Here is a 60,948-nt window from a genome sequence, read left to right as displayed (position 1 = left end):
TAAATTACATAAAAATTGCATATAATTAGATAACTAATTCAACACTTGTATGAGCATCTGATTAATTTGTTTGTTAAAAATGATTAGTGTGATAAAATGTTTCTGCAATATTTTAAGTAGTATCACTAGAATAATAAACAGAGCAGTGTATTCCAAAAGATTCAGAATTTTCTTCTCGGCAGATAAACGAGTGCAAATATAAACAATCTAGAATAATTTTAAAAAGATAACAATGCATAGAAAGTTTAACACAAAAAATCTGAACCTTAATAAGTAATCGCAAATAAGGATGTAAGCTTTGTGAAACTAAGCTATGACATATTTTTTTCTGAGATCGGAGATCGGAGAAACACCTTAATAGAAGTAAGCAATAGATGATCTGAGAGAGAGAGAGAGAGGGAGAGAGAGAGAGAGAGAGAGAGAGAGAGAGAGAGAGAGAGAGAGAGAGAGAGAAAGGAAGGGGTAAAGTCACGAAAGAATACCTGAGATCGTTGACTGGTTGAACAGTATCACCCCAACCGGCGTCAATCATCCCCGCACCAACGTCAATCTAATACTTCAACGGAAGACCCGATTGTGGAGCTACAGAGAAACAAAACCCCCAAAAATCAACACCAAAAACAATTTTGAAACCCTAACCCAAACAAAAAAGAAGAAATCGGTAATTTAATCACCAATGCGAGCATAGGTGTCTTCTAGAATTGAAATGCTGGGGTCAGTAGCCACCAGATCCTTACCTCTCGTCGGAATTAACAGAAAAAAGAAAATAAAACAGCATTTCAGTTTCGGTTTCGACTTCTCTAATAGAATAACTATTTCAGTTTAACTTGAGAGGGAGAGGTACCTGGAGAGATTGTAACCGGCGGAGAGGGGAGAAGCCTAGAGGGAAAAACGACGTTGTCGGAGGCAAAGGAGAGAGAGAAGGGAGATGATAGCATCGTATATTCGTTTCATTGAATGAGCTAGGATTGTGTTTTTTTATTTTATATACGTGTGAAAATGGCGGTTCAAACCGCCATAATCACCAGAACTGCCAAAATAAACAAAGCCAATTACGGCAGTAACAAAAGTTGCCAAAATGTATGGATATTATGGCGGTTCTTTAAAACTGACTTAATATCAATGACATTTTAACCTCTTTTTTTTGTAGTGATTGTTGTGTATCCGAATGCAACAATATTACACAAAGATGATAGTATACATTTTAAATACAGTAATTCTATTGTCATGCATACTTGGTAGTTACATTTGTTGATAGATGTTGAAAGTTTAATTTTGGTCAACATCAAAATTATTGGAATTAAGCATGTTCAAAAAATTGGGTATTAATACATTTCACTAGATGCCATGAGAAATATCCGATATAAGGTATTATGGCTTAAGGATAATGATCGTGTTCGAACACTATCAAGCCACCGCCAATTTCATCACTGCTCTCCGGAGCTATTTCCTTCCTCCGTCCTCATATTGTATCCTATTTTACATTTGTATTTTTTAACTAAAACCCTAAATGCAACTCTTCAAGTTGGTCAGCGCCGCTATCACTGTGCCATACATGTTGCCACCACCATGTTGGAGAAGTTTTTTGCGTCACCACTGTCTCCAGATAACTCACTCACCAAGAAATTTAGTGTAGTTAAACTTTAAATCCTAATTTATATAATTTTAATATGTTATGTGTTAGAAAATTTGCAACTAAGATGATCATTACTAAGTTATAAGTTGTTAATTTTTCTTGTGAATAACATGAATAGAAAGTAACAATAACATTGTTTGTTATATTCTATTATAAAGTAATAGAATGTTTTTAATTAGTTTTAAAATACAAGATCAATTACAAACTTTTCATGTTTAAATTTGATGAAAGTAAATATACATTTAGTGTTATTTTGATTGGAATGGTGTGTTGCACAATATCATTTAATGAGAGTATTGTTGTTGCACTATGTACAAGGGGTGTGTGTGTGTTTAAATGTGAATGGCTTAATCCAAGTTCCTGACTTAGAACATAAAAGTACAAGGACTACAATATTGAAGTAAATGTGACCTGAAAATATAGACACTACTATCCTTTTATTCTACCTCAAAATGCACGACAATTATATTATTTGCCTTATATGGGGTCATGTAAGTCTAGTTAAGTGGTTGTGGTTAAGATTAAGTCAAGCAGTCGTAACAAGTTTAATGGGATAGAAGGTAAAAAATCTTACCAAATTGATGATCCAACTCCTTCGAAAATGGTAGTTGATATCGGTGATCTGATCACCTTTAAGTCAGTTGTTATAGATGATGACATCATTGACCTTAGGATAGATGACAAGACACTACCATTAGAAAACGACAATATTCAATAAAAAGAGGGGGTCGATAGAGACGAAGAAAAAAAAAGACAAGTTCGATTATTAGAAAATTATCTAGGAAGAGGAGGATGATGAACTAGAGGAAGAAGATGATGAATATGAATAAGGTTAACCTAAATATAGTTTAACTAGCTTGTTTTGTTTTTAAACTTTATTTAGTAAGATCATATAATTACAACGTACACTAGCCTTAGTTCTATCTTATGTATTTTTTTTATCAAACTTTGATTAGATTGTAATATAATTATATTATTTTGGGTAGGAATGATGACAGGTTGACATGTCACGGGCAGACTTTGTTTTGATTACAAAAAACGATGACTATTATGCTCCATAGTCATTAAGGCTTTTGTTTAAGGCTTTGTTTTGGTTAGTTTAGTAACATTTTATTCCTTCATATTTTTGTTCTATATATTTGATATTTCACATTATATATAAATCATTATTTCAGATAAATTACTAATTTATTCTTTACTAATTGGAGTTGACTATCAATTATTATATATTAGAGTCCATTATAGGTAAAAAAAGACCAAAAAAATTTAACACTACTATCGAATTTACCGTCAGAATTACCTGACGATAACGATCATCCTGTTTAATAAAAAAAATTAAAGCTATCGTTGAATTTTTTCGATGGTAACGGACGCGAAGTTGGAACGAGTGGCGCCAATTTTTGCCATCAAATAATTTTCGACGATAACTGACATCAGATTTTCGTAACCTTAACATCATAATCTGACACTAATTTTGCTGTAAATTATGATCAAAAAAATAAATCTGCCAGCAATTAGTTACCGACAAGGTTTATACCGTCACATTGTATTCGACGCAAAATCCAACGGTAACCAATTTACCAGCAAATTATTTTCATTATTCCTCTGGTAAATTCGATGGTATTTCACTTTTTTCTTGTAGCGATATACCCTAAATATAACAATTACTACTTTAAATGTAAAATCTTCCTAATTTTTTATATTTATAAACACTTATTCCCTAATATATTAGAGTTATCCTAAAATTATAAGTATTACCTAACCGAACTAACAATTATAATATAATAAAAATTTAAATTCTAAACTAATCGTCAATGTGACTCGCGATATACCTACTTTCATTCAAACGGTTGATGTCATTGTTCTAAGTCATTGTGCCAACTCCTTTTTTCCTCTTCTCTTCTTTTTACTCTTTTCTTCCTTCTTTTTTCGATTTTCACTCTATCCAAAATCAGTAAAAATTTAAAAAATGATCGCTGGTGAATGTGCAAGGGATGCTTGCATTGTTATATAGTGATGCTGGTTATATCGTAGGCAACAGAAGCATTATAGCGTGCGTTATGCTTTACAACTATAGCGCTGGTAGAGAATATGATATAGCTCTCTTCCACGACAGCGATCATTTGCCTGCGTTATAGCTCCTGATTGCAACATAATGAAAGAATACCTAAAACAGTAAAAAAAAAATATTTTTAAACAAAAATATAAATATCAAATCTTTTTATTTGTTTAAAAATTTATTTTTTAATCCAATGTTATATTTATTAAAATGGTTAGTTGTCACTTTAATATCCGAAAGATTCAACTACTGACAAAAAATTTCTTGAAAGATGTTGTCAATAAAATAACTCCTAAATAATTTGAAAATACGACAAAAAAGAACCAATAAATATTATATTTTTTGTAAGTAACAAAAATATTTTCATATTTAACAAACGACTTATTTATTTGACCTAAATTTTTATGGCAACATTATAATAAATATTTAGAAGTTGCACAAAAAATTCGCAATAAAATTTGATTTCTAGATTTTTCTTTTTATTTTCTAAAAAAATATGACAACACTACAAGAAACATCGTTAAAATCTACGGCCAAATCGACGGCTTGATAATATTAAAAATTGACGGTAAAATCGACGACATTAATCGTCGCTTTAAAACGTGTTGATTTTTCAAAAAACTAATAAAATCGATGGCTTTTTGAGTTGTCGATAAACTTTCAATAAAGTCGACAGCTGCCGTGTCGATAATATAGATTTAAGATTTTTACATATTTAATAAAAGTGACACAGTCGATGTCGATAATATTATCAAAAATCGACGACCCTTGTGGTGATATTTGATTTATTAAAATTGACAAATTAGCTGTCGATTTAATTATAAAATTACTGACATATTTTCTATTTTCTTTTGTCTATTTTATATTAAAAATTGACAACATTGCCATCAATTTTTGTCTATATTAAATTTAAAAAGAAACAACATTGCCGTCGATTTTAATAGCCATATATTATTAATTTTTTTCATATCTTGTTTCTCCTTTTACAATATCTCCAATATATTTTGCTTCTACTATTAATATTTGGATCTATTCCATGCTTCATTAGTAACCAAAGAATCCAATCATCTTAATATATAAATAAGTGTAACCAATGGCTACGTAAAAACTGAGAAAGAAGGAGAAAACTAATACAAATTTTCTCCTTACAAGCTACCTGAAGATGATGGTGATTACGAAAGGAGAAAATTAAGAAAGTAGAAAAGTTCATAACTCCTTCAAAAGAGAAGGGCCATATAGAACCCGAAATTGGAATCTATATTCATTAATTTTATATTGTAACAAATTAATAAGCATACACTAATTATGCCACTATCAAAGTAATGTTTATAGAAATAAAAAAAGTCTTATAAGATGCAAATGAACCACTCACAAAATAGCTTTTACAAATAATTCAGAATAACCCCTTGTCTTTATGAATTGCTCCAAGGTCTCAATGCGCTCCATCTCTATGTCTTTAGCCAAATGTATAGCTGATCTATCTGATAAATTCATCAAATAGAGATGATTTTTCTCTATAGCTTTATATGGCAACTCTGTCAAGCACCTCAAGTAAACATGCTATACATATTTCTAATTTTTAAGACAAACTCAAACCTTTCTTTGTTTGGCATTTAAATAAGAAAGAAACCATTACCTGATTATACAATTATTATGCATATGCAAATTGCAGTTTAAAAAATATTAGTCCACATTGTTGTGTCTTTGACATAATTATTTTACTTATTTGGCTTCCTTCCCTTTATGTGACAACTTGCCTTTCTTTACTTTGCTTCATTTATTATTTATTTCTATAAACACCACTCGGCTTTCAATTTCAATTATGATAAAAAAATTGCATCTCAAAATATGAAATTGGGCAATCCAACAGTGACATCAAAAAAATAACTACGAGACAATAGGAATTAATAATCATCCAATGTCTGAACTCAGAAATAAGCGAATCGATTCAAATCCCCCAAGTCTCAGAAATTAGAAATTTGAATAAAAATAGAAAGTACTCGACTTGAAATATATAAATTGATACTAATTGGAGGAAATTGCATGAGATAGAAACAAGTAGAGCAAGTGATTGACTAAAAGCAAAATAAGATTGAAGGGAATAGAGAGGTGTTACATTGAAGAAAAAGGGCCAAGCAGTGGATTCACCCTAAGAGGCTGAAAAGAGAACCTGCCAAGGAACCTGACGACACAATTACCCTGGAGTATTTGAAATATTTGCATGGCAACTATGAAAACAACAATATTTTTAACATGGGCACAAGGCATGATGTCCAATGAGTCTATGGATCATAAACAATGAATAAGACCACCACTACACCCAATCTTTGGCGTTATGCTTTTCCTTCCAGCCGAGATATCACAAGAAGGAACTCACTTGCTATTGCCTCTTCATACAGTTCTTCTAACCTTGCACCTTCAGCTACTAAACCTCTCATCACTGAGTATATGTACACAAAACCCTGCAATAATAATGCTTTAATTAGCAACAAGAACAAGTTCTTTAGTTCACATAGTTCCACAATTGTTTACCTCTTCAATTTGCTTGATTCACAGATTCAGTTTAACTACATATAGTTGGTTCAAATTTTTAATAAATATCATATATAAGGATAAAAATGATTTAGTGAAACTACACCTAACCAAAATTTTGTAAGAGTAAGGGCTTCATGAATAAGTTTGAACTTTCACATGCTTTCTTGACATATACTTTCTCAAAAATAAAACAAGGAACACTAACCTTTTGCTGCATCATACCTAAGATTAGGATTGTTCTGTTCCAATAGTTTGCCAACAACAATAGCACCCTCAACTCCCGCATTGGTTACAATTGTGTGCACAGGAGTTTGGGATGTTTTTTGATTCAGTTAGTAGTATATGTTAAATTAAATTGAATCTGACAACATCTTTAATAGATAAAGGGTAGGAGTTAAAATAAAGTAAAGGATTAAGGAAGAGAAACCACACGACCAATCTAATCTAATATAATCTCAATAGTAATCACTACTACTCCTACTACTAAGTTAACTTAGGTACATGTTGTATCACACAGTAGCCGCAGATATTAAAAAGACAAAAAATAGAAACAAAAAGAGAAGTTTCAACTTCAAGAAAACAAGATAACAAATTATTACAAGGAAAGAAAAGGAAGGTATGATATTATCAAATATCATTATCCTTATATATAACTAGTATCATGCAAATTGATCAACTAAAAGAACCTTTTGCTTCACTGTTTTCTTCTTTGTCTGATAATTGTTTTAGTTAACTATTTCATCAACATTGCAGTGCAATTAACTCTAGTAAATCAGTATCAAAAGGGATTTAAATTTTAAAATATAATTTAGTTTTGCACAAATAGTCATTTGCTAATTAACAACATGATATTTCTCATTGAACTTCAAGCTAACTTAAATATATAATAATTATCCATGAAAGAAAAAAGATAATAAACTGGGCATCTAATATCTTACAGCATACAATAATGTGGGGTTTTACATACCAATGCAGGATAAGCTAGGGACTGAAAGCCAGATGAAGCCTAACTAGAACAAAATATGAGTTTACTTGGGAGCCAAAGAAGGCTTCATTAGGTAATAGTAGGTGGACAGTGTTTGATGCATCACATAGTTATCGGTATACTTCAATGATTTGGAGAGATAAATTACAGCAATAACCAAATAGGTATCCTACCAAACCATAGTGACTAGTAAAAAAGATAAAAATTCAATAAATAAATTGAAATAAACAGAGCAATTAATATTATGAGCAATATTCATGAAGATTAATTAAATAATATACAATACTTTTCTTACTTGAAATCTGTAACTGAATTTGAAGTTAGTACTCTACCTTTTCCTAATACTAAGCAAGCAAGAGGTTTTTCTTTCATTCTTTTAAATTTTGTTTTATCTAATCACATTGTAAAACTAATGTGTCAAACTAGTTAAGCTGAAGTAATGTGATGAATTGATTATGCAAATTAGGTTTAACAAACGCAAATTCAGAATTTCATTATGAAAATAATAGATAAAAAAATTGCAAAAATAAATATAATAATCAAAGAGAGACAGTGAGGAACTTACAAGAAGTTGCGATGGAGACATGCTCTAGTGACAGTCTCACAGCAATGGCGACCGGCAAAGACAACTCTGTGGAAGAAGAAGAACTTACATGCAGATTCACAAATCAATTAGCCTATCCTCTCCGTTTTGTGTCTTTTCGAGTCTAATGAATCAAACACCACTATCATCCGTTGCTTCCCTATTCTCATGCAGAAACCATAATTTTTTTTTACCTTCTAGCAGTTTGTCATCCTCTGGCATTTACCATCTCTTCACAGTTTGCCACTTTTTTGGCAGTTTTTGGGCAGTTCGCCATCTTTTGGCAGTTTCATCTACGCTTTTCTTGTGACAGCTGTGTCTGCAATTCCCTTGCGGAAGTTCCGTCTGCGCTTCCCTTGGGGCAGTTTCGTCTGCGCTTCCTTCCGACAGTTTCGTCTGCGCTTCCCTCTATCAGTTTATTCAATTTTGTTTATTTTGGTGTTTTAAATAAATTTCAAACTCAAGTTGTCACTTGAGTTTGAGGGGGAATGTTAGAATATATTAGGATTAATTAGCATTCATTAGAATTATTTTGCATACCTGAATATTTATTATAAGATATTACGTTTTTAGTATTTGAATTCTCTTAACACCTATAAATACCTTTTTATATGGTATTATTCTACATGACTTGAATACACACAAATTTTTCTCTGCTATTTTCTCTTACTTTTTCTAACATTCCTTATCAAAATTGTGATTTCTCTTTCATTCATTCATTCATTTCTATTCACGTGCAAGATGGGTTCTAAAGCTGATCTTGTTCATTGCAGGATGGAGTGATGCAAACTCATGATGAGGAAACCAAAAAGTTCATTAAAAACTATGTGGTCCATTACGTGCTATCTCTGCGTTATGCAAGTTGTAAGATCCAAAACTTTTGAAAATTTTATTATAAACTAATTTCAAATTCAATTATTTATTTATAGCTTTAATTTTAGAAATTTCTTTATTAAAGATAATTAAAGTGATAAACCATTATTTTATGGTTTATATTGTGTTTGATTGAGTGGTTTTATCAAGCTTTTCACCCACTTATTCATATGATTAGCATGTATTTACAATTCCTTCCCAAATTGTTCTATGATTGAAAACTTGCTTCCTAAAGATCTTTTAAGTGTATATTTTTTATTCTTCTTTATACCATTTGATGCTGTGATATGTCTATTGAGTGTCTCAGGCCTCATAGGGCAGAAATGGCTAAGAGAATGGAGAGGAAGTTTGCAAAAATAGAAGGAACACAAGAAATTAAGGAGATGTCCAGCGAGAAGCGACGCGGGTGCATGGCTAACGCGACCGCGCGAAATGGAGGAAAATGCAGTGACGTGCTCATGTACCTGACGCGACCGCGTGGATTGGAAGCTGCACGAGTGACGCGAATGCGTGGACGATGCGCACGCGTGGCACGAAAAATTCTAAGTGACGCAAACGCGTGACCGACGCGTACACGTGACATGCGCGATCTGCAGAAATTACAGAATACGCTGAAGACAATTTTGGGCTTCGTTTTGACCCAGATTTCGGCCCAGGAACGTAGATTAAAGTCAAAGCACATGCAGAGACTCAATACTGGAGATCAGATCAGAATTCACTTTTCATAATTTTAGATGTAATTTTTAGAGAGAGAGGTTCTCTCCTCTCTCTCCTCTCTTAGTATTAGGATTAGGAATATTTCTTCTTCATCTCAGGTTCAATGTTCTTTTTAGCTATTTTTCTCTTTTATTTGTTTATGAACTTTTCATGTTAGGCTTTTCTTAAATAATATAATTTGAGGTATTTCAGACTCATTATTGCTTTTTCTTATTTATAATTTAGATTATTTACTATTGGCTTTGGTTGATTAATTGGTAACTCTTGAGTTGTCAAACTCATCGTGATTGATAATTGTTATCTTTGCTGATTAATTTAGATTCCTATAACTCTAGTCTTTCCTCAGGAGTTGACTAGGACTTTATGTGTTAAATTAATTTGTCCACTTAACTGACCTTCATAGTTAGAGGTTGACTTTGTGGGAGCAAAAATATAATTCTTATCACCATTGATAAGGATAACCAGGATAGGACTTCCAGTTTTCATACCTTGTCAAGAGATTTTCTAATTATTAATTTACTTTTCTTATCAAGTAAATTATTTGTTCAAACCTTTTCAAAACCCCAAAATATACCTTTGCATAATCAATAATAAATCATACTTCCCTGCAATTCCTTGAGAAGACGACCCGAGGTTTAAATACTTCGGTTATCAATTTCAAAGGGATTTGTTACTTGTGACAACCAAACGTTTGTACGAAAAGATTTTCTGTTGGTTTAGAAGCTATACTTATAATGCGATCATATTTTCATGAAATTCTTTACTAGCAAAAATTCGTTCGTCATAAAGCAAGTTTCGAGTTATTGAATTTGAAATAGATTAATATTCTTATCCAATTTATAATTATTGAGTTTTTGTCTATATTTAAATTATAACATTAGTTGTTATGAAATAATAAGAACTTTATACGATTTAATTTAAATAATTGACATTTTTATAATTTAATACTTAAGTTTTAGGAATAAAGAAAATTAATCTTATTATCTTATAATTTTAATTAAAGCATTTGGTTTCAAATTAATTAGTATTTTGATATAACAAATAATATTTTTGAAGTAATTTTAAGAATTTAACTAGATTTAAAATTAATATCCTATGTTCCAATTTATTAAATTACGCTAATCTATTAAACCCAAACCCCCCCCCCAAATTGAAACCTTAACCTTAGTTAACACACACAGTTTTTCCTACCCAAAGAAACCTTAGTCCCCATGCCACTACGATCAGAGAAGAAAGAAGAAAAGAAAGAAAGAAGGAAAGAAAGAAATAAAGAAAGGAAAAGGAGGAAGGGGGCCGCGGGAAGAAGGAGAGGGTGGAGAAGGGAAGGCGGCGCGGTGGTCCTCAATGCCACCGTTGTTGCCACTGCTGACAGAGAATTATATTACCAAAGAAATGGGTTTTACAATTGATATGTGTTGATAGGTAAGAATTATTGTTGGTCTAGATTTTCTTCTTATAGAAAAGAATTACTTCGTTGTAAGCATAGCTCCAAACCAACAAACAACTCTCGCATCAAATTTAATTTTGGTTTTTTCACAAGTACAAATTCCAATGAAAATTTAACCGAAGTATTTAAACCTCGGGTCATCTCACAAGGAATTGCAATGAAGTGGTCAATTATTGGCTATGAAGGAACACGGGAGTTTGATTGATAAAAGGGTAAGAATTTAAATGACAAGAAAAATAAATTGAGTAAGTAAAGGAAGCGATTAATAAAGAGAGACATCCATGGCAAGGATTGAGAACATAGGCTTTATATCCTAGTTATACAATGATTAATTCATCTTATTTAGTCAACTCCAACAAATGGAAGAAGGTATCATATTATCTTCACATAGGGAGAACGTCAAACAAGACTAGTTAATCAATTCACAATAACAAACAAGAATTTATCTTATTACGTCATCCCCGATAACGGAAGAAGGTATCATATTATCTTCACACTCGAAGAAAGTCTAATAAGACTAGCTAATCTTAATCCAAATGTCCTAATCAACTCACTAAGTGAATTAGCAAGAGATTAGAGTTAATGGAAACAATCTTAGCTAACAACTTCAGATCACCAACATGAGTTGGATTTTCATGACTCAAGATTGCCTAATTACTCTTCTCAAGCCAAGAATGCTCAAGATCTACTCTAATATCCAACCAAGCATTTTGTCAAACACTTGGGAAGCATAAAAGGAAAGCATAGTAAATTGCAAGAGTAATGAAATCTACCAACTACTAATTGCAAGGAGAGTAAGATTCACAACTCAAGTCAACAATAAAAGAACATCAAATATCAAATTGCATTAATTGTAAACCAAATCTAATATGAGCATTCATAAACATAAAAGAGACATAAAAGTAAAATTTATAAGAAAACTAAGAAGAATTAAAGGAGTAGAACAAGAATTTGTAAAGGAAGCAAGATGAAAACATGAAATTCAGCCTAGATCTAGATGCAAAATATGCTAAGAACCCTAATTCTAGAGAGAATAGGGAGCTTCTCTCTCTAGAAACTAAACTACATGATGCCAATTCTACCACTGAGTGCTCCCCCCCGTCCAATCTTCAATTCTGCATTTAATAGTCTCTGGAATCCCTTGGAATTGGGCCAGGAAGGGTCAGAAATCGTCCCCAGTATTTTCACTTTAATGAGGTCATGTGCGAGTATCGACGCGTACGCGTGGATCACGCGTACGCGTCGCTTGACAATTTGCTATCTACGCGTACACATACTGCACGCGTACGCATCGCCATGCGACGTCATCTTCCACGCATGTGCGTATGTTGTGCATGTGTGTTGGTGAATCTACTCCAAATCCTTGATTTTTCATGAGTTCTCCATTTTTCATGCTTTTCTTTTCACTCATTTAATCCATTCCTAGCTTTTTCAACATGAATTCACTACAAACACATCAAGACATCTAGTGGAATCAAAGGTAGATAAAAATTATCAATTTAAGGCCTAAAAAGTATATTTTTACACTTAAGCATAAATTAAGGGAGAATTACAAAACCATGCTATTTCATTGAATAAATGTGAGAAAATGTGATAAAATCTCCTGATATAAGCACAAGATAAACTACAAAATTGGGGTTTATCAATATGATTTTGAAGATATTTACAATTGATATGATTTTGAAGTTGTTTGGAGTTTCGGAGATATTACCAAAGAAATGGGTTTTTGGTTTTAAAGGAAATTGATTTGAGAAATTGGAAACTTATGATGAGTTTTGGAACTTGGAAAAGGATGATGGACTTGTTGGAGATTGAAAGTGTGCCAGGCACTATATCCTTGGAATGATAGTGTGCAGGGCACTATATCCTTGAGTTGAATTATGATGGATAACCTTTTCTACCACAAGAATGTGTCAGGCACTATATTCTCGGAAATATGCATGCAAGTGTGCCATGCACTATATCCTCGGAATAATACTGTTGCTAGGGACTATATCCTCAAAACAAAAGCATGCCAAGCGCTATATTCTCAGACGTGGCAGAAAAGCGACATCCAAAAGGATGTGTCGGGTTGGCATTTATGGACCGACAAGTGATATCACGAGCCAATAGGATAGACATTCATTATATGCATCTATGTGATTATTTGGGTGTGCAAATTGTAATTGTTTTGCATATGTGAATAATTCTGTTTAACTACTAATTGATATACTTCATGTAACTACTTTGATTGTGTTTGAACATCTTTACTTCTGTTTGTGATCGAAATTGGTTGTATTGTAGTGGATTGGATGTTGATTGAGTTGTTTGGGCCTGAGACTATGATTGGTTTGTGTTTGAGGTCTAGTTCTGTATGAAAAATCAAATTGGTTTAGCATAGAATTAATGAACCTATGTTTAGAACAGCTTGGTTATTCATACTGTCCAGAAAAACTTTTAATATTTGATACAACAGGAAAAGGTTTTGAATTTTGAAGAATAAACGAATTTTCTCTTTTAAAAAGGATTTCTAATTTTTTAATGTAGACCTTTGGTTTTTGAAAGACATATAAGATGAACAACAATCACTGTACTCTAAAAACAATTTTATTTTACGTATCTTATTATAGTAATTCTATAACCCTATAGTGAGAACCAGTGAGGACAATGTTCTCACTTCCTCAGGTTTTCCCTTTTTCAGGACATGGACGAAGAAGTTATGAAGGCTTTATTTCTAGTCTTGTTATACGATATTTTGTACTGTTTTAGATGTTATATTTTTTCCTCGACTTTATCTTTACACATTTTTGTAAGAGGGATAGGATTCGTATTATGTAATGCTTGTAAGTCAATATTATATATATACATATTCTCGTTAAGTGTTGTATGTGGTTTGTAAGTATGTATTTATTTTTCAACTAAAAGTCTTTTGAAAGGTTATACGATTTTAAATTTTATCTAGGCTCCTATCTTAGTATTAAATATATTTAGAGTAGTCGTAATATCTGAGCTATCAGAGTAGTGCAGCTGAAAGCATGACATTCTGATAGTGAGGGTGTTACATAAGCAATAAGCTCAGTATTTTCAAGCAACAGGCATGGATTTCCTGCACTTGATATCTTTTTCACATTCACATTCCTATTATGACATTAGTACTAGTTTAATTGATTGAGTCTCTTGGTTCAGGTTGTGGGAACCCTATTTACTCATCATCAGAAATGTGTGCTTGTTGACACACAAGGTGCAGGGAATAATCGAAAAATATCTGCTTTTATTGGTGGTTTGGATCTCTGTGATGGCAGATATGACACACATCAGCATAGGCTATTTTGCAATTTAGAAATCGTTTACAAAGAGGATTTTCATAATCCTACATTTCAAGTTAGTGCATACTTTGCTTCTTTGGAATCATGTTTGTTATTTAATCAAACTCTTTCATAAAACATTGACCTCCTTCTTAGAGGACTAGTTTTTCACATCTTAGGTTTGAAATTATGTATCATATGATGCAGGTAGGTTCTAGTGGAGGTGGACCAAGAGAGCCATGGCATGGCATGATTTGCAAGGTTAAAGGGCTAGCAGCTTATGATATATTAATCAATTTCGAACAAAGATGGAGAAAAGTAAAAAAATGGCGAGACTTTAGACTCAACAAGGTCAAAAATTGGCACGACAATGCATTACTAAGGCTAGACCAGATATCATGGATAGTCAGTCCATCTTCGAGTTTTGGTGATGATAAAACTATCCAGGTGACCGACGAAAATGATCCTGAAACTTGGAATGTGCAGGTAAGAAACAAAATATGTTGATAAAATCTTATGCCATGTCCTAAAATCTTCTTGTAAAAAATTCAATGAAGGTTATAAACAAGCATTTAATACAGGTATTTTGGTCCATAGATTCAGGATCAGTGAAGGGTTTTCCAAAGATTTCGACAAGGCTCAATCTCAGGTGATTAGTTATTTTTTAGTTGACCAAACCTAATTTTCACTTAGTCTTAACTTGTAACCTTAATGTACTGCAGAATCTTTTATGTGGAAAGAATTTAAAAGTAGACCAAAGCATTCATACTACTTATGTTAAAGCAATAAGATCAGCTCAACACTTTATTATATTGAGAATCAATATTTTCTAGGCTCATCATATCATTGGCCTTCATATGAAAAACCAGGTACATTGAGAATTTAAGTAATTTCTGATGTTCAACTAGCAAGTATGCATAATTCAAGTATGCTAAGACATTCATTCTTCTTTTTAAAATGTGGTTCTTTTAATTCACCTTTTCACTGAATTAATTCTAATGGTTATCTCATTTATTATGGGACTTATACCAAACACAACAAATGTCAATACTTTTCTTAAGGTAACCGCTTACTACTCTTAAGCTTTAACGGCATGAATCCAATGCCCTTGGTTTGACTGATTCACCTTCCTGAAGGTAATAACCAAATATATATGCAGGACTTTTTCCATTTTAGGCTCTCTTTTTTTGGGAAGAGAGAAAAATAGAAAGAGAAAGAATGAGGTTTTCATGTATTAAATTTCATGTGTTTTTCATTATAATATTCTTTTTATCAACATGCACCAATGACGACATATATTATCTATATTTCTTTAATACTACTAAAGTGACTAAGGCAAAGAAAAAATACTACTTGGTCACAATTTATATATTTCTAAAAATTCCCTTATTTACAGTTGTTACGTTTCAAATCTTTAACAAATGGAATGAGGTTGGAAGTTTACACATTTTTCTCCCTTTGGCTTTGTATTCACTTTCTCTAATTACTATTTGATATTTTATTAGGGAGAGAAAAAGAATCAAATGCTTTGATCACGATTACAACTCCTTAGGGAAGGTAGACAAGTCTCCTCTGGTGCTTTGCAAGCTATTGAGAAGGTTGAAATTTTCTTACTTTTTTAAATCTTACTATTTTGATTTTATAGGAAAGATTTTGTGGTTGACATATTGCCTTCTTTTTTTTATGGGTATTTATTGTGTACTTAGCATTTCAGAAGCATGAATTTAAGCTACAGTGCTAACATCAATGACTTAATATTTCAGAGTCAATTGTCTTGATCAACAAAGTTGTTACTTGTTAGACATATATTTCATTTTCTTTACTAGGATAAAATTTTTTCTAAACTTTGAATTCATTTTTTCAATTGAATGAATTTGATTGTTGAGTTTTTATACCGGGATTGATCATCACAATCTAGTCCTGTGTTCACACCTGCTGAAGTTTTAATTGCGACACATGGAATTGATCTTGAAAGAGATGGGATTCCCAAATGCATGCTACATATTGTATTGATTATGGTTAGTCCTTATGCATTCAATTAACATAATTTTTATTAGGATGTTGAGTAATGAGTTTTTTGTGCCATAACAATGTGAATAACTTTTATTATTGACATTTTTTCATGTATTTTTTTTTTTGCTGTGTACTTTTACTGACATGTAGTACTTTGAAATTTTTGCAGCCAAGAAGTGTAGCCCTTTTTCAATTGCATTAAGATATAAAACAGCATGACATTACTCAAAGCATGCATGGGATACTGGTTGATTGGCTTGTAGAGATTTGCATAATGTAATTTTTCTCATATAATACGATGTTATGAATTATTGCTAATAAATTTAGTATGGTTGAAGAATACATTACGGATTATAATTGATGTATCAATACACTTTGTTTATATTTTGAATTATATTGACTTGCTTCTTTATATTATTTTCTTTTAGTTTGATAATATGATGAACTTGTTTAAATTTATATTTATTTTGCATGAAAACAGGTTTATTTTGTAATGAAAAAATCTAAAAAAATACTGTTTTACCTTACTGATGGATTTACAGACGGATTTTACTTCTGTATTCAGAGTTGGAAATGCTTTCCTAGGTTCCAATTACCGACAGAAAAACTATCGAAAAATCGAACGGTTTAAGTGAAACTGAAGTGATGATTACCGAAATAAAAATTTGTCGATAACGAGAAAAAATCTGTCGGTAAATTACCGATAGAAAATCTGTCAGAAAATCTGATGGTTTTTTAGTGAAAGGGGGGACCATTATTGAGAAAAATTATGTCGGTAACGAAAAAAAATTTGTCGGTAAATTACCGATGGAAAAAAATCTACTGGTGATTTCGTCAGTAACCAAAAATTCATCAATAATAAAGACCAAATCTATCTACAAATCCATCTATAATAAATAATTTTCTGCTTGTGCACATCAAATCATCCTAAGTTATTAACTTTTTTATCAATATTATCCAGTAATATGTTGTAAATAATCTCTTCTAAAATTTTAAGTTGCATAAATACAAATGAATAATTTTAATCACTAATATATATATATCCTCCTTTTGCTCGGCCCAGGACTAGGAGATCAACCCCCAAGTCCGAGCACGTCGTGGGAACGGCGGGCGGCCTGTGCGCCCCTGTGAAGGGCAACGCGGCGTGCGCGGCCCATCGTTAGGCCAAACCTGGTGTGGCACACGACGTGGATAATGGATATCCCGCGAGGCGGGTGTGTCGTGCGTAGGGGCAACGCGATGTGCTCGTCCCAGCACTTGGAGGGGGCACATCGCAGAAGGTGATTACCGGTTCGTGTTCACTCCCATGGAGCATCGCGTCGTGCTCGGCCTAGCTCTAAGCTCGACTTATGACGGGTCTCGACGAGGTGTGGGTTGTGCGTGTGGCTTGATCTAGATGGTGCGGCTGTTTGGTTATCGGCCGAAGCACCTGACGCTTTAGGCTCTCCCTTGAGTTTCCTTCGTCGCTTCCTTTGAACCCTGCCTAGTAGCGTTGGCTCGGCCCTCCCGTATGCTTCCACTTGCCTGCACACGCCTTGGAGTGCGGGTCGCGGATCGTCTAGGCATCCTGGGTTTGCGAACCGTGTTGGCGGATGAGCAGTGTGTGGGTCCTAAGTGCTGTCTGGCTCCTTGCCTCGCACAACGAACGGGCGCACCGGACCCTCTTCATGTGTGGGCTTGAGCTACGGTGCTCGTTCCACGGTTGTGCGGCTCTTGTATTTCCTATCCCGCGGTGTGGTATCCCTGCCTTGCCCCAACCTTTCCTCTCCAGAGTCCCCTCGTGGGATTGCCAAGAGAGTTCCAAGACACGCCCGTGATTCTACCCGTCTTGGTGCTCTAAACTAATATTTTCTCACCCAACACCTGAATTCATATATTACAGAATTCAACTTTTAACAATGTAAAAAATTAATTTTGAATATTACAATTAATTTTTCTTTATTACTTTATGTATATCCACTTTTTATATTTCTTTTCAACTAACATTAAATTCTAAAATAATTACTAATTGATCTCATTTATATGGACTTTTTTATTTCTATTTTGTCTTTACTGTATTAGAATATCATAATTAGGGAACAAAATCAGGAAAATATCAAAGAGGATTAGAAAAAAATCAATGTTATTTATTAGGATATTATTCCATAACGAGCGTACTCTTAGCGTACTCTTGGTCTATATATTAGTAAGAACCTTGTAATCACAAATGAGAAATATGAATAACAAAAATAATACTTTTCTAAATAATTCTTCGTTTTTTTCCTAAACTCTTTATACCATGGTAACATGGTATCAAAGCCAGGTTAGGTTCTAGGGACTCAAAATCAACCATTTCTGACGAATTGACATTACAAATTGCAAATATGCTATGCAATAGTTTTGGAATGCGATCATCGCAAACCAATTCTGACAATTTGTCAATTGGTTTCAAACTAAACAGATATGATTATCCATTATGGGCAACTCTGATGAAAAAAGCAATTGGTGAAAGAAGAAAGAAGAAACACACCAAAGAAAATAGCTTTAAGATTGTGAATTACTCAGATTGGTGAAAAAATAATCCCAAGTCATCGAGAAATCAAAGTAAGAAAGCCACGCTGTGAGCATCGCAGAGGTCACCAGCAGCAGTGGCGAGGCCAGAAGAGAGGAAGTAAGTCACAATGGCAAGGCAGCAGCGGTGGTAAGGGCAAGGACCATTGAACTCCTTGGCTGCTCAGCCCAGACCGCGACTCGATATAAAGGGGAGACCCAAAATCAAAATCCAATTAAAAATATAAATGAATGGATTTTCGATTGTGGGGCTACCGATACTATGACTCATGATCTCCATGATTTTAACAGCTTGACTATACCCTCAAAAGCTCATATTGAAACAACTAGTGGAGAATTAATTGATGTTAAAAGAGGAGGCTCCATTACTTTTTTAGAAAAATTGAAATTAAAAAATTGCCTCTATGTCCCTGCACTATCATCAAAATTATTGTCTGTTAGCTAAGTAACAAAGGAATTAAATTGTGTGGTACTCATGTACTCTACCTTTTGTCTTTTACAGGACATTCTTACGAAGGAGATCATTGGGTGTGGTATTGAGCGAGAAGGCCTTTACTATGTTGATGAAGTAGCACACCAGGGTCATGCCATGCTTGCTCACGGAACGGTTACTAGGCAACTTTGGTTATGGCACAGGCGTCTCAGACATCCTTCATTTGGGTACCTCAAGTTTCTATTTCCTAGTCTTTTTACAAATAGTACCGAACCCCTCAAATGTGAAACTTGTATTCGTGCAAAAAATCACAGAGTTTCTTTACCTCCAACCAACACTAGAGTCAATTCCAATTTTTCTCTAATACACTTTGACGTGTAGGGCCCAGCCCCTATTTCTCATAATAATTTTCAATATTTTGTGTTATTTGTGGATGATTTCTCTTGCATGACTTGGGTATATTTTTTAAAACACAAATCTGAAGTACCTGATAAATTCTTTGCTTTCTACCAGATGATTCAAACTCAATTCAACAAGAAAATCCAAGTACTTCACTCAGATAATGGTGGAGAATTTATAACCAATCAATGCATGATTTTTTTATAAAAAATGGTCTTATCCATCAAACTTCCTACCCAAATACACCCCAACAAAATGGTGTGGCTGAGCGGCGAAATCGTAAGTTACTTGAGATGACTCGAGCCATGCTTTTTGATGCACCAAGTTCTCCACTACAAAATACCCTTACAAGTCTTGGCTACTCAAACTGCAATCCCGTCTATTCTAACCTTACCACCTCGAGTATTTGGATGTTCCATCTTTGTCCATATTTCCAAAGTCAATAGAACCAAACTTGATCCTTGTGCAGAAAAATGTGTTTTCGTTGGGTATGCTACATACCAAAAGGGGTATACGTGCTACAATCCAATCACTCATCGTATTCATGTGACCATGGATTATGATTTTTTAGAATCCGAATTTTACTTCAGTCGCCAACATGGCATTAAAGGGGAGAACAATAATAAACCACCAAGTTGGCTAAATAACCTTTGTTGCCCAGAAAATGTTCAAACAGAGCAAGTAGATGGAGCCACCGAGCATACTTCACTCAACGTAGAAAATAATTCGGTACATACAACCAGTGAGAGTCCTTTTGAGAATGTCAAATAAGAGGTAAGTAATTGTCAATCTGATAATTTACTCCCTATTTTTAATGAGGCCACTAACAATAACAGTATAGCATTGGAACATGAAGAACCAGAGCCCAATACATTTATTCTTCCTCTAAGAAGAAATAGAGGGATGCCTCCTGATCGGTACTCACCAGAACATATTTTCCGTAACTCAAGATACCCGATAAGAGTGGCTAGAGAAGGAATAGCAAATGTTGCAAAGGCTTTTTCCACCAGACTCTTAACAGAAGACATTCCGAGAACTGTTCGAGAAGCCAATGAGAAAGCTGAATGGCGAAAAGCCATGAATACAGAAATGGAAGCTCTAGAGAAGAATGGAACTTGGGAGAAGTGTATCCTACCGACATGAAAAAAGCTAGTCGGGTGCAAATAGGTTTTCACTATTAAACATAAGGCAGATGGTACTATTGAACAGTACAAGGCAAGGTTGGTGGCCAAAGGTTATACAAGACCTATGGTATCGACTACATTGATACTTTTTCACCAGTAGCAAAGATTAATACTATCAGGGTGTTGTTTTCAATAGCAGCAAATGAAAATTGGCCACTCCATCAATTTGACATCAAAAATGCTTTCTTGCATGGAGAGTTGAAAGAAGAAGTGTACATGGAACTTCCTCCATGTTTCTCAACGGGATTTAGAAAATATGAAGTTTGCCGGTTAAAAAATACTCTTTATGGGCTTAAACAATCTCCACGTGCCTAATTTAAAAGATTTATAGTTGTTATGAAAAAGTATGGGTACAAGCAAAGCAACTCTGATCATACCCTTTTTTTTCTAATCCTCTTTGATTTTTTTTTCTTCTTTACTCAAATTCTTATAGCACTATTTCACTCTTAATTTCCTTTCTTTTATCTATATTTATCCATCAATATTCATTTTAAAATCAACTATTTTAAAAATTAAACATACATCATACTATGTCACAGTATCATGTTTCACAGTTAAATTTATCCATATGATTACATTATATCTTGATTATTTATCTTAGTTGTTTCTTTCTATAAAAAGATAAAATAAAATCTAATTTATTACATTTTTTTTCTATACATACCCAAAAATAAAGATTAGTTTTTCCTTTAAAGGGATATATAGAAGGAACCAATTCGAAAATATGAATCAAAATACATCATATCACCAAATTTTAGGATTGTTTTTTCTATTCTAGCATTTATGTTGACGATTTGATTCTTATTATATATTGATTACATCTCTCAATTCATTATTTTTCTTATAATTAAAATTCCTAATTGATTACATTCTCATTTTTCTAATTTTTTTTCATAATTGACTCTTCCTTTAAATAGATCTATAGGAGGAACGTGATTTAAATACTCATTACGAGAGTACGCCTCATTACCAAATGTTTTACTCAATTTTACATATTTAAATATCTATACTCATGATTGATTTATTCCAACTATATTTAGAACATATTCTCTGATTGATTTTTTTATAAGTAAAAACCTCTAATTTGTTACATTCAATTTTCGAATTATATCAAACAATTAATTCTTCTTTTAAATTGATAACTATGAAAGAATTGATTAAAAAGTTTGTATTAGAATATTATACGTCCACAAATTTTTTGCCAAATTCTACCCTTTTAAAAAATATATATATTATTGATTTTAGTTCCTTCTTTCTTTAAAAAAAAAAAGACAAATTTATTACATTATGATTTTTTAATTATATAATGTGTTTCGTTCTTCTTTTAAATAAATCTATAAAAACAACTAATTCAAATATTTGCACAAAGATGTGTCACATATTATTAAGTTTCCATATCAGTTCTACCTATTACATTTTCTATATCTAATATTAATACTCCATTATATCTTAGTTGCTTATGTAATTATTGATTTTTTTTATAAATAAAATATCTAATTCATTATATTTTCAATTTATATCATGTGATTGATTTTTTTTAATAGAATTCTTTTTTATTTATATGTTAACAAAATTAATTATTTAATACATGATTTTTTTTTCTAAAAGTAATACCTATATTAGAATTATTGATTAACAAAAATATAAAAAAAGTCATGATAATTACTAAAATGTCTATTTTAGTCATGATTTAATCATTAAAAGTATATATTAAAAACTTATTTTATATATTTTTGTGAAAATAATTTAATAATTCATGGAATATATATTAAATCATTAAATCATGTGTTAGTATAAGAAATATATGAATTAGAATGATTATTAGAAGAATTATAGATAATTAGCAGTATCTTAATTATTAAATGTTAATTTGTGTATAATTAAATAAAAAATATTTTTTTTTAAATAATTAAAAAGAAAAAAATGCATTCTGAAATAAAAAATATTTTTTTTTAAATAATTAAAAAGAAAAAAATGCATACTGATACCAGAATGTGTCATATCGGTATATTTGATACCAAAATGCTATTTATTGTAAGATAATATAATAATTAATGACAAAAAATTTGCTTGAGTCAATAGATAGAATTCCTTAGCTTGCAGTATATATACTTATTGCATTTTTTTACACGAAATTTTTAAACGCACTATGCCAATTGTCTCATCATTGAGAAACCAGTTCTTATACTCATGTACTGTAGTTTAAGATCAAAATATATCATCAATATAATTCTGGTACTAAATGAATTTTTCTATGGAGCTAAAAGAAGAGTCTATTTGTACCCACAATGTCTTATTTTCTTAGAGGAGTCCTTCATAATAAATATGTTTTATATCTCTACATTACCCATTTAATCCCATTTGGTTCTAAAATACAAATGGCTTTGTACCTTTATAGATTGAGAGAAATTTAAAATACTGTTTTAATAGACTTAAACTTTTCACTTATGCCACTAATACATAATATTCTGTGTATTTCTAAGTGAGATCATTTTTTTTTAGCAAATATACCCAACGGTATTAGTTCATGAGAGGTTGAGTTCGTCTTTAGGATAACCTATTCAAAAAAATTTTTCCAAAATTCAATATCCTCAAAAAGCTTGTCAGCTTCTTATCTCTCAAATTATTTAAATTGTGGAATTATTAAAAAGGTACCTCCATAAAGCTGTAATATAATGCAAAATTTGAAATTTTATCAAGAATTTAAATTATAATTTTCATGTTTCTTTCAAGAAAAATTTTGATAATAGAGTACGATTAATCATACTTTACTTAAATGAGATAGAAGAAAATTTGTAAAAAACTTAGTGATATATGAGGCATATATGAGTATGATTAAAAACTTCCAAAATTTTACTTCTAACAAAAAAGCTCTTAATCGCTTGCACCACATTAATCTTTTAACGTTTCTCAAAAAAATCGTAAAAACTTAGCAATAAATTTGTCATTACCAAGAGTTGAGAAAGGGTTAATAGAGAACATGACTAACTTAACTCATTGATCAGTAACTGTCTGACAAGCATGTGATTGGTAGAAGCATTTATCTTAGTTTGAATATCTTGTATTTCTTTAGTGGGGTCTCTCGAATTACTAGAGGAGAATAGCTTTGTGAAATAATTCTAAGAAATGGAAGCGATTCCGATCCCTCGCATCCGTAGTTAAATGTCGTCCCCTCTCATCTTCCAGCATATGAATCTTATTTTGCCAATTCTTTGTTTTAAACTTGGAATGGAAGAATTTTGTATTTTAATCTTTTTAGTTGAGCCATTATACCCTTTATTTCTTTCTCATGTATTTCTCCTCCTGCTCCAACTTGTTTTCTAACTCAGCCTCTAAGCATCGAACAATTAACGGGTTGACTTGTTTTCTACACATCTTCAATTTTTTAGCTAGTCTAAAGATGGGAACCCTTCAGTCACATAATTCCAATAATCCTTTATTAGATTCGCCATTTTCGAATTCTCACACCATCATTCTTAGAAATATAACCTCTTTTTTACTCTTCTTTATTACCTTTCTATACTAAGAAGTAAGGGCCTATAATCAGATCCAAGATCATTCATATAAGAAACAAAAGCATTTGAGAACTTCTCTCTCCAATTATTAGTCTCCGAAAACTCATCAAACATTTCTTTGATTAGATTATCTCCAAAGTGTTTGTTGTAGCAAGTAAAATTTATCTCCTTCATAAAATCAATCAGTCTACTCATATTGATAAAATTATTAAAATATTGGATACAAGTGATAGGTTTAAACCTAACTCCTTCCTTTTCGTGGTTGGCTCGGATAGCATTGAAGTTGCCTAATGCTATCATTTTGTTATTGTCATCCTCCATAATCTTCAGAATTTTATAAAATTATTCATCTCTCCTACCTTTATCCATACTTAAATATACCTTTAAAGCTTCCTATTGTTGTGCAGATTGCTGATTACCACAATTAAAATAGATATAAAAACTTTCTTAATAAAAAATCTGCACATTTTTTCTTTTTTCCATGCCATCACCAGCCCTCTTAACAAACCAATAGGATCTACCATTTTCCAAGATTGAAAACCACCCTTCTTCATCACACCCTTTACAAACGAGGTATTGTTCTTAGTTTCACAAAGGAACACTATCTCGAGAGAATGAGATTTAAGAATTCTTTTGAAACTACAAGAGATTTTTTCAAATGGCAATAGTTCCACATCATCGCTTTCATACCTCCTTGGGTGCCTTTTGTTGGATGGCACCCACTTCCATTACAGTTGGTGTCATTTTTTCTTGGCAATATTTCTTGTTGTTAGTTGAATTGCCATAATCAGTCAAACTCCTCTTCACCCTTAAGACAGATTTTTATTTTTACCCCTTTCTCGCCATTTGATTTAAATTCTGTCTTCTAGCTCCGTTGTTATCAATCTTCTCTTTGATAACACCAACAAAAGAAATAAATCTATGAATTTTTGCTTGCATTAGCCTTAGCCACTTCATTCTCTTCTTTTCTCCCTTCTTCTATAATCTCTCTACTATTATCCACTTCTTCTCTTACCTCATCATCCCCTTTCCTCCAATTACCTTCCTTTGTTTCATTCCCACCCCTACTGACTCATGAATTGTCATCTTAAATAGATAGACTTGTAAAACTTTGAATCAAACTGACAGACGTAGATTTTATATGTTTTTGCCTTTTATCAAACTAATAGATGTAGATTTTCTATGTTTTTGCCTGTTAGAATTCTGATTTTCTTTCATCTTCTCTTCCCTCTAGCAAATTCGCTTAGCCTTTAGCCACGATCCTCACTGCTCTTCTTTAACTCTTCTCCCAACTGTATCCTCTAAATGTAGAATGTAGGCTCTGATTTCATATCCTATGTGATAGAAGATGGTTGTGATAGAAATTATAAATGTACTCTTATTTGATTTGAAAATAAATTACTTTGCTATTGCTGCCAACAATTTTAAGTGATCTGCATAGAGACTTGGTAATATCCATCATAGCCTGGATTTTCAAGACCTTTTTCTCCTTATCTCTTATCACAAATAAATCTGAATCCAGGACTTTTTCCAATTCTTCTCCTACCTTTCTATCCAAACTACTAGTTTATCAAGGCTCAGGTAAACCCCATAGTAGACAAGAACATGAGCAAAATATTCCTCTTTGATTATCATATCTTCATTCCATCTCCTCATATTGGGTATGTAATTTTTGAACAGTCGGGAGCACCCTTCTTAATCTTAAGGAGATACATCTCACTATGAAAGAGAAATTGGAGTAGGTTTTCTCGATGGTCTATCAACTTAAATCCCTCTAGTTGCCTCCAGATTGCAAAGTTGGCACTAAAGTCGCGATTAACAAACAATCTTTCAACCAAATTTCTAGAACACTTCTCAACACCTTCCCCTAATATTATCATCAGCAAATTGCATGATCTGATATTCTTTCACTACAAGACAAACCCTGAGTATCGTCGGATTTACTGTCGGATTTAGCATGCAGAGTGGCGGCAAATTTACTATTGAATTTACTGGCAATAACGACATCAAATTTGTAAGGTTAAATAATTACCATCGGATTCTATTTTTTGATGGTAAATCCGATAGTAATATCTAGAGGGAAAATAACCTAATTTGGTGTGTCTGTTACCGACGGGTTTACTGTCGAATTTTTTCGATGGTAACTCCAATTAGTGAAACGTTGCGTTTTGGTGTCCCACAATTGGTTACTATCAGAATTTTCCGACTGTAAATCTGACGGTAAAGGGGTGTAAATTCAAATCATGAACCTTCTTCCTCCTCATTCGAAACCATCGCCACCATCCCTCTCTCTCTCCCCTTCCAGTCACCGTCACGACCATCTGTCGTCATCGCCGAGACCACCACTGTCGGCAACCCCTTTCCGTCGCCAGAAACCCACTACTGACCCCTCCTTTTTCTCTCTCTCTCTCTCTCTCTCTCTCTCTCTCTCTCTCTCTCTCTCTCTCTCTCTCTCTCTCTCTCTCTCTCTCTCTCTCTCTCTCTCTCTCTCTCCTTCCAGTGTCATCGTCACCACCATTTGCCCCCACCGCGAGCCCTTTATCTTTCTTCCCTTCTTTTTCCTCTCAGGCTCAACCGATGCCTCCTACTCTCTTTGTCTCATTGACGCAGAACGAAAGTTGCAGTAGTCCCCTTCATATCAGTAAGCTCTTACACAACTTTAGTGACCACCGTTGCAACATCCACCTCTTTTCTTATTTTTTGCTCTGTTCTTCATTACAGGTTCTTGAACAAATCTTTTCTAATTCTTTTAATTTTAGTTTAATTTAGTTTAGATTTGATTATAATTTTAATTTTAATTTTGAATCAGTTTCAAAAGTAGTTCAGTTTAGATTTTTAGTCTTAGTGGATTTAGGTTGATTAAATTAGGTTAGATTCAATACATTAGGTTTTAAAATGTTGTAGTGTTTGGAATGTCGAATTGTGTTAATTGATGCGTTGATGACTATTTTTCTGAGAAATTGTTACTGAAATTGTTTGATAATTATTTGATTGTATGAAGATTCTCTATTTTATTGCTGGTTTTGATTGCGTTAATTCACTGTTAAAACTATTTTGATTGATTTGTTGCTGAGTTCATGAGTTATGCTATTGGTTTAGTGTTATTGATGTTCAGCTTTTGAATTGGTACTGAAAGGATGCTTGTTAGTATCATTTTGTGTCGTTTACACTTGGTATACCAAGTGTTCAACAATATGCCTCAACAAGTTCTTAATGAAACTTTGGTTCAATCCTTGAAAATCATTGCTTGCCTTCACATATGCATTGATGAATGGATGTGAAATGCTTTTAATTGACCAAAATATTAATTTTTGCATGATTGAGGTTCTTTGTCCAATAGTACAAGATTAATATAATTTTAAGCTCCTTGATTCTATATAATCCAAGTATGTTAATTTTGGATATTTATTTGGTTTTATGTTATATTAGGAATGATTTTTAATTCTTGAAATCAATCTTGTGCTATTGATTATAGGAAGTACATTAGTGTTGAACTTGTTCCTCATACTTGCAGTTTATTGTTATAATTTGTTGTTGACTTGTTGTGTTGAATTTTTGTTAATTGGTATGTTATTTGCAGATATGACAACAGGTAGTTGTGCTGTAGATTAGGAGATGAACGATTATTGGAAAAGGTATCAGGAGATCCTCACCCACGTGACGTCTACGGATGAGCTCCAGGGAGTCACTGGGGCGGCTTCAATATATGGAGGCTCAGATAGAGGTGTACCAGGCTCAGATGAGCGCCGCTGGTATCGACCCTGCTGGTGGCACACAGACATCACTGCTTTCTGCACCGCTGACTCAGGACCACAGGACGGACAACGATGAGAATTACCTAGATATGTAGTTATTAGTGTTTCATTTTACTGTCTGATTGTATTTATTTGATGTACTTGACTTTTAATTTATTTGAACATTGTATTATTTATTTTAAATAATAGGTTTTTATTATATGAATTCAACATTAATTATGTGAAAATTAAAATTAAAATTAAAATTGACCATTTATTTCAAAAAAATTTAATAAAAAAATTATTACCGTCGGAATAATCCGACGATAATAGTACGCAAAACATTTTTTGGCGCCAACAAATTGATTTTTCGATCTTTTAATCTGGTAACCATTTACCGGCGACGTTTATACCATTTAATTCATTCTGATAGTAAATCTGACGGTACTTGTAGTGCTTCAGATTTGATCGCAGGGTTATTGTCTAGCATGAGGGCAGCATTCGAACCCCCGACACTTGCTTAAACGGACAAGTGAACTGACCACTCGACCAACCCAAGTTAGTTAATTTTTCACCATATTTATTAATAGAAAATGTTGAAATCATGCATAGTGTTCATGTGATATACTGATGTGGATTATATATCATTATTATGTTAATTGGGTCTAGTCTCGGTTCGAAATTCGAATTGCAACGGAGCAACCCCTAACATTGGTTGTAATGAGCTTTTTCCAATGGAGATGAGGTTAGAAACTTTCTTCAATCCTACATGGAACCTGGCTTCGCAACTGTGTTAGAAGATTGTGCACCCTACTCTCACTCATATTCAGTATCATATTACTCATTAACACAAGTTTTAAGCATACTTAAACGAGACATGCAAAAATTATTTAGTTGTGCGTTCAATCGCACCTTATTCAATTTTCTCTCGACTAATTTGAATAATGAACCAGATATCAACTGCAACTCCAATGGATTATTAAGACAACAACATAACCACATTTGTAAAACGTTAACTAGGGTCAAATGGAATTGTTATATTCTAAAGATACCATGATGTTTTCATTTCACAAACAAGCAGAAATGCTTGAAGAACGAAGAACATGCCACATAACCAGATTTTAACCAGTAGAACTATACGGGTAAGAAGGTTGAAAAAACCAGAGGAAATACTCAGAAGAAAATGTACAGCTGCAAGACCGGACTCTCCAAGATTTCAAGGTTAGGGGAAACTAAAGAAACACAACAAACGGAGGATTTCCCTTCAGGTGTAGCACCTTCTGTTATTCCTTGAAGCAAAAGATCTATTGAGAGACAAAAGAAAAACTGAAGTCATACATTTGGGGGTGGCCAAATTTTCCCGAATAACTCTTCAACTCGCTTTGCTTGATCGGCATGACCATCTAGTCCAGTAGCCAGAAGCTGCACAGCTGCTGGCCCCATGGCTGCTGCAAGGCTAGCTTGGTCCCATTTAACAAGCTGGAAAGATGAAAAAGAAGAAGCAGCAGCAGCAAACTAATCAGTAATTACAAACAACCAATCATTTGGCGAATGTGGCAGATGCTTGACCAAGAGCAATATTGATTGAGGTAGCAAAGAGGAAGGTAAATCAGCATAACATGCAACAAGTAGTTTGAAGTTGTCCTTTCACCTAATCTGTTTGATTTTCCTATAATATTTGCTAAGGGGCTAACTGGCATTGACAGTTTGACACTGTTAAGTAATTGTGAGGTCGAGATCTGTTGATACAAACGCAGTCTTGTAATTCGATCTTAAACAATGATGCTAGAGACTTGATCCATACCTCTTCATCTCTAAACACATAGCTGGCAGCAGACTGAGGCGATAACTTCCTAACAAAAGAGTACTTCTCATCAGGAGAAGCAATAGATTCTTTGAGAGACTGCAAGATCTTCAATGGAGCTATGATATAGTCAACCCTATACAAGAAGCAATACAAAGCAAAAAAAGTTGATAGAATATCAAACAAAGAAAGCTCAAATCAGATCTTAAATTGGAAATGTTGTTAAGTTTTTAAATACCCCAGAAGACTAAATAGATCCTGCTTGTTGCGAACTGCAGCTGCCATCAACTTTGACTTATGCCCATACTTGTGAATATAATTGTAAGCTTTTGTCACCTGAAATTAATAAAAATTCTTTCAGGTATGGGGACTTGTCAGATGTTCATTATAGCTATTTAGCCTAGATTCAGATTATTGGGTAAACCAAGGCACCAGTTGTTTTTATTTCCACAAGTCATACCAACGTTGCAGAATGCAGACTTAGTTCAAGAAGAGCTTTCTTATTTTATTTACAAAAAATTTCTAAGCACAGAGCAAGACGAAGAAACATTATAGCAAGGTTGAATGACAGACCAATGCCAACCCAGGATCCTCTCCTTTCAGCTGAGCTGATTCTATCTCTGGGTCATCCGAATGATTGCGCGCCCAGTCCTGAAAAATTTATACCTAAGATACCCTAATGTCATCCAGTAATACTTTCCCGAAAAAAAGGTATGAGATTACCCTTAAGCGGCCAACAAAAATTTGAATCACAGAAGCACCAGCTTGAGCAGCAGCAGCGGCTTGAGCAAAGCTGAAGAATAATATAGAATGAATAGGAATGGATAACAGTGAACAAATTCCTTATATCAAAATTTTATCCTTGGAAAGAAGAAAAAAGAAAAGAACTACTAGTCTAACCCAGGAGATATATCTTTGATTGCTAGAATATACGCAATCTAAATGCTTTTCTTCTCTAGAATGTTCCATAGGGCTTCTCTAGAAACCTTTCCATACCCTTCTCCAAAATAATGAACACCACATGTAAACCTCTCTGGTCCTTCCAATATCTCTCAATTATCCTCTTTCACAACTTTACAATATGGCCCATAAGCCTGGTCATTTGAAATTCTGCAGACTTCTATTATCTCAAAATTGTACTATAGAAGGTATCTTTTTTGTCATTTGCAACGGTAGTTAACCTAACGTCCCATGTTCTTCACTAAATAACTCGTAAAAACTCTTCCATCTATCTTTGATGTCTCGCTCTATGAACAAAACTTGACCCTCTTCATCCTTAATGCATTGCACACCTAACTCAAGGAATATAAATAACAGACATGTGCCTTTGGGATGTTTAATCAAATGACATCCTTCACATATGAACCTCAAGACTCAGAGCATTCAATAAGAATATCACCCCAAACAAATACCTGTAAACAAAAGTCAAGTGGGTTTGTATGCCCTCGGACTCCAACAATCTTGCAGCCTCTATTCCCTACACAAAGGCAAATAATCAATTAGCAAATTAGGTGCAGCATCAGTCTTTCTAAGCTCAGCAGTTCCATTTTGCCTGATAACTCACCTGCCAGGTTGAAGGAATTTTAAACAGAAGACGCTGAGGAGGGATACTAATATCATTGTACAACTTCAACAGGTCATGCACCTGTAACATTTGATAATAGGTTAACATCAAATTTCACAAAGGAGCAAAACATGGGTGTTTTCTTACCATGTAATTTGCATTAGCATTAAGGAGATACAGATGTAAAGGTTATTTATATGATCTAAACCGATTAACAGCCACTCAATGTCAGAAACACTAAAAATTGTCTAACATGTTTACGCACACATCCGCAAAGGCCCTAGTTTCTTCAATCTGGGCATCGCTTACATCAGAATGGTGAACTTAAAATTAGAAGGTACTATTGCATTTGCTCAAGGCTGGGGTAGACAACAATGAATATGAATATCATAACTTGTCTTCAGAATCAGAAGACTCTGGATTTGGCACCTCCCGCAAAGAAGGCATTGAATTAAATCTGTAAATTCCTTCAACATGATAATCTTATGTTGAAGACACACACATACCAATAGATTGCAATGCTTTTCGTTATCAAATTTAAGTTTCTCACTCTGAAGATAGTGGCTGCTAAAAAGAAGGGAGCAATACCTTTCTAATAATGGCATGTGTGTCATAAGCAAGACGTGCATCCACTTCGGTCGAAACACGACCAGGGACCAACTTCGCCATGTCACCTCCGACATTCACCAAAGCCTACAATTCCGAACACCAAACCCACCATTTAAACAATGGTTGACTAGAAAATCAACATTCAAGTCAATACTATTGATAAAGACAATAATATACATAATCAGCAAGTAATGAAGTTAGAATGAGAAACCAAACAAGAAAGGTGCATGATATAGCGATGAGAAAAAATGATGAAGAGATGAAGAATCTCTTTGATAGATAGTTAAGTATTTATTTAGGATAATGTGTTTTTAATTTTATAATTTTTTTTTAAAGTAGACTCTACACTCATCTTCGTTCTCTCCGGACAAAAACCTCTTCATCGTAGAATTGTCCAATACGAAATTACCTTGCTGGAGAAACAAGACAATCTAGCTTCAGTGTTTTCAAGCCCATAACACTCAGAATCAGCCAAAGCCATGTCCACAGCATTCTACCAAAGTAAAAATGATGTAACCTAAGTCACTCAAATATCAAAAGAGAGAAAAATTCAGTTGTCATTTTTTTATTCGTAGAAGAAAGAGCTAACCCTGAAAATAGTATCTGGAAGACCACATATTCCCAAGAGAAGCGAGGAACTAACGGTAGCTGCTGTTGGAGGAAACCTAAACAGAGAAAAAGAAAATAAAAGATCGCAATTTTGATTCAAAATTGAAGGAAGAATAATGAATAGAGAAGTGAACGGTGTTACTTTTCGAAGTCATCGAAGATGACGGTGTCGGGAACGATCTCGCTAAAGGCTGAAACAGCGTCCAATTCAGTGGTGGAAGCTGAAGAAGCCAAGCAATGATGGTAAGAATGAAATGCATCTATATATATATACATACACGAAAAGGTATCAATTAGAAGAGGAAGTTGTACCGGTTTGGATAGATGAAGCATCGAGAGCGAAGCGAGTTGAAGCTGAAGATGAAGCGCGAAACTGAGGGAGCCAAGTGTTGAAGAAAAGAGTGGAATTACGGAAGGAGAAGGAAGAAGAAGAAGGTGCTGGGGGAATTGAGAGAGCCGCGTATGGCGGAGATTGCAATGTTACCGTCCTCATTTCTGTCTTTCTCGATTTTCGGAAAACTCTACTCACTCACTCCCTGTCTCTCTGACTCTCTCCCACACACACTCTTCACTGAACTTCTAACAATTCAAGACTATGCACTTAGGAATAGGCCAGATCCAAAGGCATGTTTTATTTAATTCACAGAATACTACCCATCGATTTTTGTTTTTAATTTAAATTAAATAAATATAAAATTTACGAAAATATATAAAATACAGCATAATTATGTAAATGCATAAGGTGTCACATCATATTTTGGATACTCAAATTTCAATCTGTATCACAAAAGTTAAAATGGGGTATTGAATATTAAAAGGAAAAATTTAGAGCAGCAGTTTTATTGAATTTTTGTCAACATGTAATTAGCAAAAAAAGGTGAGTTATTGGATAAAATTTCACACTAATCTCACAATATCAAATCATTATTAATGACTAATTGATGACTAATAATCATAAAAATTGCTGACCCCTAACATTGTCCTATCTAAAATACGTACAAAATTAATAAAGATCTCAATACTCGAAATTAAAACCAGACCAAACATGCATTTGAACTGGCTAACGGTAGTCAAATTTATTAAAAACCGACCGATTCGCATCTCAGATAGCATTAGACCTGCCGTGGGTCTACGGTGTACCCGCGGGCTCGGAGCTTCCTCAAGATTCCCCCAAAAATATTAAACGTGGGGTTCAAACGGAGAAACGCGTGAATGCACAGCCTTCCCCAAAAACACTATGCCAAACTTGCTTCTTACTCGTATTTATGACAATATATATATATATAACAAAACGTGAATGATTTTTTATTTTTTATTCTTTTAAGTATAGATTTATACGAATACCAAACAAGTAATAATACATAGAATATAAATATATTGATATATTGATATTGATTATGTTATTTTTTTTTTATTTAAATTAAAAAAATATTTTATATTAGTGACTAATTTATTATTTTTTTACAGTATAAATTATATCTAAGAAATAATATTTAATTATTATTAATATATTTTTAAAAATATGCATTTAACTTTTAATTTTAATTTTATTTTTATAATTTTATATTTTTATTTAATTATGACCGGATCAACTGGATAAATCAGTAACTCACTGATTAAACCAATGACCCAATAATCCCGTCGTATAATCGGGTCAATTACTGGTTCGATTCTGATAACTATACTCGAAATATACACAAAATTTTAATTGACATCTCAGTTATCGAATTATGTGTATAATTAAATTAATGCTATGTTTGTTTGATTTTTATTTTTTCATTTCATCTAATTTAATTCAAATAATTTTAACTTTTAAAATTATAAAAATATTTAATTTAAAATTTAGATGATTATAATTTAAATTAATATTTTAATTTAATTCAATAAAAATAAATATATTTATATTGTTGTATTAGTTATTTATGAATTATGAATACTATAAAATTAATTTGAAAAAGATAGCGTTATTTGTTTAATTTGTTCTTTTAGTTGAGAAATTATATGCATTAAAATCGAAAATTTCTGGAGAAAAATCTGAGACCTAATAGAGTTGGAGAATAGGAAAGAAAAATAAAATTTGTGAATATTTAGATTCTTATGGTATTTATATATTTATAAATAAAAGTTTTAAATTTTTATTTTAATAGTAAATAATAAATAAATTAAAAATAAATTTGGTTATAGGAAAAAATAAATAATAACCAGCCTTTTTGATAAATAACGAATGAGTTAATAGTTAAAATCGTTCCTAAAAGATACTTCAATTTCTATTGTCGTCTCCGAAAGATAAAGTTAATCAAAATAGTCCCTAAAAGATAACCGAGTTATTCACGTTCGTCCTTCCGTCAACTCCCTTGCTGAGTTGGCTAATGTTGGCTGACGTGTGATGTTAACTACCATCGTGGTAGACGCCTAGGTGTCCCCTGCTATTGCTGACAAGGTAACTATGCTGAAACAGTTCAAATCAGTCTCTTAGTGTTTGAACCCTAATCTTTAATTCGATGATAAATAAGTCGCATTCAACAATCAGAGGCTATATACTTAGGTAGACCTTGAAACTGCTAGTTTGCAGCGAGGATAGAGGCAGGAAATGGAGGTCGTAGTGGTGGTGTTTTGTTTCCGTCAAACGATAGTAATGGTTCCAGCACTTCAATGCGAACCAGGAGGAAAACTCTTGAGGAATCATGTTTCTATGGGTTGAAGGCTATGATAAAAAAATTCTAGGACAGCAAAGAACCCAGATAAATTATTCCATGCATGTCCAAGGTACCGGGTGAGTGTTTTGGAAAAAGCTAAAGGTTTTCCATTTTGTTTTGTGTTGTTAGGTATTTTTCAATTTTTTGTTTTCTGATTTTTGAGTTTGCAAAAGGGCAGTCACTACAATTACTTTAAGTGGGTCGATGATGATGACTATCAAGGGGTGGCTGAAGGTGGAACGAAGAAAGATTATAGAACTGATTTGCAGGTTGAAAATGACTATGATGAATGGAGGTTGAAGGTGGCATGGAGATTAGGCAGCTTGGAAGCTGAAGTTAAAGTTTTGAAACTGCTAATAATTTTTATATTTATGGTAGTTGTTATTAATGTGACCCTGTGTTGTTTGTTATGTACTTTCAAGTAAACCAAATTCTGTTGATATGTCATGATGTAATGAATTGAATGGCTTGAATGAGAATCACTGCTGCAGAATGTTGCAAACTAATCAGAATCACTGCTGTAGTAAGATATATTAAGCTATAAACAGAATTAGTAATCAAAGTACTCTTAATATTATGTTGTCATAGAAGGCTAATTGTCACATTGTCTTAAGGATAAATATCACAACAAATTTATAAGGTTTTATATGAGGATACAAACCTAAAAACAAGGCTAGACCAAAATAAAAGGGCACAATACAATTTTCAAGTACACAACTAACCACAATGTTTAATATGGAACTTCAATTGTCCTATGCAAAAAGCAGCAAGTACCCCCGTACAAAAAAAAGTCAAGCAGAACACATTTCTTTCTAATCAAAGTCATTTATTAGTCTTCCTTGGGGGCTTGAAGCCTGGAGTAGGTACGAAGGTCATAAAGTTGGTCAGGTTTTTAGCAGTGGCTGAACTTGTCCCCTTGATTGTCTCACTAGAGATAGCCACTGGTGCAGCTGCAGTAGGTTTAGGAGAGGACCTAAGTCTGGCTTTTCCATTTTCACCGGATTGACATTGAAACAATAAGTCCTCCTGTATGCTTCCATCTTTAACCAGTCATGACAATACTCTTTAGCCCTTTTGTCATTCTTATCCTATATTGCTGATATTACATGCAAACATGGCATTCCTTACAAAGATAATTAAAAGATTAATTAAAATTCGTGCTTGACTAAAGATGAACATAACTAAGAGAAACATTGTTCCTGATGCAAAAAAGAGCATTAAAAATAATTGAAAATGAAAAACAAACATAGAAAGAGGAAGAAATAAACTCTCATAGGTATGAAATGGCTATCAGATTATGTATCATTTACTTCATTTAACAATCGACAAGTATAATCACCTTTTTTGTAATTGATGCATTTTTTTAATCATGGAACACAATACCCAACCAAAACAAAAAAAAAACTTCATAGGAACAAAAGGAGTGTTATGGTACCTCATCCAATTGTGCCTTTACCCTTGGGCATACAATTTGACATGGTAGGGATCCCTATACATACACAGATACATTGATACGTGCTTCAAATGTTTGTGATATGAAGAGTTCAAGTGTTATTGAGAAGATATTAGTTTATATTTTTAGAATATTTTATTTAATGTATTTTGATTTTTGTTTATTTAATTACTAGATTGGGCCTTATGTTTATGGGCTTTAGAGTTTTTCTTTGTTTTAACCTAATAAGAGGTTATAAATACCTCCTTAGCTATTGTAGTCGTAGCATAGAATGATTTTTAGAGGTTCAAAACCCCTTTTTGGTTTCGTGATGAAACCATGGCATGGACAATTGAGGTTGAGGAGTCCCTTTCTTGTTACATCGGGGAATTGGATAGAAGGTTGAGGAGTCCCTTCGGTTCAATTCCCAAACTATGGCGTTGACAAGTTAAGTTGAGGAGTCCCTTTCTTGTTGCGTCAAGAAATTGGATAGAAAGTAGAGTGATTCTCTTTGTATTCAATTTCAACCTATCCTTTTTGTTTTTATTTCAACTTCAATGTATCTTTTCTATTCAATTTCAATTTTTGTCTTCTTTATCCTTTTATTTCCGTATCATTTGGTATCAGAAGCTCAGGTATTAGATTAATTCTTATTAATCTATATCTGTTCTTCTTTTATCAATTAAAAAAAAGAGTCCGATGCCTGTCATATTTTTTCTATGTTCTTGTGTTCTTATTTTTCGTTTGCATTTCATTATTGTTTAAAAAAAATAAAAAAAAAGCATAAAGTGCAAAAAAAAGGGAAAAAAGGAGAAAAAAAAGAAATATATACAAAAAAAGAAAAAGAAATAATTTATCTTCCTTATAATTATTGTCCTTTTCATATACTATTTTATTCCACCTACAAGATTTAAGGACGAATCTTTTTTGAACAGGAGGAGAATGATACGTGCTTCAAATGTTTGTGATATGAAGAGTTCAAGTGTTATTCAGAAGATATTAGTTTATATTTTTAGAATATTTTATTTAATGTATTTTTATTTTTGTTTATTTAATTACTAGATTGGGCCTTATGTTTATGAGCTTTAGAGTTTTTCTTTGTTTTAACCTAATAAGAGGTTATAAATACCTCCTTAGATATTGTAGTCATAGCATAGAATGATTTAGAGGTTCAAAACCCCTTTTTGGTTTCGTGATGAAACCATGGCGTGCACAATTGAGGTTGAGGAGTCCTTCTCTTGTTATATCGGGGAATTGGATAGAAGGTTGAGGAGTCCCTTCGGTTCAATTCCCAAACTATGGCGTTGACAAGTTAGGTTGAGGATGCCCTTTCTTGTTGCGTCAAGAAATTGGATAGAAAATAGAGTGATTCTCTTTGTATTCAATTTCAACCTATCCTTTTTTGTTTTTATTTCAATTTCAATGTATCTTTTCTATTCAATTCCAATTCTTGTCTTCTTTATCCTTTTATTTTCGTATCATACATATAAACATATAATGTCATATCATACCATAAAAATTTTATAGAGTAAAATGCTTGTAGAAAAGTTCTTCACATTAATTCAATTCCTTCACCGTATATTAGGACCAAATTAGTGCCTAATTACTCAAACCTTATACTAATCATTACCAAATGAAACAAATTATTAAGCTGATTTCTTTTTTCTCCAATTATAGAGCACATAAATTATGCAAGATATAAAATCTACAAGTGCCAAATTCCAAAAATTAGCTAAGTAAATAAGAGTGCAAGTTAGGGGAATAAGTGGTACATTAAGCAAAACTCCAAAAGAAAAAAGTGAAAAAGGAAGCGAATTTGTATATGGGTTGGTGCATTAATAAGAGCGAGAATGAAAAAATGGAGAAAAGAAGGTACCTTGGTGAGGAAAGGAAGGTTGGGTTTAGGAGAGAGACGAAAAGAGAGGTTGGAGTGAGAGAAGCGGAAATGATTGATTTTGGATTTGGGTTTGGATTTTGTGGGAGTGGGAAGCGAAGAAGATGCGGAAGAAGCAGTTGAAGCAAAAGAAGATACCATTGTTGTGTTGATGACAGGAATAAGTAAGTGCATTGTTAAGTTTAGAGGTTAGCATTCAATCAAAACTAAACGACGACAATACATAGAGAGAAGGTTATTATGAGGTGGGGTGATGCTTTGCAACATTTTTAATCTCTTTTGGACACTAAACGATGATGCATCAAGGTTTGGAGGCCATTCAATCAAAATTACGTCGTTTTCGTCGTCTGTCACGGTACACGTCAGCCAACGTTAGCCAACTCAGCGAAGGAGATGATGAAAGGACGAACGTGAATAACCCGATTATCTTTTGGAGACTATTTTGATTAACTTTATCTTTCGAAGACAAAAATAGAGATCGATGTATCTGTCAGGAACGATTTTGATTATTAACTCAATAACGAATAAGTATATTTATTTTTATTTAATTAAATTAAATTATTAATTAAATATACTCGTATTATTACACTAATTATTTATGAGTACTGACAAATTAATTATCAAAATATTTTTAAATATAACTATAAATATTGAATGAATATTGATAATTGAAAGAGTACTATATTTAATAAAATTATTATATAGATATTAGGTTAATTTTATATTATATAGATATTGTCTTATCATACCAACATAAAAGATGGCGTTATTAGATCAAGCATGTGCCTAGAGTCGGCCCAGCAGAGTGCTTTTGCTGTTGGGGTTCTTTTCGATCTCTACGCATTTCACCGCTCCACCGAAAATTTTCTCTACCCCTACCATACTCCAGCTTGGTAGTTTCCACCGCCTGTCCAAGGTTGAGCCTTGGGATTTGACGACGAACTTAAAAAGTCACCTACAGACGCTTTACGCCCAATCATTCCAGATAGTGCTTGCATCCTCTGTCTTACCGCGGTTGCTGGCACAGAGTTAGCCGATGCTTATTCCCTGAATACTGTCATTGCTTTTTCTCCATGTAGCCAATTTTTTTGGTGACTGAAATAAATTAAACAAAGAAAAACAAAACAAACAAAACAAGGAACTGCTTAAATAGAGGGGCAGTCCCGTTTAAAACTACTCTTAAACTCTTCCCAAGGTGAAAGAAGCTCCACATGCGAAAGTTGTAACTTCATCGCCATCTTTGTCATAGTATCTGCCACCGTGTTTGCATCTCTCATAATCAAACGAAAGTCAACACGCCAATTCCAATGCATGATATCTCTTATTTTGAGCACCAATGGATCAATAAACCCAAAACCATCTTGAGTAACAAGATTAAATGCTTCCACATAATCCGTCTCACAAATAACATCTTGTTGACCCACATCCCAAGCTAAGAGATATCCTCTCCAAATAGCAAACAATTCTCCTTGAAGAATACTATTACTCTCAATTATTCCCAAACACCCCCTTTGCCAACTCCCATTACAATCTCTAATAACACAAGCAAAACCAACACTATCACCCGAACCAAAATAACTAGCATCACAATTAATCTTAAAAGTACCAATGGATGGGGGATTCCAAAAACCATTTAGAGTAGAGGGAAGGGACATACGTTGTAATTCAAAAATATTCCTAAGCTCATTTTCTGAAGTTAATGCCAAACAAATCACTTTTTCCGGAGGCCAAGTTTCATGGGGATTAAATATGTCATTATTCCTTGCTCGCCATATCCACCAAAGTCCCGAAAAGAACTTGAACGGATGCTCTCTGCTATGATACAAGAACCAGTTCTTCAAATCCAAAGGATGACAAGAAATATCCAACCTATGCCAGACAAGCTGAGCTTTTGGACAATCCCGAATACAATGTAAAACCGATTCCTGGCTACAAAGACATCTTGGACACCTATCCGATGATGACATCCCTCTTCTAAAGCGAAAACTTGCAGTAGGAAGAGCCTCCTTAAGACACAACCAAGCCAAAAACTTATGCTTTTCCGGAACAAGCTGACGCCAAAGCCAAAGCCAATTCTTCCGCTCCTCCCAACCAAACAGTTGCTTACACAACCACAAGTAACCATTGCGTGAGTTATAGACTTTGGCAGCAGACCCACTCCAATATCAACCCACTTTCGGACCTGCTTGTTCATCTGGATTGTAAGAGAGAATATTACCTTTCAGATTTTGAGATAAAGGAGAATAAAGAGTATCCAAATGCCACCTACCAACCGACCAAATATCTTGTATCCGGAGATTCGAATCAGAAATATGAACATAATCCATCTCATTAGATAACCGTCCTTCTCTCCTCCAGCTAGAAAACCAAAAATTCTGGTTCAAATCTCCAATACACCAAGCAAACCCATCCTTCAACACTTCCCAAGCCTTGCAAAGACACCTCCAAATGGGAGAGTCTTTGTTCTTAGGATAACTAAAATAGTCATATAGAGATGATCGGTACTTGGCATCCAACAATTGGACCCATAGCTTGTTTGGCTGCTGGAAAAAAGTCCAAACTAGCTTCCCAAGAAGAGCAATATTTACACAATAAGGATCTCTAATCCCCAAACCTCCATATTTTTTTTTAGTAACTAGTACCTTCCAACTAACAAGATTCAATCCTCTTCCATCAACTTGTCCTTTCCAAAAAAAATTCCTCATCATAGACTCCAATTTACTAATGATTCCTTTGGGAAAAATAGAGACCTGCATTTGGTACGTGGGAATAGCGGCGGCAACAGAATTAACCAAGCAGAGTCTACCAGCCCGATTGAGTAAACTCCCTTTCCAGCTTGCTAGCCTACTCCGAACCTTATCCAGGACACCATTGAAAGCTGAACGAGTCACCCTAGAATGGCTAAGGGTAACTCCAAGATACTTGCCCAAGTCCTGGACAAATCTGATAGAGGATACCCCAGTGAAAATCTATTTCCTTGTTGCAGAGACATTCTTAGAGCAAAGCGCTTTAGACTTCTCCACATTAATCTTCATCCCAGATGCTTTGCAAAAAGTCTCTAAAACCAACATCACATTTTGCACTTGTCTCTTTGTAGCTTTACAGAATAGAAGCAAGTCATCCGCAAACATTAAGTGGGATCTTCTTGGTCCCCCTCTAGAAATAGCAACCGGCTCCCACAAGCCCAAATCAACCTGATGACTAATAAAGCATGCCAATCGCTCCATACACAACACAAAAAGATAGGGTGATATAGGGTCTCCTTGTCTAAGACCTCGACTAGGAGTAAAGCCATTCAGACGACTCCCATTCCAAAGAATAGATAAAGAAGAAGCAGTGACACAATTCATAATCAAATTAAGTGTAGGAATAGGAAAACCAAAACTCTTAAGGGTATGAGCTAAAAACCTCCAGTCAACTCTGTCATAAGCCTTCTCCAGATCAATCTTAAAGGCCAGTGTGCCTTTCTTTGATTTAGTCTTCTTCATAAAGTGGAGGACTTCTTGAGCAATAATGATGTTGTCAGGAGTTCCTCGTCCTGGAATAAATCCTCCTTGAAGTGGGCCAACAATATCCGCAAGATGAGGACGAAGCCTATTAATAAGGACCTTCGTGATGATCTTGTGAACTACATTGCAGAGACTAATCGGCCTAAAATCTTTCATAGATACCGGTGATTCAACCTTTGCAATGAGAACCAGTAAAGTCTCCAACATTCTCGGATCAAGAGTAACACCGGAGAATGCCTGCTTAACCATCTTCCAAACATCAAGACCAATGATCTCCCAATATTCTTTGAAGAAGAAAGCTTGAAATCCATCAGGACCCGGAGCTTTAAAAGAGTTCATGTGAAAAACAGCTGTTCTGACTTCCTCCATAGTAACTGGTGCCGTAAGATTATTGCAAGCTTCTTCATTTAGAGAAGGAAGAGACACATCACCAAGGCAACCCAAATCAACATCATCCAAATGACAGAATAAGCTTTTATAGAAAGACTCTGCTTCTTGACTCAGAACCTCTGGATCAGTTTCCCACACTCCATCATTGAGAAAAAGGCCATGAATCTTATTATGCTTCCTTCGCGCAAGAGTTTGAATATGAAAGAATCTTGTATTCCTATCCTCGAACCTAACCCACTGCTCTCTGGACTTTTGGAACCATAGGAGCTCTTCTTGCACTAGAGTATTATTATAATCATCAAGCAACTGTTGCTCTTTCTGACGCAAATAAATACTATCCACCACTTCCAAACGCTTTTGTAAATAATTAATCTGCTGCTCTAATTCACATTTCTTAACAAAAATGTTACCAAATACCTTCGAGTTAAACTCTAGTGAATTCTTCTGTACTTCTGAAAGCTTGCCATGAATCCCTCTATTACCAGACCACCATGACTAGTTCACAATATCCCTATACCCAGGATGAGTAGCCCAAGCAGCAACAAATCGGAAAGGTCGATTCCCTTTAGGCTGAGGACGACCTTTACAATGCACCAGAATAGGGCAATGATCAGACTGAAGCCTATTTAAAACTTCTGCATAAGCCTCTGGAAAGATAGATAACCAACTACTATTTATACAGACTCAATCAAGCTTTTTTGCCACGTCAACATAATTTTTCACCCTCCTGTGCCAAGAAAATTGCCTCCCAATAGTCTTCAGATCAAACAAACCACTATCCCCTAATGAAGTAGCAAACATGTCTGCTCTTTGATGAGAAAATTGACAGCCTTTAGATTCATGAGAAAATTTGACTTCATTAAAATCACCAAGAACAATCCAAGGTCCTTGAAAAATCATGGATTGTGCAACAAGATAATCCCAAAGGAGAACCCTTTTCTTAAATTGAGGACTGGCATAAATATCACTACACCTCCAAATTAAATTATCAAAGTGAACCTCAACAGTAACACCCTGATCAAAAGCATCAATGAACTTACAACAAACACCCTTCATAGAGGATAGAAACCAAATACCTCCCTTATGCCCCTCTGCTTCTACTATACCAACAGAGTGATACCCCAACCTTTCCCAAAATAATTTTAAATGCTGAAAAGGGGAGTGAGTTTCAACCACAATAAAGAAAACAGGTCTAAATTTCCTAACAAGTTCCTTACAATGCACCCGGGCTAACTTATTAGAAGCACCCCTAATATTCCAAACAATCATATTTAAACTATCCATAAATAATAGGGACAGAATAAATAAGAACATAAACTCTAAACAGAATCACAACCTCAATAGGTGGTTTGTCCTGCGGTACTAGCACACTCTGATCCTTAATAATTGCCACCTTCGGACCTCCTGACACTGCACCTTCCATGCTTCCATCTACTAAAGTTTTCTCCGTTGTGCCACCATTTTTATCAACTGGCGAGTTCTGCAAGGAGGAAGGCCGAGGACGCTTCCGTAGAGAAATTCCACGACGTGCAGGAGTTCTGCGCGATGGAGATGGCACAATTTCATATTTTTCTCGCTTCCCCATCCTAATGCCAATTGATTTGCCTCCATCACCATGAAAATTGGGCCTTGGAACCCTTCTCGAACCAAACTTGTGCTGCTTTCCATCTTGGTCCTTCAAACCTGATGACTGGCCCATTGTGAATTTTCCCTTACGCATCACTTGTTGCCAGCCCTCTTCATCATCCATGCATGCCTCATTAACATGACCATCAGGCACGTGAGGAGCCAATGATTCCATAACCACATCCTTCCCTTTAACAACTCCTAATTTCTCACACAAATTACGAGGATTCTCACCTAAATCACGAGCTTCTGATTCAGTCTCTTTTTGAATCTCATGATTGTTGTGTGGCGCTAGTGTCGGGGATTCATTATTTTTTCCATCACCAAAGGAATTTTCGTTTCCTTCCAAGGACTCCTTCTCCATGCACAACGATTTATCATGCCCATACCGTGCACAAGTAGCACAAATCAACTGTAAACTCTCATACTCCACTTCATAAGTCACACCCTCCACTATAATATGTTTAATTACAGGCAACTCAAGATTAATTTGAACACAAGCTCGGGCATACTTTCCTCAATCTGCAAGCTTAGTGGCCAAATCTACTTTCACCGGAATCCCTGTTGCAGAAGCAATTCGCAGCGTTGCTTGTTCCTGGTAGCACCAAATTGGAAGTCCCGAGACTCGAATCCATACCAGCATTGATCCAAAGGATTTTTCGCATGGCCTAAAATCCACATCCCATGGCTTTACTGCAACATAATGACCGTCTATCAACCACGGGCCACCAAGAATGACTTTCTCACGATCTGCAGCAATATCAAATTTAACCAAAAAATATCAAAATCCCACATCCAACAAATCAAACCCTCCTTTGATGCGCCATACTATCCGAAGCTTATGCATAAGAGCCGTGTAGCCATAATGCTTATCCAGCACCTTGATCACGATGGCTTCCTTATAAGGTTCAGTTAGACAGCTCTTTGCCTCCTTGGTAAAATTAACACTTGGTGGACGAGAATTACCTTGCTTACCTATGACCGTCGCGATACCATCCCCAGATAAAGACCCTACTAATGCAAAGGCCTTAGACTTTTCTGCACCAATAACTTTATCTCGAAAAGAGACATTGGATGGCTTTTATAATCCATCTCGAGAGGAACCCTCCTTAACACCGGATACACACCCACCCACGCTCTCCCCCTTATCTCTTCCGATGGCATGACCATCTTCCTCACCGTGTTTCACCCTCAACTGCTTGCCCCCGCTCTCTCCTTCTCTCATTCTCCTTGAGTACGGAGTACGTACTCTTTCTCTACTAGGGTTTATTTAATACAACTTAATTTAATAATGCCATTTTTTAAAAATTAATTTTGCAGTATTTATAAATAATTAGTACAACAATACAAGTATATTTGTTTTTATTGAATTAGATTAAATTATTAATTTAAATTATAATCATTTAAATTTTAAATTAAAAATTTTATAATTTTAAAATTTAAAATTATTTGAATTAATTTGGATGAAATAGAAAAAAAATTAAACAAACATAGAATTAATTCAATTATACACACATATGAGATACTCAGTACCCATTTAGCTCTTGTAACACAAATTGGGATCTGAGTACCCAAAATTTGTTCATTTTTTAAAACATCTTCAAAAATTGAGATATGGCATATTGTAAATTTATGTAATTATTTACGTAATTTTTTTTTACCAAAGATAGAAGACTCAAACCCGCAATTTTTAAGTGAGTATGAAGCGACTATGCCATTTGAGCTATAACTCGTTGGCTAAATAGTTAACTTTTTTTTTGTTAAAAGATTGGGAGATTCGAACCCGTAATTTCTAAGTGAGTATAGGGAGACTATACTATTTGAGTTATAGCATAATTAAATGATAGTTAAAATATTATTAACCATGTGATATATAAAATTGTTAAAGATGTATTTATTTATTTAGTTAATGAATAATGATAATGATATTGTTAGAAAATATATTCATTTGGTAATTAGTATTGTATGAATTTTTGTTAAACAAATCTTGAATATTTTAGAGCATTTAACATGTTAATTGTTTTTATAAATATAGATAAAGTTAGGTGTTTTAATAATTAGTTTATTATTGTTAGATATTTGATTAGTAAGTAATAAATTGTTGTTAGATAGTTTATTAATATATTTATGATATTATAATTATAATATGTTTTTAAATCTTTGAATATAATAATTGTTGTTATTAATATAATAATAGTAGTTAAGTTGTTAATATATATGTTATTTGTAACCGGAAGTTGGTAAGGAATAATTGATAAATTTATTTAGTTAATTAATAATTATTAACAATAAATTTGGTATTTTTAATAAGTTATTTATTATTATTAATAAATTTAATGTCAAATATTAATATAGTGATATTAGAGTTATTTAGATATTTAATTAATATATTTATTTTGTTATAAATAAGTGTTTAAATTTTTGGATATAATAATTATTGTTGTTATTATAATAATAGTAGTTAAGCAATTAATATATGTTATTGGTCCATGTACATCTGCTTTTAATGAATAATTAAATTTAGAATAGTTATTAACACTAAATTTAGAACTATTTTAATAAGTTAGTTATTAATAATAAAAAATTTATTATTAATATGTTAGAGGTGTTCAGAAAGTTATTAATATTTTTAGTTATGTAATTCGTAGTTAGTTTTTAAATTTTATTAATTTTTTAAGTTAGGAGTGATATTTAAATTTGTGACTTTTAGGTAAATATGAGAAGATTATGCTATTTGACCTATAGTTTGTTGATTTTTAAATTTTATTAGTTAATTAGTCATATATTTTTAATATATTTATGATAATTAAGTTTTTAAGGATATCTTTGGTTGATGTGAAATTTGGCTACGTTATGTGGGGTTCACGAATGTTAACGTGTAACTACTTATTGCCGCTGGATTCGTACAGTTCTATTATAGAGGACATATATGGGAGATTGATTTTTTTACATTTCTTAGATTGGAGTAATCCGGTGTCAGGGAGCATTAGTCAATACATTAATCGAAAGATGGCACCTCGATACGCATACATTTCACTTTTTGGTTGGTGAGTGTGCTGTCACATTAGAAGACGTGGTTATGATACTTAGTCTTATAATTAATAGTCTTCTAGTGACATGAGTAACTGTAAATAATTTCGATGTCCTAGAAGTTGAATGCTTAGATCAGTTTGGGGTGGCACCTAGGAAGGCAGATTACAGAGGTAGTTTTATAAAGTTGATGTGGCTACGGAATCTAAAAAAGCATTTAGTCTTGAATGATGAAATTGGGATTTAAAGGTACGTAAAGTGCCACATCATGTTATTATTCGGGACGATCCTGTTTGGAGACAAGTTTGGGACAGCAGTGCACTCGAATTTTTTGCCTTTACTGTGCAACTTTGCTAGTATCAGTGAATTTAGTTGGGAATCAGCCTGCCTGACACACTTATACAAATCTCTTTGTAAGACATCTCGTTTCGACTGCAAGAAAGTCGATGGTCCCCTAACACTTTTATTGACTTTGCCCTAGATTCGTTTACCATTTTTTGCACCGATTCCTGTCAACCCCTGATTTTTTCCGCTTGCAAATAGGTAAACCTATCTAGCAACAACTTCAGCTATATATTATCACTGTATCTTAATGTTTCGGTTTAGAGTTTGTTAACAAAATAAATGATATCAGTTGACATAATTGGGAATGTACTGACTGACTATATAGATTTCATTCTCTTGCTCACTTTAGGAAGTCGTTAGATGAACTGTAAAAATGTCAAATATATTTTCATGATATAAGTCTCTGTATTTAGTACGACATTATTATTTAGTTCATAATCGTATGTTTCTGTGATGTGTCCAATTTGTGTGGAAGACTTAAATCATAAATAAATCATTATGAACTTATCTTAAATTTATACCTATCCTAAATAAATATTCATTAAATTAATATAAATATATACATATATTTATTTAAAATCATGTAATTATCTCAATTTTAACGAAATAAATACATAAATAAATGCTAATTAATACTAACCAAATAAATATTAAAATACAATCTTATCTTAAATTTAACTAAATAATGACATAAATAAATGCTAATTAATTATATTTTCATATGTCGCGTAATTAATTAATCTATCAATAATATAACAAACAACAAAAATCTAATCTCTCATACAAATATCCAAATTACGTATCTACATTCATATATTTAGGAAATTTTGATGCATGCATGGCCTCCAAATTCAACACGCGTATGAAAGATGGCTCCTTAAATAGATGTTGGTTTGCTAGTGCATTTACAATTTCTGTCACATCTGTCTCCATAATGTCGTCAGCTTGATCTTCATCTTTATCTGGACCAATGATCTCGTAGGTGATTGTTCGAACTCAATGTACAACTCAATAAACGACATCTAGGAGCGACTTTCAATATTACATTGAAAATATCTCTTGCATGCTCGCTTTATCAGTTACATATTTAGTTTGAAATTGAACGAATCCACCAAATACCGATATAGGATACATGTATAAAATACATGATACTATTTTTAACATTTGAGAATCTATCTTCTCATAAATCACGCTTTTTAGTTCTTCAAATGAGATTGCGAATAGAATAACAATATCACTCGGATTCTCACATACAAATTTTACTCCTTTAGATGTTTGCAGGGACGGACATAAGGGGGTGAGTGGCGGCCTCGGCCCCCCAACTTTTTTTAAGAGTAATAAGTTATTATGTATAATTTATTTTTTTTAAAAAAATATTTAGTATTTAGTCTAGTATAAATAAAAATCTAGTCTAATTTTAATATTAATAATTTTTAATATCTAAAAAGTAAGTAACAATATTAAAAAATCTGAAAAAGATATTATTACTAATATTTTTTAATTAAATAAAAAATTTCAAATATCATAAAGTGAATTTTTTTTCTTTTTGTAGCAGTCTTCTTTTATTCATTTGGTATTAATTCTCTCTGTTTCAACTGTTACAATTAAGAGATCTTTTTCAACTATGAATATTGTGAAAAATAACTTAGAAATAAAATAAAAGATGAATTTCTTGATAATTTTCTTTAATTATATTGAAAAGAAAATTACTAAAAAATTTTACACAAATTCCATTATCGGTGAATTTTATGATATGAAGAATCGACCATTTCGTTAGTAAAAAGTATACACATATTTTTTTTACTTTAAAATATATTCTCTGTCAATATATTTTTGTAATACATCTTATATTATATAATTTTTTTACATAATTTTTAATATTATATGTGTTATTGGCCCCCCATAATATCATTTCTGAATCCGTCCCTGAATGTTTGTAACAAAATCTGACCATAATAATATACTTTCAACACAACTCTATCATCCATTTTTTTCTCACCTTAAAATAAATTTTAAAACTGTAATATTTTGAAACAGAGTGAAAAATACAACCAGAGGAGGAGAGAACTCTCGAGGGGGTTGAGGGAAAAAGACTGAGGGAAAAAGAAGAACTGGACAACTAGAGAATGTGTTGAATATATATACCTAAAGAAATCCGTTGGTCCGATTTCCAATCAACAATTTAAATTATTTTTTAAGTAAATTGGACGGTCTGATTTGTTATATCACCACTTAATTTTTTTTAAATGCCTATAATTAAAACAGCCCGATTAATACCATGCAAATTCAAAATTTCAACTTCACACAAATCGAATCATTTAATTTGTGTTTCAACTTTTACCAATAAATAAATTAGATGGTTCAATTTTTTTTACGTAAATTTAAAATCTAACAGCCACATCAATGTCTAGCACACTCAAATTCCATAATAAAGCACAACACACATAAAACCTTTATTAGAAAAAAATGAGCCATCTGACTACTAGTAAATATTATTTTGATAACGATTATGTTAGATTTATACTTGTATTTACATAAATTTATAAAAAAATATATAATTTATATTTATATTTTATAAGACATAAATTAATATAATTTATATTTATATTTTTTAGAATTAATTCACGTAAATTAATAAAATTTATTTATTAAAAATAATTTAATATTTATATTAACCAAGTAATAGACAAAATTATCAAAAATTACTGCTAGAGTTTTTGTTTAATTAATAAAATTAATAATAGTAATTAACTTCAATTTGTAGCTATAGCTACTATCATTGTGGTCTGTGGACTGGTAGTAAATGGTAATAGTTGTTAGTTGCAGTAGTATGTACTTCTTTAGTATTTTACTCCTTGATAGTTAAAATAGTTTGTTAAATATTAAGTGCGTATGAATTTGATAATAAAAAACTTAGACGTTTTACATTGTTCCGTATAACAGTGAATTAAATGATTTCTTTTATCAATTTAAGGATCATATATCATAAAATTATTGATACAACGTCTTGTTATTTAACTAATGAAAAAAATAATCTAATTTACCGTTGCATTTTTTAATATCTAATTTGAAGTTTTTTATCTTCAAAAATTATTTGTCTATTAATCCAAATTTTAATATATTAAATTAATATTTGAAAGATTATACTTTATAAATATAAATTAAACATAAATTATTTTATTTTAATTTATATATTAAAAATATTAAAATTTTATAAAATAAAAATTGATAAAATAAAAAAGTAAAACTCTAATCATCACTATTGAGTATTGAGTTAATATAGTGAAATTTATACATGGTAAAAATTATAACTTCAATAAGAATTAAATTATTTTTCATTTTGCCAATTTTTTTTTTACTTTTTGAGAAAATTTTCCCTTGAAACATGGGCATAAGAGTTGAGATTATCATTTCCAATTTTTTGCACGAGATGTGTTTGATATTTTTTAAAGCAGTTTATCCAGAAGTCCTTTTCATTCTTTCAACCTCACCTCGTAATGCCCATATTGCTACTTCGCCAATTCGCCATTTGTCTTCTACTTCTGGTTCATATTTTATGGGGGGTTTTATGGTTTAAATAAAATATAATGAAAGTGTTGTGATAAGATCACATTAGATGTCCATTAATATGGGCGGTTGAATTCTATTTCCAATAAGAATTAAGTTGAAAAAGCAAACCTCGTATGCTTATAAATAGAGAAGCTATATGAGGGATATGATACACAAGTAAGTAATAATAAATCAATTCTCTCTTTATGTTGTAATCAAATACTCTTCTCTTTATATTTCTACTACAATTCTTTCTCTTCTTTTATTTTATAAGTATTTTAAATTTTTTTTTCTATTACTCTTTACATATAATATTAATAACAATATTAATCATCTTTATTATATTGAGATAGTAACAATAAACATATGCAATTTTCTCTCTCTTTACTTTTAATACTTCTTTCTATCTTTGTATATATATACACATTACAACATATAATATTATTATATATATATATAAATAATTATTGAGCTAATTATTTTAATACTAGAGTCTTCTATTTATACATCTTTATATATCTTTTATTCTACAACATGTTATCAGCACGAGACTCTGATCAAATTTTTAGGAAGACTCAGGTAACAATTTTTCATTATGTCGAAACTCTCTCATCTTGAATTCAATGCTCTTGATATATCTGGAAACAATTATTTATCATAGATACTAGATGCTAAAATTCATCTTGATTCAATGGATCTTGGAGATACCATTAAGGCTGAAAATAATGCATCCCAAAAGGATAAAGCCAAAGCCATGATTTTCCTTCGTCGTCATCTTGACGAGGGGTTGAAAATTGAATATCTCACATTAAAAGATCCTGCAGATCTTTCGAAAGACCTTGAAGAAAGATACAATCATAAAAAAACAATGATACTTCCTCAAGTTCGATATGAATGGACGCACTTGCGTCTACAAGATTTTAAATCTATAAATGAATATAATTCTGCAATGTTTCGAATCACCTCATGAATGAAATTATGTGGGAAAAAGATAACTGATCATGATATGTTGGAGAAAACTTTCTCAACCTTCCATGCCTCGAATGTGCTCCTGCAGCAGCAGTATCGAGAAAAGGGGTTTAAAAAATATTCTGAGTTAATTTCTTGCCTTCTTGTTGCTGAACGCAATAATGAGTTACTCTTGAAAAATCATGAAGCGCGCCCAGCTGGCGCCGCCCCATTTCCTGAAGTAAATGCGGCAAATCATTATCCCAGAAGAGGTAAATGGAAAGTTTTTAATAACAAGAAAAATTATGGAAGAAAAAAAAATTATGTTCAAAAGAGAGGATCTCACCAGAAGTGGGATAAAGAAAGGAATATCGGGCAGAATAAATCAACAGAGGATAAGTGTTTCCGTTGTGGTGGAAAGGGCCATTGGTCTCGTACCCGTCGTACCTCAAGGCACCTAGTCGATCTTTACCAGGCATCTTTGAAAAAGGATGATAAAGGAAAGAAAACAAATTTTGTTTCAAATGATGCTCAGAACTCTACCACTCATTATGATGTATCTGATTTCTTTGAGGATCCTGAAAGAAATATTGGTCATTTGATCAATGATGGAATAGTTTAATATGTGGGATTGTGAAGTATCTATGTAAATAAATAATGTAAAAAAAACTTATTGTTTAGTTTTATTTTCTATGTATTTAAGTTTCAAATGTGATGTACATAAATAATGAAATATTAATGTTTATGAATTTTGAAATTATTAAATGTGTCAAATTTTAAAATAAAATTTTAAGTATATGACATTATTTTATGTACAATGTTTCTTAGAAAAATAATTCTGATCAAGTATTCAATTTAACTGTGCATACTACTCATTTTATTATTATTTGTTTTTGAAGAAAATGGAAAGAATATGTAATGAAGAAGTATGCCTTGCGGATAGTGCAAGTTCGCACACTATTCTCAAAAGTGATATATATTTTACCCATCTTGTGCCAAAAGAGGAATATGTTAATACTATTATTGGCTCAGGCAATGTGATAGAAGGCTCCGGAAGAGCTATAATTTTGTTTCCTGGAGGAACAAAATTTATAATAAATAATGCACTATTATCTACCAAGTCTCTGAGGAACTTGTTGAGTTTCAAAGATATTCGCCGAAATGGATATCATGTTGAGACGATGAATGAGGAAAATCATGAGTATTTATGTATCACAACTCATGATTCAAATAAGAAAGTTATATTAGAAAAATTGCCCTCACTTTCATCTGGGTTGTATTATACCAAGATTAGTGCAATTGAATCACATGCCATTGTAAACCAGAAGTTTACTAGCTCAAATGAGTTCATAACTTGGCACGACCGATTGGTTCATCCGGGAACAACCATGATGAGGAGAATTATTGAAAACTCTCATGGACATTCACTAAAGAACCAGAAGATTCTTAAAACTAGTGAATTTTGTTGTGCTGCATGTTCTCAGGGAAAGTTAATTTTAAAGCCATCACCAGTAAAGATTGGATTTGAGTCCCCTGAATTCCTAGAAAGGATTCAAGGTGATATATGTGGACCTATTCATCCACCATGTGGATCTTTTAGATATTTTATGGTCCTGATAGACGCATCTTCGAGATGGTCACATGTGTGCTTATTATCTTCTCGCAACCTGGCGTTTGCGAGATTACTGGCTCAAATTATTCGATTAAAAGCACAATTTCCAGAAAATCCAATCAAAGCAATTCGTCTTGATAATGCTGGTGAATTTACTTCCCAAGCTTTTGATGCTTATTGCATGGCTAATGGAATAAGTGTTGAACATCCAGTAGCTTATGTTCACACACAAAATGGGTTAGCAGAATCACTTATTAAACGCCTCCAATTAATTGCTAGACCCTTACTTATGAGAACAAATCTCCCAACCTCGGTTTGGGGGCATGCTGTTTTACATGCCGCAGTACTTATTCGTTTGAGGCCAACGAGTTATCATCAGTTCTCTCCTATGCAATTAGCTTTTGGCCAGCAGCCAAATGTTTCCCATTTAAGAATATTTGGGTGTGCGATATATGTTCCCATTGTACCACCTAATCGCACCAAAATGGGACCCCAAAGAAAATTAGGAATATATGTTGGATATGATTCTCCCTCTATAGTGAGGTATCTTGAGATACAAACTGGAGATGTATTTAAAGCCCGGTTTGCGGATTGTCATTTTGATGAATCAAAATTTCCAACATTAGGGGGAGAAAAGAAGCTTCCTGAAAAGGAACTTAATTGGAATGCGTCATCGTTGATGCATTTAGATCCTCGATTAGGGCAATGTGAACTAGAAGTTCAAAAGATTATACATTTGCAAAGAATAGCAAATGACTTGCCTAATGCATTTTCTGATACAAAGAGAATAACCAAATCTTATATACCAGCGGAAAATGCTCCAATTCGAATTAATGTCCCAGTAGGACAAGTAGCCACTGAAGCAAATTCACGCCAGAAGCGTGGCAGGCCTGTCGGTTCCAAAGACAAAAATCCTCGAAAGAGAAAAGATGTAAATACTATTCCTGTTGAAAAAGACATAGTAGAGACACCTGCAGTTGTCCAAAATCATGATATAATGCCAGAAGACGTTCAGGTACCTGAAAATAGTGAAAATGACGAGATCTCGATAAATTATGTCTTTACAGGAGAAAAATGGGACTGAAATAAGACAATTGTCAATGAAATATTTGCATATAATGTGGCATTAGATATCATGCATGAAAGTAAGGATCTTGAGCCAAGATCAGTTGAAGAATGTCGACAAAGAAATGATTGGCCAAAATGGGAAGCAGCCATGAAGGCTGAATTAGACTCACTTGTAAAACGTGAAGTCTTTGGACCTGTAGTCCGTACACCTGCAGATGTAAAACCTGTTGGATACAAATGGGTATTTGTGAGAAAACGAAATGAGAAAAATGAAGTTGTGCGCTATAAAGCCAGACTTGTGGCACAAGGTTTTTCATAAAGGCCCGGTATAGATTATGAAGAAACGTATTCCCCTGTAGTGGATGCGATAACATTGCGTTATTTGGTCAGTTTATCTGCATATCATAAACTGCATATGCATTTAATGGATGTGGTAACAACCTATTTATACGGCTCATTAGATCGGGATATCTATATGAAAGTCCCTGAAGGACTAAAAATATCTAAACCATCCAAAAAATATTCACAAGGGTTATACTCAGTCAAATTGCAAAGATCTTTATATGGTCTAAAGCAATCTGGACGAATGTGGTATAATCGTCTTACTGAGTATCTGGCCAAAAACGGTTTCAAGAATGATGACATCTGTCCATGTGTTTTCATAAAGAAAACTACATCTGGGTTCATTATAATTGCTGTGTAGGTTGATGATTTAAATATCATTGGGACTCCTAAAGAGATTCCAACAATTATAAAAACTTTAAAAGAAGAGTTTGAGATGAAAGATCTTGGAAAGACTAAATTTTGTCTCGGCCTGCAGATCGAGCATATAAAAGACGGGATCTTTATTCATCAAACAACATACACAGAAAAGATCTTGAATAGATTTTATATGGATAAGTCACATCCATTAAGTACCCCAATGATCGTAAGATCTTTGGATGTGAAAAAGGATCAATTCCGTCCTAAAGAAGAAAATGAAGATATCCTTGGTCTTGAAGTACCATATCTTAGTGCCATTGGAGTACTAATGTATCTTGCTAATAATACACAACCTGACATATCATTCGCGGTGAATTTACTAGCAAGGTATAGTTCCTCTCCAACCAGAAGACATTGGAGTGGAATCAAGCAAATCTTTCGATATCTTCATGGAACAGTTGATATGGGATTATTTTATCCCTACGGATCCAAGTCACAACTAGTTGGCTATGCAGATGCCGGATATTTGTCTGATCCACATAAAGGGAGATCTCAAACAGGATACCTGTTCACATATGGTGGTACAGCTATATCTTGGAGGTCCACGAAACAGACAATTGCTGCAACATCTTCTAATCATGCCGAAATACTGGCAATTCATGAAGCTAGTCGCGAGTGTTTTTGGCTGAGGAGTCTGATTCAATATATTATGTCATCATGTGGACTGATTGATCATAAGATAGCTCCAACTGTCCTGTTTGAAGATAATACAGCATGCATTGCTCAACTTAAAGGTGGATACATTAAAGGCGATAGAACAAAGCACATTTCTCCCAAATTCTTCTTCACTCATGATCTTCAAAATCAAGGGACAATTGATGTCCAACAGATTCGCTCAAGTGACAATTTGGCAGATTTATTCACAAAGTCACTCCCAAAATCCTCCTTTGAAAGATTGGTACATGAGATTGGGATGCGCCGATTTCGAGACATTAAATAATGTCGGCAAGAGGGGGAGACTGTACTCTTTTTCCCTTAGTCAGGTTTTTTTTTCCATTGGGTTTTTTCTGACAAGGTTTTTAATGAGGCAGTCTCTATCACTAAAGAATTTTGTACTCTTTTTCCTTCACTAAGGTTTTTTCCCACTGGGTTTTTCTTTAGTAAGGTTTTAATGAGGCATAATCCTAAATGGGCATCTAAGGAGGAGTGTTGTGATAAGATCACATTAGATGCCCATTAATATGGGCGGTTGAATTCCATTTCCAATAAGAGTTAAGTTGAAAAAGCAAACCTCGTATGCTTATAAATAGAGAAGCCATATGAGGGATATGATACACAAGCAAGTAATAATAAATCAATTCTCTCTTTATGTTGCAATCAAATACTCTTCTCTTTATATTTCTACTACAATTCTTTCTCTTCTTTTATTTTATAAGTATTTTAAATTCTCTTTTCTATTACTCTTTACATATAATATTAATAACAATATTAATCATCTTTATTATATTGAGATAGTAACAATAAACATATGCAATTTTCTCTCTCTTTACTTTTAATACTTCTTTCTATCTTTATATATATATACACATTAAACATATAATATTATTATATATATATATAAATAATTATTGAGTTAATTATTTTAATACTAGAGTCTTCTATTTATACATCTTTATATATCTTTTATTCTACAACAAAAAGGATAATCTTACAACAAAATTACTTTCTCTTGTTTTTCAACTCGGGTTAATGTTTTAATAATTTGTCGCTCTTCCTTAATGCATTTTTTTTGTTTACAGTAGAGGCCCTCTACCTAAGATCCTAAAGCCAAAGAACAAAGAAACTAGAAAAGTGTAGGAAAAGAGATGCCACAACAATAAACTAAAATAAAGAAGGGAATGGGGCTGGGTGGTTCGAATCCAATATGAGAGTAGCAAGACCATCGACAACCTTGTTTGCTTCTTTATAGAAATGTCTAATTTTGACTCTCCAATTACGGTTAAGGAGCGTAGAAATCCATCTAATGATGCGCGTTAGTTAGAGTTGGATGCTTGTTAGGAGGCTTAATAATCATGTATATAGTACCCTTCGAGTCTGTTTCCACAATAAGCAATCTGATCTGATTCCCTTCTCCTACACTATCTCAAGACCTCTGAAGATAGCATTAATCTCCACTTCAATCGTTGTAGCATTGTCCAATTTCATGGCCAACCCATAAATCCACCCTCCAGTATCATCATTCCTTGGGTTACCCCTGCAGGCACCATAAGAGTTCAACTTAAATCACACCCAGGTGATATTGCTAATGTTAATCTAATCAAGGACGAGCTTTCTAATTTTGTCCACTTTTATCCAGGCAGAAATAGTATGCCCATGGCCATAATCATTCCTATACCTCCAAATCATCCAGGTAGTATTAATAAAAGTATCTTTCAAATCAAGAATGAAAAATGAGTTGAGAGCCTCTCCACTTCAATATTTGCTCTTTGAATGCCCTTCCAATTTCAAATCTTCTCCCAAACCAAATCTTTGTGCATATTATAAGTATGTTTAATAGAGAACTCACCTTTAGGAGTTGGCCTCCAATACAACGCATCAATACAATCATTGGGCTTTGAGGGAGGAAATTTACTGTTTTTTACAATCATATTATTAAGGAGCATGTGGTTGAGTTCTCTAATCTTCCAATATCCTCCTCAGTGATATAGGACTTTATAGACCTTTCCAACTCATTAATAGTAATTGATGGAGAAGCAAAATTCCCCATTACTAACCAGAAATCTCGCATTTTGAAGGATCTTCGGCCACCAGTTAGTGATGTCCTTCCAAAGAGTCGAATCTCCACTCTTGTGCCTACGATACTTTGCTCTTGATTCACCAGCAAATTCCAGCCACTCTTGATAACCAAAGAGTCATTTACAGTTCTTAAATCTCGGAATCCCAGACCACCACAATCCTTAGGGGCTAAGATCTTGCTCCACCCAATGATGCCATAGAGCCATTGACCGACTAAGCGAGTGTAATTCTACTTGCCATCGAAAGAGCCATAACTTGAACTTATGCGACAAGTGGTGCTTACTTGAATGTTTGAACCCAAATATCTCCCAATATCATGTGTTTCTTTAAATCCTCTTTTGGAGGTCATTGCTTGGTTGACCCGATGCCCCGATGCATCGCACATTTCAGCTTGAAGCACTAAAGCTTCAAAGAAAATAATCAACTCATCAGCCAACATAAGGTGTATGGGAAGAGTTCATGGATAATGATATTGCAAAGTTGCTAAGGAATACCAAACTCAAGCAAGGTTGTTTCAATCAACTTTCAATTAAGCCTATCACAGGCTTTCATAAGATCAACTTTGATGGTCATAAATCCCCTATTGCCTTTGATCTTCATGCGCTTTCTTTTTGTTTAATTTTGGTCTCTGTACAAATTTGGTATTTTTATTTTGGACGGACAAGAGTAGCTTTTATCTTCATTTGGGCCACATTGTTATTCCCCTTGTTTTATTTTTTTTTTGTCTAGAAAGAGTCTTGGACAGTTTTTGGACCCATAAAGTAAGGCCTACTTCAAAACAAGTTATTGGCTTGCACGTTGATCGCTTGCATGTTATTGACAAGAAGAAATGCCCCTCAACTCTGGAAAAAAAATAATTGAAGATAGGCAATTATAAGGAATAAGATGATTCGAACTTGAATCCAAAAATTAAAAAAGAAAAACATAGATATAGATGATTCAAACCAATTTAGGTTGTCCCTGTAGTTCACTCAGTTTGTAACAATCAATTGGCCCTCCTTAAATGAATCTTAAATCTACATCAGATTAGTTTTTAATCTGTTGAACTAGAGAATACCATAAATAACTGAGAAAAAAATATAAATAATTTAGGCAAAAAAATATGAACGAAACTGATAAACTATTTAATATTTAATATATTATACTAAAATGATCTTGGACATGCATTTGTAAATAAACGCATAAAAAGTTGTTTGTCATTCTAATTATCCGAGTTCAAGTATTTTGCATTCAAACAAATTCAAACAATGTTATTATGTATAACTAAGTTACTATATATTATGTGTGAGATATTGTTAACTCGCATTTTATTCATATTAAATAGAATGTGAACAAACTATGAAATATAAAACTTCTATGGACGTGTTTGGTAGAGAAAAACATTTCATTATTTTGACATTTCCTTAAAATAAAAATCTCTCAATGTTCAGTAGAAGATTCTCAAAATATTTATTTTGAGAATGTTGCTTCTTTAAAAGATCTAAATATTTCTACCTTCTAAGTGGGATAGTAAATTTTCTATAAAATTGAGTATTTCATTTATAAAAAAAAAAACAAAAAAACAAAAAAAACAAAATTTATCTATATGTAACTATTTGATATTATTGTGTTGTTTAGCTTGCAGTCAAAACTGTCACTTAGTTTGACATTTGACCCACCTAACTTGTTAATAAAGGTGACAATGGGTAGGATAAAATAAGATTTAAAGTCAATTCTAATTTTATTCGTAGGTTGAGAATATTCTAACTCTAATTCTATTAATTCTATCTGTAGGTTACAAAAAAGATATAACATTATTATATAACTTAATGATAATTTAAAATAGAACTGATTTTTATGTTAAAAAATATTAAATTATTAATTAATGGTTTTCTTTTAGTTTTTAAAAATTTTTTGTATTTATTAAAAAGTTTTTAGTTCAATATCCACTTAAAATATATTTTTATATAAATATATAACATATATATATATATATATATATATATATATATATATATGTCGTTGATTAATACAGATGTTTTTGAAATATTAATTCCAAAAATGTTTATCCTTTTGCTACACATTCTAAAAAAAAATCACCTACCCAGTAAATTATCTTCCGAGATAACAAATAAAGGTAAAACTCAATCTACTAAAATCTCATATTCCCTGCAAAATTATTATTTAAAAAGAGAGAAAAAAAATTACATGATATGTGCGAAGTGTCATCATAGAGTAGTTTGAACGGAAGATATTTTTTCCATACAATAAAATCATAATAAGTATGCAATGCATGATCAATAAAATAAAAATAATATGTCATACATGCATTAACAAAAAGAATAAAATAATGAAAACATGAAATGCATGCCATCATAATGCACTGCCTTTGTTGGAATATATATAAAGCATAGTTTAATAATAAAAAAATGTTACTTTATTTAGCAACTTTTTAAAACACCATAGTTATTATAATCGTTATAGTATAACTATATTAGAATAACTTTTATATAGTAAAAATAGTGATATATAGAAGTAAAAGTAGTGATATATTTTAATATTATAATTTTTAGTGTTTTTAAAAAATGTGAAAGATACATAAATCAAAGGGTCCAATTTTTATATTTCAAATTTTTTAATTTTTTTTAACAAAAATTTCTCGATCCAATTTCTGTTCTGTCACAAATCTTTTGGTTTAATTTCTATATTTCTCATAAATCGAATGGTCCAATTTTTGTTTATCTAATTAAACAGTTCCACATTTAAAAATAATACCCTATCAACTCACATTTTAAAAGAATACCGCTCTACTCCAATATCAAAAACAAAATATCTGGCA

The 60,948-nt window shown here is 32.9% G+C and overlaps 2 protein-coding genes across 2 annotated transcripts; one reads left to right on the top strand and one right to left on the bottom strand.

Annotated features, from left to right (window-relative positions):
- The first annotated feature begins 999 nt into the window (after positions 1-999).
- Positions 1,000-14,772, top strand: LOC112720191 (phospholipase D delta-like). Its single transcript, XM_025771074.1, has 4 exons — positions 1,000-1,080; positions 14,001-14,195; positions 14,327-14,605; positions 14,701-14,772. The coding sequence occupies exons 1-4, from the start codon at positions 1,000-1,002 to the stop codon at positions 14,770-14,772; spliced, it is 627 nt and encodes a 208-aa protein (XP_025626859.1).
- Positions 14,773-28,964: 14,192 nt separating this feature from the next.
- On the bottom strand, positions 28,965-33,312 carry LOC112803136 (uncharacterized). Its single transcript, XM_025846639.3, has 12 exons — positions 32,846-33,312; positions 32,676-32,754; positions 32,514-32,589; positions 32,334-32,417; positions 31,904-32,008; positions 31,316-31,396; positions 31,164-31,228; positions 30,475-30,544; positions 30,325-30,402; positions 29,990-30,087; positions 29,752-29,887; positions 28,965-29,426 (listed from the first exon to the last, which is right to left on the bottom strand). Exons 1-12 carry the CDS (start codon positions 33,024-33,026, stop codon positions 29,280-29,282), a joined length of 1,200 nt encoding a protein of 399 aa, XP_025702424.1. The 5' UTR covers positions 33,027-33,312; the 3' UTR covers positions 28,965-29,279.
- Between the last annotated feature and the right edge of the window lie 27,636 nt (positions 33,313-60,948).

This window comes from Arachis hypogaea, chromosome 1 (genome assembly GCF_003086295.3).
Source record: "Arachis hypogaea cultivar Tifrunner chromosome 1, arahy.Tifrunner.gnm2.J5K5, whole genome shotgun sequence".
NCBI classification, from domain to species: Eukaryota; Viridiplantae; Streptophyta; class Magnoliopsida; order Fabales; family Fabaceae; genus Arachis; species Arachis hypogaea.
The sequence above is the reverse complement of the archived record's forward strand: the minus strand, read 5'-3'. Positions and strand labels throughout refer to the sequence as shown.

Excerpts from the sequence above, each read along its gene's own strand:
- LOC112720191 (XM_025771074.1), top strand. The coding sequence starts at position 1,000 with ATGGCGGTTCAAACCGCCATAATCACCAGAACTGCCAAAATAAACAAA. Across the intron at positions 1,081-14,000 it reads GTAACAAAAGTTGCCAAAAT|GTTGTGGGAACCCTATTTAC; the intron begins GTATGGATATTA and ends CTCTTGGTTCAG. Across the intron at positions 14,606-14,700 it reads CTGAAACTTGGAATGTGCAG|GTATTTTGGTCCATAGATTC; the intron begins GTAAGAAACAAA and ends CATTTAATACAG.
- LOC112803136 (XM_025846639.3), bottom strand. The coding sequence starts at position 33,026 with ATGAGGACGGTAACATTGCAATCTCCGCCATACGCGGCTCTCTCAATT. Across the intron at positions 32,755-32,845 it reads TGCTTCATCTATCCAAACCG|CTTCCACCACTGAATTGGAC; the intron begins GTACAACTTCCT and ends TGGCTTCTTCAG. Across the intron at positions 29,888-29,989 it reads GATCTATTTAGTCTTCTGGG|GGTTGACTATATCATAGCTC; the intron begins GTATTTAAAAAC and ends CTTCTTGTATAG.